General features: G+C 47.2%; 3 protein-coding genes, 1 long non-coding RNA gene, 2 other non-coding genes and 2 pseudogenes across 6 annotated transcripts; 5 read left to right on the top strand and 3 right to left on the bottom strand.

Annotated features, from left to right (window-relative positions):
• Positions 1–27767: 27767 nt before the first annotated feature.
• Positions 27768–31188, bottom strand: LOC123077499 (sacsin-like; annotated as a pseudogene).
• A 33-nt stretch (positions 31189–31221) lies between these two features.
• TRNAG-GCC (transfer RNA glycine (anticodon GCC)) lies at positions 31222–31292 on the top strand. The gene has a single exon. It is a non-coding gene; the product is annotated as a tRNA-Gly (tRNA).
• A 132-nt stretch (positions 31293–31424) lies between these two features.
• On the bottom strand, positions 31425–34457 carry LOC123077498 (type I inositol polyphosphate 5-phosphatase 1). Its single transcript, XM_044499776.1, has 7 exons — positions 34196–34457; positions 33997–34099; positions 33815–33877; positions 33362–33449; positions 32256–33269; positions 32059–32167; positions 31425–31979 (listed from the first exon to the last, which is right to left on the bottom strand). Exons 1-7 carry the CDS (start codon positions 34388–34390, stop codon positions 31629–31631), a joined length of 1923 nt encoding a protein of 640 aa, XP_044355711.1. The 5' UTR covers positions 34391–34457; the 3' UTR covers positions 31425–31628.
• An 8396-nt stretch (positions 34458–42853) lies between these two features.
• On the top strand, positions 42854–43886 carry LOC123077497 (nuclear transcription factor Y subunit C-6). Its single transcript, XM_044499775.1, has one exon. The coding sequence runs from the start codon at positions 43015–43017 to the stop codon at positions 43750–43752; it is 738 nt and encodes a 245-aa protein (XP_044355710.1). The 5' UTR covers positions 42854–43014; the 3' UTR covers positions 43753–43886.
• Positions 43887–44937: 1051 nt separating this feature from the next.
• On the top strand, positions 44938–46874 carry LOC123077496 (noroxomaritidine synthase). Its single transcript, XM_044499774.1, has 2 exons — positions 44938–46142; positions 46215–46874. Exons 1-2 carry the CDS (start codon positions 45022–45024, stop codon positions 46630–46632), a joined length of 1539 nt encoding a protein of 512 aa, XP_044355709.1. The 5' UTR covers positions 44938–45021; the 3' UTR covers positions 46633–46874.
• Positions 46875–47921: 1047 nt separating this feature from the next.
• On the top strand, positions 47922–48023 carry LOC123081133 (U6 spliceosomal RNA). Its single transcript, XR_006438646.1, has one exon. It is a non-coding gene; the product is annotated as a U6 spliceosomal RNA (small nuclear RNA).
• Positions 48024–50472: 2449 nt separating this feature from the next.
• Positions 50473–53457, top strand: LOC123077494 (uncharacterized; annotated as a pseudogene).
• Positions 53449–58094, bottom strand: LOC123077495 (uncharacterized). Its single transcript, XR_006436662.1, has 4 exons — positions 57399–58094; positions 57219–57286; positions 55075–55166; positions 53449–54249 (listed from the first exon to the last, which is right to left on the bottom strand). It is a non-coding gene; the product is annotated as an uncharacterized lncRNA (long non-coding RNA).
• Between the last annotated feature and the right edge of the window lie 13031 nt (positions 58095–71125).

Genomic DNA, 71125 nt, shown 5'->3' with positions numbered 1-71125 from the left:
TTCCTCCGTCTGACGCTCCAGCATTGCAGGGGTGGGGACCCCAGGGCTTTCGTCCGCTGGTGGTAAGGTTAGAAATAAACTTATGTTTTGTCTTTTGTCAGCTCTAAAGATACGATGAGGTCACCATTGAAGTAGAGTAAGGTCTCTCAACATCGCTCTATTCCCATGGTGCTTCTTCATATCGTCGGGAGGCATGTTGATGATGAAGTGTCTCCATATCTGGTTCTTTGGATCTTGCTTTTTCATCTGCACGGTTGTGTTGCTGGCATGTCCTACAGATCGGACGACGTGGACATGCGTCTTTGTCCTCTGGATCCCATTCTGACAGACAAAGGTTGCCGGTCTCAACTCCTCACGGCACGTGTAAGATTTGTGTTCCTGACACCGTCTGGCCGGACACGGGGCCTTCTATAGGCCATCTTCAATGTTTTCGTCTCTGAGGCACTAATTTGGTGCGTAGATCATGATATCGACATCTTCTGGTCTACATCGATGAATTTTCAAGCGCTACTTGTAAAAACTTCTGAATTTAAGCAAGTTCTAAGACTGATGCCTAGAAACGACAATGATCTTTGCTCACGACACACCACCGGTGAATGTGGAAGGAAGAAGACTTCGGCATCCAAGAACTTGAATCTATTTTTCAATTTTATAGGACATTTTTGCAAAAGTTCATTTTACATAATATACGAACATCCGCCTTGTTGCGAAAAAATAAACATTTTACTTATGTTGTGTCGATGAACATATATACACTAGAAAAAACTGCAACACGCTGTAGTTGTGTAGGTGCAATCGCTGCAACCATGAGTTATGGGTTGAGGACTTTGGAGATGGTGCCGGCTACTAACGACGAGAAAATTAGTTGTGCAAGGTCGCGGAAATTCGCAGGGACAAACAGATACGGAGGCACGCACTAGCCCAGCTGCGCAGTTGCCTGATTGCCCCGCGATTCGCAAGGCCGTTGGATCGTGCACAAGAGCATGATAAGTTTGAAATTTTAGTTTCTGAAACATATGATTTTGTCGGTCACGGGTTTTGAAACCAATGACTCTGTCGGTCGCTCTTAGCAAATTTTGAAAGTTGAAACTTAAAACTTACTATTTTGTCGGTTGCAGGTTGTGAAACGAAAGATTTTGTCGGTCACATATACCAAGTTTCAAAAGTTGAAACTTAACAAAACTTTAAAAGCTTCTCAAAACGTATTCAAAATGGATCTCCTTTGAAAGCCCTTGTCATCAGAAACACGAATATGCAAACGAAATTTAGTTTGGACTCTTCGTTCAAAAGATATCAAAGATTAAAAATCAAAAGCCAAAAGAAAAAAGGGGGTTGCGTGCCCCCGCGCCTACGTGCTACAAATCGTCTTCCTGGAAAGTCGGCCAGGGAACACAAGGCAGGAGAATAACTTACACTTAGAGCAACTCCAACTGAGTCGCTCCTGCGAAAATTCGCAAGGGCGCGCACCTGCGCGGCCCAGCATCGTGACTCGATTGCATCGTGATTGGTGCATTTGTGTGCACTAGAAAATTGTTAAAAACACGAATAATGCTTGTACACTATGAATACGGCGGAATAAGTTTCAATATAGATGTTGGTGTTGTATAGATACGCTGTGCTTACTGACGTATTCTCCCATGTTGGACTACGCGTGGACCTTATGTGTCCGACTAGGGGGGCTCTCACAAATGTATATGCCCCTGCAAATAGATCAAAGGTCTGGAATTTATTGATTTGTTGATCAACATTTAAATGCCATAGGACGAGGACCGGTTAATACTTGGGGACTTGTAATTCCCCTGAAAGGAAGGTGGTGTACATGGAGCAATATGCAAGATGCACAACTATTAGAAAAGCTAGATTGGGGTTTCTCTTCCGAGTCATGGACTCTGAATTATCCAAACACCTTTGCATCATGTCTGTCCAAGCCCATATCTGATCACGCTCCCTGTTTGATTCAAATTGGAACAAACATCCCCAAAGCAGGAAATTTTAGATTTGAGAATTTCTGGTTGCAGGAAGATGTCTTTAAAGACACTATTAAGAGGATTTGGGAACAACCAGTGGCAGCCAACAGTAGTACCCAAAAAATAACTGCCAAATTTAAAAGGCTAGGGAAAGGGCTTAAAATATGGGCCAAAAGTCTCTCTAACCTCACCATGAATAAAAGCAGGGGATAATTTTGGTTTTAGGCAGAAGTTCATCTAGCGCACCAGGAGAGTGGACAGTGCCTAGTACTAGCGCAAGCTCTCGTACCAGCCGCCGCCTCCTCACTCTCATCTACACCAACAACTTTCAAGAAGAGGGGGGAATAAAATGGGAGAGGAATGGATGTAATCTCTATCAGAACACTAGATAAGAGATCCGGGAGAGGAAGGACTTCACTTAGATCCATTCCAGCTTTCTCTGCATCACCCCCTCTCCCCCCCCCCCTCCATCCACCTACATCATCACTACAGAGAGTAGTTCCCACTTGTAAGGGTAGGGTTTGTAAATCTATTCATACTTGTCGGAGAGAGATCGGATCGATCATTTATCTTATTGTGGTACTTTGCAATATCAACAATATGGTCTTCCTCTATTTGATCTTTGTGTTTGTTGGTTCTTCCCCTCTCATGTGTGAGTAATCCCCATAGGCATGGGAGATGTAGGGGATTTATGAGATTCATTTGTGCCTATTCCATATGTTGTTATTTGTGAAACTAGTTCTATGATTGATTATTAAGTTGTTAAGCTGTAGTGAGTGAAACGTGTGTTGTTGTAGCGACCAGACCTCAAACAGTCTAGTCTCCGTGCATCAGTGTCATCCCTGGATCGGTAATGCTGACACGCACAGTACTTTGAAGGATTTATAATAGAGTAGCAATCTGTGACACCCAAATTTTTATTTGGATTCTTCAAAAAAATTATTTGACTTGAGGGAGGTGATTTAAATTTTTCTTCAAAAGAACTCTCCCTTTTCAAATATTTTCTTTTATGGCAAGAGTTTTATTTGGGTTCACCCAAGATCTGTTTTTGGTCTTGGAGGTTCTTGCTTTTCATTTGGACTCAAGACAAAATACTTTTCACTTGGGAAAATGCCTTTTGAAAATCTCTTTGAAATTGCACTATGGCTTTTGGAATAATCCCTTGCCACTTTCAACAATTCCCTCTTGCCATGGCCTTAGTGCAAATACTCTCTCCTAACCCTTCCCTCACCTTTGGATCATGATTTGCATCAAATCCAGCAAGTTGGACCTCCCCATATGATTATTTCCATTTAAATCTTATTCAAACAAATTTCTGTCTTCTATTCTAGCCATTGGTGATTTACAAAGGAACTCCACTTTCTGTTTTGATTTTGCCCCCAAACCAACTCCCCTTCCTAGTCCTTTGAACCCTCAACTAAGATCCATGAAGATCCACTGGTCTTCAGTTCAAATTTTTCAAACTACACTTGCTGCAAGTTTGGACCAGATTTGTCAAATTTGGTGAAATTCATTCAAATCTTTCTCCAAAAATTCCAAGTAAAATCAGGCAGCCTCTGGGTGCATTGAGTGGTCACCTCACCAAGTTACCAGCCCCAGAAAAAAAATTCTCATTGCCAAATCATTCTGTCGAACACCTGCAGTGCATTGTCAATATCAGGTTCAGTAAAGTTCAGAGAACATTCAGTGCTACTGTCGTTTTCTTCAGAGCTTGTTGTCGATCTCGACAGTGCCCCGATGTCGCCTTGCTCCCCGTCCCCTCCCCCTTGTTCCTGCACCGCACGAGAGTCTGGCACCTTGCGGACGTCGGCGACGAGCAGCAGAAGGTGCGCCGCCCCGTGACCGACGCCAGCGGCGGCTTTGCGGCCGCCAGCGAGAGGCACGGCGCTGACGGCGCCACCCAGCGCCGCCCAAGCCACCGGAGCTCGCCGCGTGGCCTTCCACTCCCCCGAACGCGCTGCCACTCTCGTCGTGAACCGCAGGGCGCGGAGCGCGCTCTCTGCCGCCGACGTGCCCGTGCGGCCACCTCACCGTGGACCGGCACCGTTACGCCAAGACCAACCGAGATTAGCGGGGGAATGGCACCAGTAACTTCCACTGATGCTGCCTGGCCACTCAAACCTCCTGCCAATCCACTGCATCGCCGTAATTGCTCACCGGAGATTCTCCGTTCACGGCCACCCCGTCGATCCGCCTATAAATAGAGGCCCCGAGCTTCAACTCGAGCACACACCATCCCTGCACTCCACCTAGAGCACGCCTAGCCACTGGAAGAGCCCCGAGGAGGTCTCCTTCCTCGACTCCGGCCGCCGCGACCCGCCACGGGATCCAGCTCGATTCGCTCCCGTGCGTGCGCCTCTGCCTCCCATCTCTTGCCAGTAGCTTCACTATGCATCCCTCCTTCTGACCCGCGCTTCAATTCGAAGTTTGCAGCCCTCCACCGGAGTTCTCCACCCTCACCCGAGCCGCCGTCCGCCGGAGAAAGTGTCGCCGTCGACGTGGTGCTCCCCGTTGGTCGAGTCCACCACCCACCGACGCGGAAGAACACGCTGAAGCTCTTGGTACCCTCCGATCCTCCTGACTCGCCGTGGTTCGACGCCGGCGTCCACCGCAGTCTTCGGGCGCCGGCGAGCTTTTCAAACCTGACATGTGGACCCCGCATGTCAGCCTCTGTTCTATTCTTCGCGAACCGTTTTCTGTTGGCGCCTTCGGGCAAAATACGCTTTCTCTCTTTAGCTAGCGCATTTCTTTCCGAAGCGTTTTCTGGTTTCTCAGTTTAAACCCTGGAACTTTTCTGTTTCATTACAGATAAGTCCCTGGAAAAAAACCTTTATAACTTTTTAATAAAAAGGGATTTTTGAGTGATTCTTTTTCTGACAGTCTTAAAATTTTGTCTAGTTTTTTATGAGATTTATTTGGAAATTTTTTGGAGAAGTTTCTGTGCACGCGTTGGTTTTCACGTTAGTACCCGTTTTCGTTATTGCCGTAGGTTCCGGAAGAGGTGACGGAGCCGCGAACTTCGCCGAGCTAGACTCCGACTTCTCCGAACCAGGCAAGCATGTTTGAACATTTGATATGACAGGTGTTTTGCATGTTTGCGTGAAAGTTTGTGCGTGGCATATGAGTGTCGGTGAATACCTCGTTGCTTGTGAGGCAACTACCCGCATGTTCCAAAGTTGCGATGATCTCTGATGAGAGATGGCCTAATCATGTGGTGACATGAAGGGCAGCAAGGTGGTACTGTTGTAGCATACCAGCCTTGCGTCATCCGACTATTCCGACGTTAACGTGGACGGAGTCACGTTATCGTTCTTTTCCCCTCCGTGCTGCCACATGTTTCATTTGCCAGGATGCGGTTTAGTAAGTTGGTAACCTCTTTCCGTGTACACACCAAACAGAGAGGCCGGGATGATGGTACCTTGGCCCAGGATTAAAGCCAGTCATCCGGTCAGGGGGCATGGGTGTTTCCGGTTGGGACCGAGAGGGGGGGCACCCCCTTAGAGCGCGCGTATAGAAATTTGATCCCATGCTACGCGAGGTTGTAGCCTCCCCGTCTCAAGGTTTTTCTTGAACGTTGCCGAGGGTGATCCCTGGCTTCGGAATGTTGAATTGGGTGTGTACTGGTTAGACGTGTTTCTTCTAAAACACCGTAAACGGAACTAGTCCCCGTGACTACTGAAATCCGTTGGCTGTGGTTAAGTACAAACTCTGCAGAGTCAAATTCCTTCCAAGTCATCGTATCCATGATCAAGTAGTGAATCAGTATATCCATATCTATCCGCGTGGAAAACTTGTCCCCGGTGATCAAGCTCAAGTGGTAAACCCAGTTTAATTATTATTACTATGGATGGACTAACCTTATATTTGTCTCGTACTTGTAATAATTTGTGTTCCCGAGCTATTGAATTATTGAGCTACTATATAAGCCCTTTATGTGATGTCGCTCAGACGTCCGACTGTGGCGTGTTTTTGTTCTTACTTTAAATATAAGCCCTTTATGTGATGTCGCTCAGACGTCCGACTGTGGCATGCACTGCCTTTATTTTCTGTTATAAGCCCTTTATGTGGTGTCGCCCCGACGCCCGACTGTGGCATTATTATTTTTGCAGTTTCCTCTCGAGGAGTCATTCAGACCCTCGCTTGGCACCAGTATTGTTATTTTTGCAGTTTCCTCTCGAGGAGTCATTCAGACCCTCGTTTGGCACCAGTATTATTATTGTTGCAGTTTCCTCTCAAGGAGTCATTCAGACACTCGTTTGGCACCAGTATTACTATTCTGCAGTTTCCTCTTGAGGAGTCATTCAGACCCTCGTTTGGCACCAGTATTCCTATTCTTGCAGTTTCCGCTCGAGGAGTCATTCAGACCCTCGCTTGGCACCCAGTATTTATTATCTCTATGTCTGAACGCACTGGTTAACTTGTTCATATGCTTCATGTTTACATTTGTTATATCTTATGTCCGAACTGTCTTGCGAGTACTTTCATAGTACTCACCTAGCTTGTTGATTTGGCCAGATGTTGACGAAGGCGATCTCTTGGATGAAGAGTTTGATAGCGCGTCCGACGCCTAGAGGAGTCCCAGTCAGTCCTGCGCGATCCCGGATATTGGTCACTTGTATTATATACGCTTCCGCCACCTGCAATAAGTCTCCTCGAGCCTCACTCTGACGCTCGAAGAGCTGTAGTCTTCAGGAATCATATCACTCGCTTCGCGGTGATATTTCCACCACCGTTATTATCGTGAGTTAGTAGTTATGCCACCCTATCCGCCGTCTTGTTTTATCGGCGTGCATGTAATAAATTGTTGGGCAGTCTCCGCTCAACCTTGTATTATATTCAGTACTCCTGGTATTTTTCTTCTGTGACCAAGATATTGTCTACCAGTGAGAAGGAATTCTTCCTTACTGGTCCGTAAAAGGGATTGGTCTCTCAATAATTATTTTATTGAAAAACCGGTCGTGACAAGCTTGGTATCAGAGCCAGGCTGACTGTAGGAAGCCACTAGGTGCGATCGCTAATCGGTTATTAGCGTCTTTTGTGCTTTTTCAGCATTTTGCAATTGTAGCTATTTTCTGTTGGTCATCATAAATTTATGACATGACTACTCAGAATTTTTGCCTACTTTTGTAGATGGCTGGCAGCAGCTGTGAGAATCGAGTGTTCACGAACGTGCCCGAGGGGTTTGGCAAGCTCCTCGTCTCCATCACCAAGCTCGGATCGGCCAGCTCGCCGGAGTTCACACTCTATCAGCACAAGCTCAGCGACGACGTGTCTATGCACCAAGCTGTGGTGCAATTCAAGGGAGGACGTTCTGCTGCTCGCCACTTCCGTTTTGTGGGAAGGGCCATGCCTACGGAGAGGCATGCCATGCAGATGGCTGCCCGTGAGGCGATAGCTCGTCTTCGGGACATCCTTCCTACGATGAAGACTCGTCGCTACCGCTACCTCCCATGCCATGTGCCTTACACCAGTCACTATGCATTCGCCTGCCATCGGGGAGAGCGAGATGAAGCCATCGAGATGGTTGTGGAGTATCTCAAGGCTCTGGAGGAGTCTTTCGACAACCTCGTGGACGATCTTGTGGCTGCCCGCATGGACTTAGTCCGGGGCGGTCCTGCCAGCAGGAAGGAGCTTCTCAACACGGCGTCGCCTCTGACATTCGTCTCGTCTTCAGCCTCGTATGCACCGGCCGTTTTGGCCACTGCTCGCCGTCTGCCTACCACTGAGGAGTTCGACCGAGTCATCGCTCCTACTCCAGTCAGAGCCGCACCGCCTGCCGCACCCGCTCTACCACCCGTCGCTCCCGCACCATCACCGCAGCGCAGCGTTACGCGCCAGGAGCCAGCTAGAGAGGAGGTGGAGGTTGATTCTCCTGGACCGCTGAGTCTTGCCATCGGCAAGGGAAAGGAAATCTTCACCATCACCGACTGAGAGCGCCGAGTAGCCGCGCGTTATGTCTGCTTGTATGATGTGTTGTTTTATCTGTACGCTAGTTTGCATTGGTGTGTTTGCTGCTTTCCGGAGTAGTACGCTAGCCAAATAACATGTCAGGATTGTGTACGCGCATCCTGAGTGCTGTATCGTGTGTTTGCTTTTCGCGTGTAAGATATATGCTAAGCAGTCTTCTCCGTGCAAAATCGTTTGTGTTTCTTTGAAAACCTTGAGGTCTTTTAAATTGTAGCCTTTGCAAGATTTTCCTTGTGCTACACAGTTTTTCTCATGGGTTTTGCAAAATGATACCCCCAGACGGGAAAAATGTCTCGCCCATGGACTCGCTCCATGCCCAATCAGCCAGAAGAGGTTTATGGGACACAGACTAGCAACAATTTCACTCAGGGTCAGTCCAGTCAACAAGACAGCGAAGCAGCCCTGTCTCAAGTATGCCGTCTCTTCGAGCAAAGCCAGCAACAGCACCAAGAGATGATGAACCATGTCATCAATATGGGAAACCACCGTGAGCCCTATCAACCACATTCCAAGTTATCTGAGTTACAGAAGACTCGCCCCTCAACTTTTGCTCACACCGATAGGCCGCTGGAAGCCGATGATTGGCTTCGTGACATTGAAAGGAAGCTGATTATTGCTCAGTGTTCGGATCATGAGAAGGTGCTTTATGCACCACACTACCTTACTGGAGCAGCTGCAGCATGGTGGGAAAACTTCCTACACATGCATCCCAGTGAACACAACATCACCTGGGAAGATTTCAAGGAAGGCTTCCGTGGGGCACACATCCCCAGGAGCATCATAAAAATCAAGAAGAGAGAATTTGATGACCTGAAGCAGAGAGGCATGTCAGTGACAGAATACAACAGTCAGTTTACCCAGCTGTCTCGTTATGCCTACGACGAGCACATGACGGAAAACAAGAAGATGGAAAAATTCCTGGACGGCCTGGCACCAGCACTAAGATGCCAACTGATTGTGCACACCTTTCCGGATTTTAAGACTCTGGTGGACAAGGCCATTACCTTGGAAAATGAGCGCCGTAGTCTGGAAGACATCCGTAAGCGAAAGAGGGACAAGACGACTCTCGCTCGCAACAACCGAGGCAAGACTGAGGTCCCAAGGACAGAAGCAAGGAGATCCACGACTACTGATCCAAGACCCGTCGGACAGTTCCACGCCAGGGACAAGGAGTACACGTACCGTCCAGGGGTCACCTGCTATGCTTGTGGTCAAGAAGGGCATTATGCTAAACAGTGCCCAAAGCCAAGGAACCCGGCACCCAAGCCAAACAATGGTGGAAACAATCCAGCCCCCAAGCGCAACAATTTCAACCCCAACAACAACCACAGGAAGGGTCACCTGAACCATGTGAACAGGGAAGAAGCGCAGAATGCCCCAGACATCGTGCTCGGTACGTTCCCTGTCAACACAGTACCTGCCACGGTTTTGTTTGATTCTGGAGCTTCCCATTCGTTCGTTTCGAAGAGTTTTGTTTTACAACATGGTTTTCCGATACTTCCCTCGGAAAAATCTATGATCATCAAGTCCCCCGGAAATAAGCAAATCGCTCAGGGTTACTGCCAAGGAGTGGTCATTGAGTTCGAAGGACTACAATTCCAAGCAAATCTCATCGTGTTGGAGAGTAAAGGACTGGATGCCATTTTAGGGATGGACTGGTTGACCACCAACAAAGGATTCATTGACTGTTTCAATCGGACCGTGATTCTCACTCACCATCACGGCAAGACTATAAGGGTTTCCGCTCAAGAAAGGCCACGATCACAGCAACCAAAACTGAACAAAATGGACATTGCAGAACTGAGAAAAGTTCCAGTGGTATGCGAGTTTCCTGATGTGTTCCCTGAAGAACTACCAGGCATGCCACCAGACCGAGAGATAGAATTCAGCATTGAACTAGCACCTGGCACCACTCCCATCTATAAGAAGCCTTATAGAATGGCACCCTCAGAATTGGTGGAGTTGAAGAAGCAGATAAAGGAATTATTGGACAAAGGATTTATTCGAGCCAGCTCCTCACCATGGGGTTCTCCTGTGTTGTTCGCCAAGAAAAAGGATGGGACACTGAGACTGTGTATAGACTAACGAGCCCTCAATATGGTCACCATCAAAAACAAATATCCGATGCCACGGATAAATGATTTGTTTGACCAGCTCGCTCAAGCCAAGGTATTCTCAAAGATTGATTTGAGATCGGGATATCACCAATTGAAAGTACGGACAGAAGACATCCCCAAGACAGCATTCACTTCCAGATACGGATTATATGAGTTCACAGTGATGCCTTTTGGTCTAACAAACGCCCCCGCATATTTCGTCCACCTCATGAACAAAGTGTTCATGAAATTCATGGACAAATTTGTTGTGGTATTCATTGACGATATTCTGGTTTACTCAAGGACACCAGAAGAGCATGCTGAGCACCTCAGAATTGTTTTGGGAGAATTAAGGAAACACCAGTTGTACGCCAAATTTAGCAAGTGCGAATTTTGGCTAAGGCAAGTGGGTTTCCTAGGCCACATATTGAACCAAGAAGGCGTGGCCGTAGACCCAGAAAAAGTCAAAGCCATACTTGACTGGAGGCCACCCGCTAACGTTGCTGATGTGCGGAGTTTCCTAGGAATGGCCGGATATTACAGAAGATTTATTGAAGGATTCTCCACTGTGGCAAAACCTATAACACAGTTACTCAAGAAGGACAAGAAATTTGTATGGACGGAAGCATGCGAGCAGAGCTTCCAAGAACTTAAGAAGAAGCTGACAACCGCACCGGTCTTAACTGTGCCAGACATACACAAGAGTTTTGAAGTGTATTGTGACGCATCCCGAAAAGGTCTCGGATGCGTACTATGCAGGATGGCAAAGTTGTCGCGTATGCCTCCAGGCAGTTGCGAAAACATGAGGAAAATTACCCAACACATGACTTGGAGCTAGCAGCAGTTATACATGCACTCAAGGAGTGGAGGCACTTTCTGTTGGGAAATCGCTGTGAAATATATACGGACCATAAGAGCCTCAAATATATTTTCACACAGCCAGAGCTAAATTTACGCCAACGACGCTGGTTGGAATTGGTCAAGGACTATGATGTCGGTATTCACTACCACCCAGGGAAAGCCAATGTAGTGGCCGATGCCCTTAGTCGAAACCCCAGCCCGGACAATGACGGTCCGCAAAACTTGAGGCCTGAGTTTCAGCAAGAGTTCGCTAGGCTCAACATGATGTTAGTCGCTGAGGGCACCATATCAAATCTGGAGATACAACCCACTCTGGTGGAACAAATTAAGAAGGCTCAACAGGGACATCCCAGCATCGAAGGTATAAAGAAGAAAATGAACCTTGGTAAGACTTCAGAGTTCGTCACAGACAGTGAAGGAACATTATGGTACCGAGACAGACTTTGCGTACCTAACATTGAGGAACTCAAGCAACAAATCTTAACCGAAAGCCACACCGCTCCATACTCGATCCATCCTGGAGGAACCAAAATGTACAAGGACATTCAGGAAAGATTTTGGTGGCACGGTATGAAAAGAGATATAGCCACATTTATTGCTTGTTGCGATTCATGTCAGCGCATCAAGGCCGAGCATCAAAAGCCAGCAGGGCTACTCCAGCCAAACAGGATACCGGAGTGGAAATGGGATGAAATAGGAATGGACTTCATTGTCGGATTACCCCGATCACAACGCGGAAATGACGCCATATGGGTCATCACAGACCGACTAACCAAGGTTGCCCATTTCATTCCCGTGAAGACTACCTACTCCACACAAAGACTGGCCAAACTTTATCTCTCCCGGATAGTTTGCTTGCATGGAGTCCCAAAGACTATAATATCAGACCGAGGCACACAATTCGTCTCCAAATTTTGGGATCACCTACAACAAGCTTTGGGCACGCAACTAGCTTTCAGTACAGCGTACCACCCTCAGACTGATGGACAAACGGAACGTGTAAACCAAATCCTAGAGGATATGCTAAGAGCCTGTGTGCTCACCTATGGATCCAGTTGGGAAGAGAGTTTGTCGTATGCCAAATTTGCTTACAACAACAGTTACCAAGCCAGCTTGCAAATGGCACCCTTTGAAGCATTGTACGGACGGAGGTGTCGTACCCCACTGAATTGGTCAGAAACAGGTGACAGCCGTATCTTCGGCCCAGACATGCTTAAAGAGGCCGAGGAGAAAGTTAAGCAGATCAGGGACAGACTTAAGACAGCACAGAGCCGACAAAAGAGCTACTATGATCAGAAACATCGTGAGTCAGCTTCGAACCCGGTGATTCCGTATACCTCCGAGTATCTCCTATGAGGGGTCTACAACGGTTCAAAATTAAGGGGAAGCTAGCCCCAAGATTTATTGGACCATTTTGCGTGAAGGCACGAAGAGGCACGGTAGCCTACCAACTAGACCTACCCAAGGAGCTGTCAGACGTCCATGACGTTTTCCACGTCTCACAGTTGAGGAAATGCGTGAGTAACCCGGAGAAGCATGTACCTCATGAGGGCATTGATGTACAACCAGATCTCACCTATAGAGAGAGGCCGGTAAAAATATTGGAGGAATCTGAAAGGAGAAGCCGTCAGAAAACGACAAAAATTTTCAGGGTTTAGTGGAGCAACCACACTGAGGATGAAGCTACATGGGAAAGGGAAGATTTCCTCCAGGCAAAGTATCCATATCTATTTAAGGATCAGCAGAAATCTCAAGGACGAGATTTTTCCTAAGGGGGTAGGTGTTGTGACACCCAAATTTTTATTTGGATTCTTCAAAAAATCTATTTGACTTGAGGGAGGTGATTTAAATTTTTCTTCAAAAGAACTCTCCCTTTTCAAATATTTTCTTTTATGGCAAGAGTTTTATTTGGGTTCACCCAAGATCTGTTTTTGGTCTTGGAGGTTCTTGCTTTTCATTTGGACTCAAGACAAAATACTTTTCACTTGGGAAAATGCCTTTGAAAATCTCTTTGAAAATGCACTATGGCTTTTGGAATAATCCCTTGCCACTTTCAACAATTCCCTCTTGCCATGGCCTTAGTACAAATACTCTCTCCTAACCCTTCCCTCACCTTTGGATCATGATTTGCATCAAATCCAGCAAGTTGAACCTCCCCATGTGCTTATTTCCATTTAAATCTTATTCAAACAAATTTCTGTCTTCTATTCTAGCCATTGGTGATTTACAAAGGAACTCCACTTCCTGTTTTGATCTTTGCCCCCAAACCAACTCCCCTTCCTAGTCCTTTGAACCCTCAACCAAGATCCATGAAGATCCACTGGTCTTCAGTTCAAATTTTTCAAACTACACTTGCTGCAAGTTTGGACCAGATTTGTCAAATTTGGTGAAATTCATTCAAATCTTTCTCCAAAAATTCCAAGTAAAATCAGGCAGCCTCTGGGTGCTTTGAGTGGTCACCTCACCAAGTTACAGCCCCAGAAAAAAAAATCTCATTGCCAAATCATTCTGTCGAACACCTGCAGTGCATTGTCAATATCAGGTTCAGTAAAGTTCAGAGAACATTGCAGTGCTACTGTCGTTTTCTTCAGAGATTGTTGTCGATCTCGACAGTGCCCCGATGTCGCCTTGCTCCCCGTCCCCTCCCCCTTGTTCCTGCACCGCACGAGCGTCTGGCACCTTGCGGACGTCGGCGACGAGCAGCAGAAGGTGCGCCGCCCCGTGACCGACGCCAGCGGCGGCTTTGCGGCCGCCAGCGAGAGGCACGGCGCTGACGGCGCCACCCAGCGCCGCCCAAGCCACCGAAGCTCGCCGCGTGGCCTTCCACTCCCCCGAACGCGCTGCCACTCTCGTCGTGAACCGCAGGGCGCGGAGCGCGCTCTCTGCCGCCGTCGTGCCCGTGCGGCCACCTCACCGTGGACCGGTGCCGTTACGCCAAGACCAACCGAGATTAGCGGGGGAATGGCACCAGTAACATCCACTGATGCTGCCTGGCCACTCAAACCTCCTGCCAATCCACTGCATCACCGTAATTGCTCGCCGGAGATTCTCCGTTCACGGCCACCCCGTCGATCCGCCTATAAATAGAGGCCCCGAGCCTCAACTCGAGCACACACCATCCCTGCATTCCACCTAGAGCACGCCTAGCCACTGGAAGAGCCCCGGGGAGGTCCCCTTCCTCGACTCCGGCCGCCACGACCCGCCACGGGATTCAGCTCGATTCGCTCCCGTGCGTGCGCCTCTGCCTCCCTTCTCTTGCCAGTAGCTTCACTATGCATCCCTCCTTCTGACCCGCGCTTCAATTCGAGGTTTGCAGCCCTCCACCGGAGTTCTCTACCCTCACCCGAGCCGCCGTCCGCCGGAGAAAGTGTCGCCGTCGACGTGGTGCTCCCCGTTGGTCGAGTCCACCACCCACCGACGCGGAAGAACACGCTGAAGCTCTTGGTACCCTCCGATCCTCCTGACTCACCGTGGTTCGACGCCGGCGTCCACCGCAGTCTTCGGGCGCCGGCGAGCTTTTCAAACCTGACATGTGGACCCCGCATGTCAGCCTCTGTTCTATTCTTTCGCGAACCGTTTTCTGTTGGCGCCTTCGGGCAAAATACGTTTTCTCTCTTTAGCTAGCGCATTTCTTTCCGAAGCGTTTTCTGGTTTCTCAGTTTAAACCCTGGAACTTTTCTGTTTCATTACAGATAAGTCCCTGGACAGAAACCTTTTTAACTTTTTAATAAAAAGGGATTTTTGAGTGATTCTTTTTCTGACAGTCTTAAAATTTTGTCTAGTTTTTTATGGGATTTATTTGGAAAAATTTTGGAGAATTTTCTGTGCACGCGTTGGTTTTCACGTTAGTACCCGTTTTCGTTATTGCCGTAGGCTCCGGAAGAGGTGACGGAGCCGCGAACTTCGCCGAGCTAGACTCCGACTTCTCCGAACCAGGCAAGCATGTTTGAACATTTGATATGACAGGTGTTTTACATGTTTGCGTGAAAGTTTGTGCGTGGCATATGAGTGTCGGTGAATACCTCGTTGCTTGTGAGGCAACTACCCGCATGTTCCAAAGTTGCGATGATCTCTGATGAGAGATGGCCTAATCATGTGGTGACATGAAGGGCAGCAAGGTGGTACTGTTGTAGCATACCAGCCTTGCGTCATCCGACTACTTCCGACGTTAACGTGGACGGAGTCACGTTATCGTTCTTTTCCCCTCCGTGCTGCCACATGTTTCATTTGCCAGGATGTGGTTTAGTAAGTTGGTAACCTCTTTCCGTGTACACACCAAACAGAGAGGCCGGGATGATGGTACCTTGGCCCAGGATTAAAGCCAGTCATCCGGTCAGGGGGCATGGGTGTTTCCGGTTGGGACCGAGAGGGGGGGCACCCCCTTAGAGCGCGCGTATAGAAATTTGATCCCATGCTACGCGAGGTTGTAGCCTCCCCGTCTCAAGGTTTTTCTTGAACGTTGCCGAGGGTGATCCCTGGCTTCGGAATGTTGAATTGGGTGTGTACTGGTTGGACGTGTTTCTTCTAAAACACCGTAAACGGAACTAGTTCCCGTGACTACTAAAATCCGTTGGCTGTGGTTAAGTACAAACTCTGCAGAGTCAAATCCTTCCAAGTCATCGTATCCATGATCAAGTAGTGTAATCAGTATATCCATATCTATCCGCGTGGAAAACTTGTCCCCGGTGATCAAGCTCAAGTGGTAAACCCAGTTTAATTATTATTACTATGGATGGACTAACCTTATATTTGTCTCGTACTTGTAATAATTTGTGTTCCCGAGCTATTGAATTATTGAGCTACTATATAAGCCCTTTATGTGATGTCGCTCAGACGTCCGACTGTGGCGTGTTTTTGTTTTCTTACTTTAAATATAAGCCCTTTATGTGATGTCGCTCAGACGTCCGACTGTGGCATGCACTGCCTTTATTTTTTGTTATAAGCCCTTTATGTGGTGACGCCCGACTGTGGCATTATTATTTTTGCAGTTTCCTCTCGAGGAGTCATTCAGACCCTCGCTTGGCACCAGTATTGTTATTTTTGCAGTTTCCTCTCGAGGAGTCATTCAGACCCTCGTTTGGCACCAGTATTATTATTGTTGCAGTTTCCTCTCAAGGAGTCATTCAGACACTCGTTTGGCACCAGTATTACTATTCTGCAGTTTCCTCTTGAGGAGTCATTCAGACCCTCGTTTGGCACCAGTATTCCTATTCTTGCAGTTTCCGCTCGAGGAGTCATTCAGACCCTCGCTTGGCACCCAGTATTTATTATCTCTATGTCTGAACGCACTGGTTAACTTGTTCTTATGCTTCATGTTTACATTTGTTATATCTTATGTCTGAACTGTCTTGCGAGTACTTTCATAGTACTCACCTGGCTTGTTGATTTGGCCAGATGTTGACGAAGGCGATCTCTTGGATGAAGAGTTTGATAGCGCGTCCGACGCCTAGAGGAGTCCCAGTCAGTCCTGCGCGATCCCGGATATTGGTCACTTTTTTTATATACGCTTCCGCCACTTGCAATAAGTCTCCTCGAGCCTCACTCCGACGCTCGAAGAGCTGTAGTCTTCAGGAATCATATCACTCGCTTCGCGGTGGTATTTCCACCACCGTCATTATCGTGAATTAGTAGTTATGCCACCCTATCCGCCGTCTTGTTTTATCGGCGTGCATGTAATAAATTGTTGGGCAGTCTCCGCTCAACCTTGTATTATATTCAGTACTCCTGGTATTTTTCTTCTGTGACCAAGATATTGTCTACCAGTGAGAAGGAATTCTTCCTTACTGGTCCGTAAAAGGGATTGGTCTCTCAATAATTATTTTATTGAAAAACCGGTCATGACACAATCACACACACTTATTACATCGAATAGTTCAAGAGAACTCAATACAAATAAATATGGCTTAAGGCCATCTAAAAATGATAACAGCGGAAGGCTTGGAAGATAAAGTGAGTCGATCAACTCCAACGGCATCACTGAGTATAAGACCACGACCTAAGGCTCCTTACTCGTCGTCTGAAAAGTCTGCAACATGATACGTTGCAGCCCGAAAACGGGTCAGCACATGGAGTATGTTGGCAATGTAACACATAGAGAGTAATGAACAGAATAATGCTATCACTACATGCATATTTGGCTGATGGAAAGCTCTATGGTTATAGTTTTGCGAAAAGCCAATTTTTCCCTACCACAAAGGAATAAATTTTATTTAACTATCATGGTGGTTGTTAAACATTGAGAAGGTACCTCCAACTCAATCCCAATTAAGAACGTGATTAACCCAATCAAATTAAATTAAGTAACATGATGATGAGAATCACATGATAATCCAAGAACTAGATACTCAAGACGTCCATAACCGGGGACACGGCTAACCATGATTAGTTTGTACACTCTGCAGAGGTTTGTGCACTTTTCCCCACAAGACTCGATCGCCTCCGCTTGATTTCTCGCACTACATGGTGTTTGAGAAACGGATGACCGAGACACAGTCTTTCAGAAATAATACTCTTTACTCCGGGTGGACAGTTACACCTACTTTCCCCTGCATCTGCTAGCCCACCTCTTCAAGAGCCCATAATAGCTTGTGGCTGCACACGGAAGTTTCTAGCATGAATAATCTCATGATCCCTTCGAGCCTGGGTGGCAGTCCATAGGATGATCACACGGGTACTCCGGGATATCCAAAAATACAGGCAACACTGGGTTCTCCAGGTGCCTCAATCCACCCAGATGTAAATTAAAGTAGCCACCTTAAGTTGATCCATTAATTAACAATCTCACATCTGTCATGAAATACACTCAAACCCAATCCACGTCTACGAGCATAACATAGCAATATAAGCAAACGTAGAAGTAACTCCCAAAGGTTTCATAGTAAACAGGGCAATAGGTACTACCTCATCTACTTCCCAAAACCCACATATTAATCAGATCCTAATCATGCAATAGTTTGAGGATTGATCTAATGCAATAAAACTGGGTGGTAAAGAGATATGATCAAAGTGTTACTTGCCTTGCTGATGATCCGTGAAACCTAGAGACTCGTAGTAGCACGCTTCGCACTCCGGGTACTCTATCGCAAACAAACAATACATACATAAGCAATCAAGCAAGGGTGCACGAATAAAACTCAAAATAAGAGATCTAACCAGAAAGTTCAACTTAAGAACTCCGGTTTGCAAAAAGAATCAAATCGAACGAAGCAACGAAACTCAAACGGCGAAAGAAACAAGCTTCGTTTACTAATCTGGACCTAAGTCAAATTTCACAGTAGCAAAAACTTTTTTGAGTTGGTTAAACAGAAAGAGGGTTTCGAGATGAAACTCTAGGCGCTTGAATCGCCTGATTCCGATAAACGAGCGAAAAGTTAAACTGAAACGAAAATCGGATCAGAAATCGCGATCGAAAATAATCGCGGAAAATCCGAGAAAAAGAAAAATTGACGAACAGGCTAACGAACGAACGTTCGCTGTCTGCGGTTAAACGACGAAAACCGTTTGTTAAAACGAACGTACGAACGGGCGTTCGCTATTTAGTTAAACCGGAAAAAAAATCGATCTAATAAAAAAACGCATCTCAGTTTCGAAATAAAACCGAACGGTTTTTTTTTTCGAGAAGACCGGCGGCTACCTCGGTTCGCGTGACGGCGGCGGCGGCGAGCAACTCCGGCGGGCCGGCGTCGGGCGAGGGGCGGCGGGGCTCCGGCGGGCGGCGGTGGCGGCGGCGGCGGCGTCGGCGTCGGGCGGCGGGGTCGGCGACGGGCGACGGCGGGGCGGCGGCGTCGGGCGGCGGCGGATCCGGCGGCGGCGGCGCAGATCGGTTAGGGTTAGGGTTTGCGGGGCGGCGGCGACTTGGGCTGGGGCGGGGTCGGGCCGCGGCTTATAAGGCCGGCCGGGCTGAGGTGTCCGGGTTGGACACGGCCCGTAATGCGGTTCGCCATTTTTTTTATTTTTTTTAAAAAATTCGAATATGTAGAAAAAGTAAGAAAATAGATACTAAACGGACTTCAAAAATTCCGAAATAAATTTTTCCCGTCCTCTAAAAATAAGCCGGACAAGATGAACATTTATTTGGGCCTAAAATGCAATTTTGAAAAACGCGTATTTTCCTAATTTAAATAAAATCCAAATAAAATCAAATATTTGTTTTTAATATTTTTCCTCCAATATTTCATTATTTGTGGAGAAGTCATATTATCTCCTCTCATATATTTTGATATGAAATATTTTCGGAGAGAAAAATAATTAAAACAAATGATCGTATTTTCAAAATTTGAGAAAACCCAAATATGAAAATAACGAAATCCCCAACTCTCTCCGTGGGTCCTTGAGTTGCGTAGAATTTCTAGGATCGCAAAACAAAATGCAATAAAATATGATATGCAAGAATGATCTATGTATAACATTTCAAATTGAAAATTTGGGATGTTACAGTTGTCTAATTTAAGAGACCAGACAACATGATCCAAAGGCCTACACAGGTAACACATATTTTTCAACGAATCTGTGACCACCATCTGATAGGTGTTGGTATCTACGAGGAGCAAAATCAATATGAGGATAACGAGAATACACGACACTTAAAGTGTTGGTCTGGTCTCACTACCTTAATGTGTCAATAGAAGAGAACAATGAGTTTGACTACTCAAGGGTGAACCGCCTAGAGAGCGTACAATCAACGAAGTACAATCTCTACTTCTCTACTACCTAAAAGAAACATAAGGATCCGTCTCCCCTCTTACGTCCTCCACTTCGTCCGACCTCCCCCTCCCGCACGTCCTTCCCTCCTCCCGCACTTGCCATGATTTTTAGCCTCAATTAATGGCATTTACTTCCTCCCAAAAAAATAGGGACTGGGATTCTCCTTTCCAGATCGGAGGCTCGGAGCAGCCGATCCCCTCGTCCACGCCCCGTTTTCCTTCCCGCACTGATCTGCATCTGTACTCATCCTTCGCCGCCACTCGCCTCGGACCCCTCTCTCTCTCTCGTCCAACCTCCATCCTCACTTTTCCTGCCATGAGCCGTGAGCTCCCTGGTCCTGTCGCGACGGCAGATGACAGACAACGTCTCAGAACGTCCTGCTCGAGCACGGCAATGACGGCCTAGAAGCAGCCGTGCGACGAGGGCGGCCTTGAGCAAGCGGTTTGCAGAGGCGCTGGAGTGTGCGGCGCGTTTCTTGTACTTCCATGTTGGTGGTGGCTTTGGTCACGTGAAGGTATTTTGTCCATCGATGGTGTATGTGTGTCATCTCTACTACCTAAAAGAAACATAAGGATCCGTCTCCCCTCTTACGTCCTCCACTTCGTCCGACCTCCCCCTCCCGCACGTCCTTCCCTCCTCCCGCACTTGCCATGATTTTTAGCCCCAATTAATGGCATTTACTTCCTCCCCAAAAAATAGGGACTGGGATTCTCCTTTCCAGATCGGAGGCTCGGAGCAGCCGATCCCCTCGTCCACGCCCCGTTTTCCTTCCCGCGCCGCCGCACTGATCTGCATCCATACTCATCCTTCGCCGCCACTCACCTCGGACCCCTCTCTCTCTCGTCCAACCTCCATCCTCACTTTTCCTGCCATGAGCCGCGAGCTCCCTGGTCCTGTCGCGACGGCAGATGACAGACAACGTCTCGGAACGTCCTGCTCGTGCACGGCAATGACGGCCTAGAAGCAGCCGTGCGACGAGGGCGGCCTCGAGCAAGCGGTTTGCAGAGGCACTGGAGTGTGCGGAGCGTTTCTTGTACTTCCATGTTGGTGGTGGCTTTGGTCACGTGAAGGTATTTTGTCCATCGATGGTGTATGTGTGTCAAGATTTCCAGATGCATGTCTGACTTTCTGCTCTGTTTATCTGTAAAACTACAACCCAGCATCAGCATTCTTGGACGTCGGCCCATGTTCCACTTGATCTATGTGCCACTGTGCAGAAAGTCTGAGCCCAAGAAAACTCTACTGCTGCTTCACTGCTTCTGCTAATTAGTCGTATAAAAAAGAGTCCTGAGCAGACAAGTATCCTTTTATTATGTTTATAGTAGATTGCTACCAGTTTTACTACTCTTTTCTGAACATATTGTTGCGTGTGTGTGTTTACAATATGCTATCATAGGATATTTTATTGTTCCAGTCACATTCATATTATAGTTCATTCTTAGCAAATAGTAGTGTCTACTTAATTAATCAGTACTAAGATCTGGTGGCTTTTTTGGTAGTTTAATAAGTATCTTGCACGTCTTATAAGGACTCTTTAGGAAATCCTAAATTTTTATTTTCTCCTTAGTTGATGTGTGTTGTGTCTGGTTAAAATTGTATGACTAATAGCTTTCTTTTCTGTTTTCTCTTCAATTACAGCTTGTGGACACATAGGTCCTGAAAAAGGCAGTCTTGCTGTCTATTGTTGTTTTACAGTTTGTCTAATTCACATCTAGATGTTTTCTGAGGATGTCACATCTAAGCTCCCACAAATAATGTAGCAACAAGGAACAAAAAAAAGCTGAGACAAAAAATAAATAAACCACAAGCATAGTGGACATCAGGTTAGATATGACACAACTATGTCACATCTAGATGTGTCCAAGACAGACCCGTTGTTTTAACTGTGTAAATTGGATGGTTAATGAGTAATAAAAATAATAATAAGTATATAATTGTGCATGTTGTCATCTTCAAATTGAATTTTGTACTCCGTTACTTTACTTATCTTGACATTTAGCATAGTTCACACTGCGTGTTTCAATTTCTATAGCTAATTTATAGAGTCCAAAGAAAGAAGAAAAGTTCTACTATAGAACATCCAAATCGGGAAGCTGCCGGGAAGAATGCTCATTCTGCTAGGAGCATATGTACAATAATAGCAGACCATTATCTGCAGATGATATCCAAAAAGCAGAGATGTGTGCCATGTTTATGCGGGAGAAGTATGGCAAGGTTGACACAAGTAAAGTTTGTGATAAACCTGAGACGACACAAAATAAAAAATCATCTGTCTTCATGAACTCAAATGTGCCTCATGTGCCCAGAAGTTCCCTCGCATCAACCGCTAGAAACAACCTATTGGCCCAAGCCAATCAACTTCTATAAAGAATGTTGTACCTCTACCTGATAATCCAGAAATCATGGTCAGTCCAAAGCTAAACAAAGCTCCCAGAGAGCCCCCCATAGAGAAATTGGATTCCAAGTGGATTCATTGACACATAGCACAAGGTATACCTTTGCTTTGTGCTTCCTCACTTGCCCAATTTCTTAGAATGTTGGATCTTTTCGAGTTCAATAAACTTCTTTGGACAACAAGAACCAGTGAACTTGTAGTTAATGGAGTGTTTGGCGACTTAAGAACTTGAGACAACACCCCAAATTTTGTGAATTGCGTAAACCATAGCTTATATCAAGTTTGATCTCCAAAATAAATAGATGCAGTATAGTATATGAATGGTTATATAGTATATGTAAGATAGCTGACAACTATTGGATTATGGCAATAACTGTAGGATTAGCCAAGTAGAAGCTCAAGTGGGCTGGTTATTTGACTAGGTTTTCTTATACACATCTGCAGGTTGCAGAACAACCATGCCTAAGATCATGTGTTGCCGCAATTAACAGGATGTTGAGCATTCTTTATATTTTCTTATTATTTTGTGTGGATGTAGGTCATGGAAGGACGTCTCATGAGAGCAGAGTTTTGGCTCCCACATCCCGGGCTCATCTAAATGCGTTTAAAATATCAAACAAATTCAAAACAGTTATGGTGAAAGATGCTTAGGCGCATGATATTCGTGCAAATTTTGGTGACATTTGGAAATTCGAGGAGCTCGTGGCAAAAAAAATCCGGTTTGAGAGAAACATCTCAGAAACAGTACAGATTTATCTTTTTTGCCGCGCACGTTTCGAATTTCCAATTATCACCAAAAATTGCACGAACATCACGCACATGCGCATCTCGCTTGCAATTTTTTGGGTTGGATTTTTTGATTTATTTTTGTATTTTTTGCGATTTTACTTCACCGGGCTCATCTGAACCCGGGCTCCGAAGTGGATTATTGTTTTCGGGTTCTCTTTCTACTTCCCCCTTTATTATTCCCCTATGTTGCTCTCTAACGATCTATTCTGTTTTTTTTGTGTTGTAGGAAGCGCATCAACCTTCGCTATGATTTTGTTGCCGCTGGCTGCAATCTAATTTTACAACCAGTTCATGCAAGTTATCATTTGCCCTTACTTCATAGAGACATTACAAAGTATCCATTGAATCCAATGTTTTTCCATTTTTTGTGTCACAATAGCTTTTCCATTGCGGATATTGCGGTGCTCGTCGAAGCATATCCTTTTTCTTTGTTATTTCATTGTACAATTATTTTTCTTTAATCTGGGGTCACCGATCCAGCTTTATTCAAGATCCCCCAGATCCAACTTCTCGTTTGATTATTATAGTTCATATCCAAGGAATTCGTGTTTATTTTAGATCACGTTATTTATCATGTCAGTAGTACCAATTCCCTTATTAGTGCATTTGATTAGTAGTGTGGGGCTACTTCCAAGAGGGTGTGTTTGGAGATGTCAATGAAAAGGAAGGAACGGGGCGTATAGTGGTCCCAGTAGATGAATGGAGCCAGTCCTATGCTAGAAAATAGGATGGCATTTGCTTGATGCATTCACATGATTATATGTACCCTGTGGAAACAAACAGGCTGCAATACTTTTCAGGTGCACATTGGTCATAGTAGAGGTGGAAGTTAAATGTAATACCCATGAAGTTGAATTATGACCTTGATTATCATTTCTTAATACTCCATATTTTGTATCCCGTTGCAACGCACGGGCATTCACCTAGTCACATGAAAAGGTAGTTGATACTACCGTTGCACCAACACATTTGATGTACACCATGATCTGAGTTTCCCCACGCCTAACCTTTCCACACTAGACTAACCGACGGTTTATTGTCAGCACTTTACTTGTATGTTCTCTACTTTTCAAGCTCGTTACTTTGTTTCAACCCTCCTTTACTTGTTTACCAGAGCTACTATAATCCTTGCAGATATTCAAATAGTTAAGTCAACAAGACTGGTGACACCTTGTGTGCAACAGCCAACTATTAGCATTCTCCTCTGCTCTTTGTTGGAACGATAACTAATTGGGATACCTACACGAAGACGCTACATAAACTTTGTGCACTTGTAGATCATCAACGAGCAATGGCTAGGACCCGCCGTGGGTGGTGGAAGACCCTTTCACTGCGGTGCCGCCATGAAATCACGACTCAGGTGGACGCATGGTGTGCCCGGTGGGTGGCCTGCATTACGATGAGAGAGCCTTCAAGCTCTCCAGAGAACGAGAGCTTGGACGAGGAGGATGCAACGATGGAGGAGGTGGAGGAGGAGGAATAGACGCCTACGCTAGCTATGGATTCACCCTGCAGCAGGCGGAGGTGCACTACAACACCGTCATGGCGAAGGCGCGGTAGGAGGAGCAGGCGCCGCCGGCCTCCACGTTCTGGATGTTGTAGGAGCAGCGATATAACCTGCAGCTCCTCGAGCACCACCGGCTCGCGTAGGACAAAATCACCGGCGAGCAGGTGTCCGAACAGGCCGTCGAGGTGATGCTTGCGGAGAATCCGGGCTTGGCGGATGAGCAGCGGGCGACGCTTGAGTCCGTGCACCATGTCCAGACCATCAGCGTCGAGCGGTGGTAGCTCTGCGTCAACAAGGCGGAGTGCGACCGCCTCTTCAAAGCAATTGTGATAGAGCCGGAGGCCAACGTTGGCAGCTTTGCATCGTTCATCTCGGGCCGCGACGGTGATGAGGCCAGACCTCCGGCTTGGTCATCAACCTCACCTCCACCGATGACGTTAGCGGCCAGGCGACGAACTCCGAGGAAGAGTAGGACATGGGACATATGCCCACGTCTGGTGAAGAGTATACTAGTGTTGAATCCTTTTGCAATATAAAAAAGTTGAATATTAATAAAAACTAGGTTAGATGGCCAGCTGCATTGATGTGTCTGTTTTAGCTTTTTAGTTTTTTTAGCAAAGATAGCTATGCTTTATTGATTGTTGATAATTTTCATAGGAATAACATCCCGATGTGTCTGTTTTAGTGCATAGCATTGGAGTTGCTGTCAAAAAAGGTGTGGGTCAAACCTTGAACCTGAAATATGAGGCCGGCTACGCGTCGACCAGCGGATCATTTTAAAAGATTCGGCGCCTTGCGGACCATCAGATCTGATCAATCTAGCGGCTGAACGTCTTCTTCTGCTTTGCAACAAATATCTTTTTGCAAAAAAAATTGCAACATAGATTGCGTTGCACTTTTTTTACAACATAAGTTGTATTGCGAGATTTTTTTTACAACATAGGTTGTGTTGCGGTGATTTTATTTTGCAACATAGTTGTGTTGCGAGATTGTTTTTCTATCTTCACTTTTTTCTGCAACAAAGTGTTGTGGAAGGACTTTTGTAACATAGGTAATGTTGCAGAAAACATAGAGATGGGAGACGGAGAGAGGAACGTGATGTTTACTAGACGAAGAGGTATGTCTCGTGTTTCCTTGAGGGCACGTGGCACTTAAAGGAGATGGCGGACGCCTCGATTGTTTTCAGCCGGCCGACGTTGAATGTTTCCCTTGAAATATTCTAGTAGTAGGTTTGGTAGCCCGGTAACAGGGCCAAACCGCACAGGACCAGTCGAATCTTGAATATACACCAACAATGAGACTACGTCTCTACTCTTATTAAAAGCTGAGTTGGTGATGATGGTGTGCCTGCCATCCTTCATTTACACCCATATGATTTACATTCGACGCATCTCAGACAAACTGTGTCAATTTTGCAAAAAGACCCCCGTACTCCACTCCTCGTTTGTAGATAACCCCCTGCCTCTCACGTTCAGCCATCTCTCCCTCTCACCTCATCTAGCCATCTCGGGAAAAAAAATAGGACATCTCTCCCTCTCACCTCATCTAGCCATCTCAGGAAAAAAAGGATCTAGAGAGGTCGCAGCTTTCGGCGCCCATCTGCCCCCAACTCCTCTCATGCCTTCTCTCGGGCTGCATTGCCAACCACCACCATGACCCCCTCCTCCTCTCCATCTCCTCTGCCCCCTTTCAAGTCATCCTGAGTTACATTCATGATGGTCTAGAAAAAATAAACATAATCAATACTCAAAAAATAATTCTTAAAGATCATTTTTTACAAAGCACAATAAGTGTTATTTCTTCAAAAGTTTTGGATGCGGGTTGAACACTTGAACGCTTTTGTTTGCGAAAGATATTCTTTTATCTATTTTGCCTACATTTACTTTCACTTGGATGCTTGTGAGCTCTAGAGAAGAAATAATATCCGAAGAAACCTATCGATATTTGTTAGAGGCTTGCTTCGGTAGACCCCCCTCACAAACCGTATAAGGACAACATGGTCATTTAACCATAAGATATACCAACCTCCGTATGTGACATGTACGAGTGTAGACATACACAGCCAATCCAAATCCCTCCCTCTTGGGATTGGTCCATTTTTATTTAATTTTTTAACACTTCAAAAAATATATACATGTAGCAAGGTTTGAACTCTAAACCTCTTGATTTTACTCCCACCCACAATAACCAACTGGGACAGGTAACTTGTTGTACTAGTTTTTCCTTTTACTCCTATTATTGTTGTGAATTTTCTCAGCCTAATTTTCTTTCGGGAAGCGCTAGGCCAGCCCACCATCATTGGATGAGAAAGCTTTGCCTGGTTGGATTTAACTTGAGAACGTGGCTTCCATAGGTAGTTTGCAGGTAACGAACGGAATTGATTTCAGATTTGTTTCCTAAACTATACAGCGGAAATTACGTGCACTCCTAAAATCACGCGAGTATAAATGAAGGGTCTGTTTATTTCTCTCTCTCTCTCTCTCTAGGAAATTAAGTTCAATGAAATTATGTACGCCATACATGCTACTAAAATCACACGCATATTAAATTTGTTTCCACCGTAATGAAAATGTGCTTCCTTTAGTTAATCAATTAGCTTCAAACTTAAAATATGTTCTGACTTTACCAAAAATTGTTTTGTGTTGGGTAAACTTATTTATCTCATCAGATCTCGAACATGGAATTTGCTTCTTCCGATGCATACCAATTTTTTTTATGCAACACGCGTTTTCAACACAATGAAATGATGTTTCAACGAATTCGAGATTTTGCTTCTGGTACAACTAAAATATGCTTCTGTTTGTGTTTTGCGAGGAACTATAATATGCATTGACTTAACAAAAAATGTATCCATAAAATTATTATTTTTGTCCATCGTAGCTCAGTTAGAGAATTTGCTTCCATGAGCTAGATATGCATGAGTCCAATGTAGCAGAATATTCTCGTTTCCAATCACGGTAAAATCGGGCCTCTAATTTTACATTTTGCTTCCTTTATGGTTAGAATTTTTTATCTATCTAGATCTAGAAATTTGGGTCCACTCGTATATTAGTCTGCATCTTTCGCTCTTTACGGCGGGCAATCATGTCACGCGTGCGCCGTTGGACAAGTGCATGGCAACAATCCACGGACACCCAGGACATGGCAGGCATCAGATGCATGCCCCCTTGCTACCAATTTGGGATCTGCAAGGTCATGATAAATTCACAAGACATATTGCAATAAAATGCCTAGATTCAGTTCGGCAAGAAAGGAAAAAATCCCTGGCAGTAACTGGTAATGGCAAACGTTAGCATTTGCAAGATATCGGCACCTTTCTTCTCCCCATAGCTTGAGCCGATCTCGGACTGTTTCCAGAGCATCGATGGGTGGACTGCGTGCCATATGAGCAACAACCGTGCAGTCTTCTCAGACCAAAAGGCCTCCTTTGATTACCTCGCATTGGTACGGCCGCTAAACTATTTTATTATAGCTCACGAAAAGAAGCAATCGATTTTTTACTTTTTTGGTTACAACCTGTAGTTTGAACTTGTGGCGGTCGTGTTGCGTACACGCGGGGCTTATTGTACAAATAAGTTATACTCCCTCCGTTCCGAAATGTAAGTCGCTGGGGAATATGTTCCGACCAGGTGAAAATGCGCAAATGGACCTTTATGCCCCCAGTTCAAACTTTGAATCAGCCCGCCGAGGACTTCTTCCTCGGCGTCTTCCACCTCCGCCTCCATCCCCGCCTTCCACCTCCGCCTCCTCCCCCGCCCTCCACCTCCACCCCTGCCCAGGCGCTCCTCCTCTCCCACGCCCAGGGGCCCCTCCTGGCCTGCGCGTGCCCAGGTGGTGCTCTGCTGCCGCCCGCTGGTGGAGGCGAGCTGGTGCTCTGCTGCCGGCCCCTGGTGGTGGCGAGCCGGTGCTCTGCTGCCGCCCACTGTTGGAGGCGAGCTGCCGCCTGCACGCGCCCAGGTGCTGTTCCTCCCCACGCACAGGTGCTGCTGCCGCTGAAGTCCTCGCCGCTGGACAGGAGCTGCTCCAGCCGGAGTTCTCAATTTTGCTCGCCTAGGTTCATCTCCTCGCCCAGTACTCGCTCTGCATCTGAGTAAACAATTTGATGATCATAAACTTGTTGTAATCATTTGTCTTGAATAATTGCATGCAGTACAATCTTGGAGTAATACTGAAATTTAACACTGAAACTGAACAGTGATATTGAACAGTGAAAGATGAACACTGAGTAGAACATGTACTATCAATACAGGTTTGGACCGGTACTGTCAATAGAAAAGATGAACAAGTACTGTCAATTTAGAACAGGTTTGGACCGGACTGTCAATAGAAAAGATGAACAAGTACTGTCAATTTAGAACAGGTTTGGACTTAGTTTCATCAGTACTCCAAATCAGGAGTATGAATTAACGGGCAGAAATAATTGCTACTCTCATTTAAGATAAAATTGAGTAGGAATAGGAGTAGGAATATCAGGAGCATGAATATCAGGAAGGAGTACATCATGGCCTTTGAAAATTTTACCCCAGCCTTACTTTGAACTCGATCTCATTTCTGTACTTCATTATTCCCATAAGAGGGTCACTTTCACCTGTAACTTGACATGATCAAGTAAACTGTGCACATGTCTATTTTTATTTGAATCTTCAGAATGTCCAAACTTTTAAACACTATGGTATGACTGAACAATCTAAACTGTTTGACATAATTTGATGTAAATAAAATACTCCAGCCATTCTTAGTATGCAAATCTGTAGTTAGTGCTTCGAAAAAACACTATGGGAAATGACTTGAATGGATAAATGTTGAGATACCAACCTGCTAGCTGAAAAGTGCAGCATGCCGGCATGAGAATGACTGATACCCTCACACATCTTTTTTCATTAGCCCTTCTTTAAAACAATCTGATGGAAAAAAGCATTCAAGGTCACAAATCATATTATTGTAGGGCTCATATTTACTGTAGAAGAGAGAAGAGAAAAGAAGAGATCAAGAATATGGAGGGCACAAGAGGAGTATACTACAGTAGCTCTCCTCTTGTTGCAAGTCCTACACTAAAGTACTAAAACTACTGCTTGCAAGTCCTAACATAACAGCAGTAATCATCATCAGTGCTCCAAGTATCCAAGATGGAGTAATTAACAGAAAATGCAAGATAACCTAACAGAGCAAGATGGAGTAATCCAAGAAAATTAATTGAAAATTGCTGAGTAGTGTTGTGTGCAAGTGCAAGTACTCAAAATTTGTTTGAGTAGCAAATCTTGGAGTACCAGAGGACTAAGTTAAATGTACTCAAAGCAAATTAAGCAAATGTACTGCCATTAGTTTTCATTCCATTCTGAAAACTACTCCAGTTCACAAATTAAGCAAATCTTGGAGTATTGAAGTACTCCAAGTTAAATGTACTCCAAGCAAATTAAGCAAATGTACTCCAAGAAAATTAAGCAACTGAACTGGAGTAGAAATAAATTCTGAATATGTTCCAGTCACAAAAGAACTTGGCAAGTTGTTTTTATTCCATTCTGAATATGTTCCAGTCACAAAAGAACTTGGCAAGTTGTTTTTATTCCATTATGAATATATGTTCCTGACACAAAAGAGTTGGAAATTAGGCGCCCAATTAACTTGGTGATGCATGCTAAACTTAAGAACCATCATCACTTGGTACACACACCAGTTCAGATTACACATGATAATTAATTAGGCGCGGTAACTAATTAACCCCAGCAGCTACCTTAGTTAGGTGCAGTAAAAACTCCTACTGCTACTGCATCTTTACCAACCAAATTCAGTGACAGAGCTACTCAATTTTACTCAAATTCAGTATGCAAAATTAACAGTAATCCATACAGCTGCTTCATACTCCAAATTGCTACTCCAAATTCAGTATACAAAATGCAGTATGCTGCTACTCCAAATTCAGTTTGCAAATTAACAGTAACAGTACTTCAATGGAGTACAGTTGCTACTCCAAATTAACAGTGGGTCCTTGCTAAGCATATTGTTCTCAAATTAACAGTAGAACTCAAATTAGCAGCAGCATTCGTAGGTGACAACACAAAACAGCAGCAACATTCGTACGAGTAGAAAATGAACACGTACTGGTTCAGATTGAAAGAGCTTAGCTAGCGCAGCTCAAATTGAAAGAGCAGCAGCTCGAAGCAGAGCTCGGCAGCGATAGAGAGTGTAGCTAGCGCCCATCTTGCTGCCGGTCTTCCAGGCCTGGGAGGACTTCTTGCGGCCGCCGATGCGGGGGATGCTGGCGAACTCTTCGTCGGTGAAGGCGGCGTCGTTGCTGGCGTACACTGCGCAAGCGCGGGGGCGAGCAGCGAGCGGGACCCATGGGCGCGGCGGTCGAGGCAGAGGCGGACGCACGAGGCCCCGGCATCGTCGGCGTTCTGGATGAGCTCCCGCCGTCCCGCAGCGCGGTGGTGCCCTCCGGGTAGTTGGCCAGCACCTCGCGGATGCGCCGCACCAGGTCCACCCACAGCCCGAAGTCCTCCAGCAGCATCCCGCCCGGATCCATGTCGCTTCGTCGCCGGCGTCGAAGCACGCGGATCCAGCGCCTCCGCCGGCCAGAAGCTCATCGCCGGCGCCTAAAAAATCAAGCTTTTGACCTACGGGTGGTGGATTTCTGGCGGTGGGAGGAAACGGGGTGGCTCGGTGGTGCGGAGAAAGAGAGGAAGCGGGGTGGCTCAGCGGTGACGATGGCGAGGAGAGGCCGGCGACGACGGGGATCTGGAGGGGAGCGAGAGAGGGGTGGCCGGGTGGGTGAGAGGGGAACGAGAGAGTGAGCTCGAGTGGGTGAGAGCGAGCGGTGGTGGGAGGGCATTTCTGGAAAGTGAAAAATTCTCGTAGCGTTACGAAATTTACACGTCAAACCCTTAAACGACTTACATTTCGGAACAGAGGGAGTAGTATATAAAATTAACATTGTTAGCACCAGTGGTCTAGTGGTAGAATAGTACCCTGCCACGGTACAGACCCGGGTTCGATTCCCGGCTGGTGCATTTTTTTTTTGCTGTTGATTTTTATCTCATTCTTTGTGTTTTTTATGCTTCTTGTGCCACTGCGTGTGATTCAAACAGCACACTGTCTCACCACCGTATACTGACAGGGGAGAAAGGTAACTAACTCAAAGGTGAAGGGAAAAAATCCTATAAATTCATTGATCTGCCGATGATTACACCACCAGACCGGCTGACACCGTCACACATGTTTCGTCAGAGCGGAGCATCACCCACACGACACCATCCCGTCCAAGATTTGTCGACGCAGCTGAAAACTACGTGCATGTCCATGTCGTGTTCGGCGCCGCCGGTGAGATGCCCCTCAATTCAACCAGCTCAAAACTCGAGGTCCGGCACGACCACGTCCCCGCTCTCGACCTCGGCGTCCGTGAGCGTGAGCGCCCTCTGCAGCTTCCGCCCGCAGAACACCTCCACCTCCGCCGCGTACGTCGCCGTCACCGGCTTGTGGTCCGACAGCGTCAGCTCCGACCTCCCGTAGCCCAGCAGCCTCACCCCCTTCCCGAACGACAGCACCCGGTCGCACCACGCCGGCGTCCTCCTCCCCCCTTTCTGGTCGTCGCCGATGTACTTGCCCGTCCCGATCTCGTACTTGTACGTCGGCGCGAACTCCAGCACCCCCTCGCTCCAACCCTCGAACGCCCGCCCCTTCCTCAGCTCCCGCTTCAGCTGATCATCACAACAAACAGAGCATTAGCACTCCAGTTCACAGTCCATGGCGGAGATGGTGATGAACGAAACTGCGTACCTGATCTTTCTCGGCTAGCTGAGGCCAGTCCATGGCGGCGATCAGGCCGTGGGTTCTGTCGTACGGCACGTCGATCCGGTAGTTCAGATCGCCCAGCCAGAAAATCCTCCTACAGAAGAACATGTCTGTCAGATCACCGGGTGATGCATTGGTGGATGCAATTTCGTAGCACGATGTGCGCGTGCATGATCACTGACTCGTGGTCGTAGATGTCTCGGGGCAGCTCGAGGCCGCCGGGGCCGGCGAAGCGCGTCCGCCGGTGGATCTCCTGCACGTCGGCGTTCCGCTTGAGGAGGTTGCCGGGCCGCTCGCCGGCGGACAGGTGGGTGCAGACGAAGCAGAACATGGTCTGGTAGATGGACATGCTCGCCGACACCGACCCCTTGTTGCCGATGTAGCCCATGGCGCCCACGCCCACGGTGGACACCTTGATGTTCTGGACGCACCTCCGCAGGCCGCGCCGCACCCAGATGGTCAGGAACACGCCCACCATCTGCTTGCTCACGATCCTCACGAACGGCGACCTGACGCCGCCCTTCTTCTTGCCATGACCACGCGCGGCCTCGCCGTCGAGGTCCAGGTCCAGGTCAGGGACCATGGCCGGGCAGTCGTCGGCGGCGGCCCTGGACTTCATGAACGACCTGTGCGCGCCGAACGATCTCGGCGACTTGAACGACGCCGATGACAAGGACGCGGTGGCCATCAGGTCCAGCGGCTGCTCCGGCCAGGCGAGCCCGATCCTGTCCGTCTTGCTCATCGTCTTCAGGAGCGCCCTCTGCTGCGCCCTTGGCTGCTCGTCCTCTATGTCCACCATGGCCCCGAGCATCCTGGGGGTGGCGGCCACGTACTCCTCGGGGTACACCGGGAAGCTGAAGGGCGCGTCGTCATCGGTTTCGGTGTCGGTGCCGCCGGGGAACAGCTCGTCGGAGCCGTCGCGGGTCGGGGTGGCCGGGTGGCTGCGGTACCTGTACTTGGGCCTCGAGCAGGACGGCTGGGTCCGCGTGAGCGTGTCGCGTATCAGCGCCTCCCACGCCAGCGCCGGCCGGACGTCCTCGGCGCCGAGCACGTTGCCGGCGTTGAGCGGCACCACCTCCTGGAAGCCGAGCACGTACATGTCGGCCTGCTCGCCGCCGGTGGTGCCGAGCCACTCGGCGATGTCCAGGCCTTCCGGCGGCTCTATGCCGGCGGCGTTGTACGTGCCAATGCAGATCCTGCAGCACGAACCCATCAGCATCACCACGCCAAGAACCGCGAGAAAACAGAAATGCGCCGCGATCGTGCTGAAAATACACTTGGGCTGTACCTGAGCTCCTTGGTGCTGATGTACTGCGCGCGCATCGTCTCCGAGTTCCGCCGCCGCAGCTTGTACGGCGCGGCGTCCAGGCTCTCCTCTGCAGATCGTTCAAGAAAAACAGGGTGGCTCATGAGGAACTACTCTGAATTTTGCTTCCGATTAGTACTACTAGTGGTTCAGAATGCAAATTTGCAGTGGTAACAGGTGTTCGATGGTCAGATTGTGAAAATGCGCAAAATCGACAAGAAGTCCTCAGCCAAAATCAAGTACCAGCACTGATCTACTTTCGACGGTGGGAATCTGGTAGTATCAGCCATGTTTCCCCAAAAGGGCTAAACGGTCCAAAGCCGCACTTTTCCCCGTCTTCAGGATCGGATAAGAACGCCTCATGGATCCGCGGAAGCACACAGCCAACTTTCCAAACATGAGAATGAGGTGAAACTGAGATGTGAAAGAGCTCACCGGCGATGTCCACGCCGCCGGCCTCCCGCTCCGCCTCGGCACCGTCGCAGCCGCAGCTCTCCTCTGCACGAGTCGGACAGCAAGCAAAAAAGGTGAGAAGGGGAGGAAGGAAGGAGGCTGCGATCCCCGGCGACCGAAACTCGAACCGGGAGCTCGATCTTGCTAGGCTAGCACCCACCCACCTTGCTCCCCGTCGTCGTCGCCGTCGTCCTCGTCGGCGTTGAACTTGGCGTCCTTGCTCCTGAGGTTGAGCCATTTCTTGAGCACCACCTTGGGCCAGAACACCTGCGTGCACACAACACCAAATCAATCACCAAGAACACGAAGAACACACCTACACTACGCTTGATGGACGGGCTCTGAGCGGCGCCCCTGCTCTACCTGGTCTCCCGGCGTCCTCTGATTCTGCGCCACCATCGCCCCCGCTCTCCCAGAGCTCTTCTTCTTATTCTTCTTCTTCTTCCCTGTGCTCTTCAGTGCTCCGAGCGCCAGCCGAATCTGAAAGCCGCCTGCGCTGTGCTGTGGTGGATTGGTGGTGCGGGCGCCCGTGAGCTTGCGACAACGATTCTGGCTCATACGGGACAAGGGCACATGGTGGTGGTTCGCGCGCTAGGCCGAGCCGAGTAGACAGCAGGTGGCGCCAAGCTAGCGGCGGATATATATAGGGGAGACGACGTTCCATCCATCGACGGGCGGGCCACGCGTGTGTAGTTGTTTTCCTTTCGGCGACACGGCCATTACTGCGCACTCACGCTGACGCCCGCCTAATTATCCCAACCTGTTGACATTTGATCCATCATCACGGAGACGCCATGGCCTGCTGAAATAAAATGAATATCTTAACTGGAAAGAGAGAAACCCCGGGTTAATTAACCCGTGCCATATAGTATGGTTATCCTGATCATGCTGTGGCTGGGAGTTGGGCGTCTGATAGTGCAGAATAAGGCCACGGTGCAGACGACTTCAATTGATCAGAATGGGATTAAGAATGATGCGGCGATGTCGAATCTCTCGGCCGCTACGTGTTTGTTGACTCACTGACACGCGTTGCGCTTGTGTTTTTTCTGTTCTTTTGTGTTCCTCTTCCGAAGATCGGAGAGACGTTTCTGTACTTCTTGTTGGTTGCCACCAAACCACAATCTATGCCACATGATGAAGTGAATCAAGTAGGTCGTCTCCTGATCACTTTGAACACAACCGAATCATGGAGCATAACCCGATGTATCATTTTCCTGCGCTAGTGGCTAATTGCCATAGCGAATTCCCTGTAAAAACCATGGGGTCATGGCATCACCGTGTGGCACATTTTCCTGCATTTTAAACGTGTCTCACCGTGGCGCGGTCATCATATCACCGTGTGGCAAGCGAAGCATGGACCCCCTTGAAAGTTTGAAACCACGGCACGATCTGTGAGCAATGATTGGAGGGGCGCGTCGTGATCGTCGCGCACGATCCTGATTACGGCTTGACAGAGGCGATTAAGACTTTTCTTTTCCCTTTAGTTGCTTCTTGATTAGCTGCTGTTCACGTCACTTTCTCACTTGCTTGGGCTCTGCTGGTGCTGATTAGTCAGGATCTACATTGCTCGGCTCCACACAGAATAGAGATGGCTAGAGGGGTGAAATGGCTAGGCTCTGTGTATATTCACATGGACGGATTTCGCCTGGCCGTCAAGCTGTTAGAGCATCTACAACCGGATTTGGCAAATCCGACCTCTCAAACGCCGGCACGCGCGTCCATTGATAATGACCAGGCACGCCTGCCTCATATGTCACCTTCCACACCCGCGTCCCTCATATCTGAAACCTTAAAACCATGCAATTCATGCAACACTACATAAACACATGATCAACTGTAGTTCAACGGATTAACATTTCATCGCCGGACAAAAGAAACATAGTTCATTGGAGTCCAATGGCGGACAGTGCAAATCCATACTACAAATTGCTTATAAAACATAGATAAAATATAAATAGAACAGGGAAGGGCGGAGGAAATCACCATTTGTGTCCCTTCCTCTTCCGGTCGTTGGCGCGGTTGTGCCCCTCCTTCGTGTAGGCGTCGGCGCGCGGAAGTGCGTCGTCATCAGAGCTGGAGGTGGAGCCGTCCGTCAGGTCGGAGTCAGAGCTACACCTTTTGCCCGACAGCCTACGGAGCAGGTGGTCCTGCTCCTTCGCATGGCGGGCCGCCTTCGACTTCGCCGCCGCCTCCTTGTTTGCCCCGCGCTTCGAAAACTCGATGGCGAGTCGAAGCGCCTTGGCATTCTTGCGGTGGTGGCACCACGCATCCATCTCCGCCGTCGTGAGAGAGCGGCGGAGGATCGACGCGAGGAGGGCGACCTCGGGATCGACCGGCGCTCTCGCGCGCGGACATCGCCTCCCCCATCACTGCCCTCTCCCTCGCCCGCTGCCGCTCGCGTCGGGCTGCTCGTGCCTCGGACTCTGAGTGCGTGCCGGCCCCGGCGCGGACACGGGGAGCCAGCGGTGGTTGGGCACCGTCTCCGGAGCAGAGGGTGGTGGTGGTGGGCGGCGGCATACCTGGAGGAGCGGAGTGGAGCGGCCGGAGTTGCGCGCCCGGCGGGAAAGGTCGGCAACGTCGTCTGCGCTGCGTCGATGGGCGCTGAAGAAGATGACCCGCCGTTGCCGGATCCGCATTGGTCGACCATCGAATGCCTCAACGCGATGCAGAGGGCGACCTCCTCCACATCGTCAGGCTCCACTTCGCGCAGCAGGCTTGCCCAGTCTTCGTCGGAGCCGGATTCCCCACCGGAGGCAGTGATGCTTCGGTCGCCGGCCATCGAATGCGTTCGGAGGGGATCGAAAGTGGAGTGGACGGAGAGCAGAGTGAAGTGGAGGCGTCGGGGCGTTTCAGGGGGTTTGGAGGCGCCCGGCTATAGATGCTCTAAACTACGTGAGACGCGCTTTGCCACTGGGTCCCTCAGTCGTGAGTTAGGTTTTTTGGTAATTACAGTTAGAGAGGTAAGGAATTTTACACTGAAAATCAGTGACCCAAACTAAACTTAGTTGACCGATATTCTTGGTTTATTCGGTTTATGGTGTTCATTGTTCAATTCGGCATTTCCATCGCTAGTTGTATGTGTTCGGATGTATCGGTTTTCATTCTACGTAAACTGAATTGACCACCATATACGAGTCGAGATAGACGTCCGTTTTCTCTAACTTTCTTTGCTCGCACGTGTATGCATGACCCTAGGCCAATGTACGATGCACGCTCCCCACACAACCTAATTCACTTGTGTCTCTACCCCTTAGAATCACTCTTCTTGCATTTGTTTCTTCCTCAAAAGGACTCCAATCTCTCAACCTAGTCACCTCCCTAACCTAGAGGTTAGATCTACCGCCACAAAGCCTAGCTACGACGGCTCTTCGACAGGTGTTGTTGTTGGCTTGGATCTCCGATGCCTAGTGTTCTAGCTTTGCCCCAGCACTAGAACGACATCGATCATCCACCGTCCAAGAAGCCTGACAGGGGAGACAGAGAAAGCGGCGACCCGACCGCACGGCGTAGAACTAGCAAGCTGGCGCCACCCCCTCACGAACGCACGAAAGCAGAAAACCAGCTTTCACCCTCCTTTCGGAAGCGGAATAACCCACACACGCGGGAGGTCCTATTCAGTATGAAATGCGCCAAAGGACGACTAAACGCGTACACCCTAGGACACTCGCTTGGGTTTGCTAGCCAGACGCCCTATTGGGCCTCAGCCCATCCGGAGAAGCGAAAAAGAAAAAAACAGTTTTCCCTTGCCCAACAGTAAAATAACCCACACACGAGAGGGTCCTATTCAACATGAAATGCATGGAAAGACGAGAAAAAGCGCACACCCTAGGACGCTCACCTCGGTTGGCTGGCCAATTGCCTTATTGGGCATCGACCCATATAGAGAAGGGAAACAGAAAAAACGAATTCGCCCTTCCCCAACAACAAAATAACCCACATACGTGGGAGGTTCTATTCAGCATACAACAAGTCAAAGGATGACGAAACTGTCGTGCACGCCCTATGACGCTCCCTTTGGTTGGCTGGCCAGTCGCCCTATTAGGTCTCGGTCCATCTGGAGAACTGAACAAAAAAACAAACATGAAGCAAAAACGGGAAAGAAAAACTAGAGAGAATATTTAAAATATTTTTGAGTAAAAAATGTTCACAAATTTGGAAAAATATATAATAAAAAATGTTTATGTATTTGAAAAGAAATGGTTCATGAAATAGAAAAATGTACGCCAACTTACAAAATTAGCAAATTTAGAAAAGTTCTTGAATTTCAAAAAATGTTCCCCAAAATTTTAAAAAATGTTTACTAATGTAAAAGAAAATGTTCATGAGTTTAGAAAATGCTCCTGGATTTTCAAAAGAAGTGACCAAATTTCAAAAAAGTTCATGAATTAAACAATATTTGCGAATTGAAATATGTTTACGAATTTACAGATTTGACTATCGATCAACATACGTGCACATAGGCCCACCTGCGGTGCACAACCAATTCACTCCCTGACATATGGGGAAAAATGCAAAAAATACCTCGATGCATGCACCAGGAGGCTCCATTCCTAGTGAGCTTAATAACTTAAAATATTAAACCAAGCAACAACTGAGTCTAAGCGTAGTTGTTCTTCTGGCCTGTGCTCCATAGCTGAGTCTCTATCGACATGCCCACATCTAATTTTTCTCACCTACAGTGGCTGAAATCATTTTTGAAGTCCCAAAATCATCACGTGAAAAATATCAGGTGCTCCCAGCCCTCCTATGCTTCAATGATACGGGAGTTCCTGTGTCGTTGGATCATGGATCCAACAGGTGGAATGGGAGCTCGCACAAAGTTATAGAAAACCCTCTGAAGTGTCCCAAATTTTGCCTATGTCTAGAGGCACTGATGCTCATCGAGTGATCCACGATTCAACGGTCCAGAAGCTCTCGTATCATGGGAGCATGGGAGGGCTGGGAGCACCTAATATTTTTCACTCCTGCTGATAATATACACAAACATATTTCTCAAACCCTCCCTAGAGTCCCAAATATATTGCTTTCGAATTTATGGAGTGCTTACAGATATTTAGTAAGGCCTAGATGAGGTAAATTGATAATATACAAAAACATATTTCCGAACCACGATCTATGTGCCACAAATCGTCTTGTCATACTTGCAAAGACCAGATACTTTGTTACATTGTCTGGATAGCCCCCCCCCCCCCCCCCCCCCCCGCGGGTCTTAGGCTCGGTTTTGGTCGTCTATGGCTTTGTTTCTTTGTCGGCATTGAGCTACCAATGTGTGTGTATTCATGTTGACAGTGTGTATCTTAATTGACAGAGCCCAGATCTGTATTCATAATGCTATGTACTCGCTTGATGCTATATTTTGAGCTAATTGAGAATTATATTTTATCGAGAAAAAAAAAACTTTTTCACGTATGCTGGACATATTTCGCCTTCCGGTATAATGCACACTTCCCCGAAGTCACATCGTGGCCCTCTTTCGCCAAGATCATGCCCCCTCTCTAAATCCTGAACGATGCGGTATCTCCTTTCGTCTCTCCGGTCTGCCCTCTCTCCAAGAATACGCTGCCCTACGCTTGGTCTACATCGTAGTACAGCTCAGGCGTCTTCATGGCGATGGCTACGCTCCACGTGCACCAAAAAAAGTTAGCCAAGACTGGGCCATGAAGAACAGATTCCACATGCATCACCACACAAGCGGCCATCACAAATAGACATGTATCGATCGAACAGAGACAGTACGCATCGTGAGCTTTGCATCGTACAAGACGCCGAATCAAGACAGGTACAACGCAAGAAATGGGCACATGATTTAAGCTCTTCTTGAAAGTAGCTGACAAAGTGTACTGTTCTTGTCGACAATCGACTGAAGGAGTATGGACGAACAGCTTGGACCTGAACAGTGGCTAATTATTTCAGCAGACTGTACATATCCAGAGCTTCATTAGTGCATGAACGTAAGCTATCTCGATCACATTTTGGGAATGAAAAGGAGAGGCGGGAAGAAGATTCCAAGGCGGCTAATGACAACGGAATAGCAAAGTATAGTTTTCCCATCAATGTACGTTGATTTTTCTACGGGAAGATTAGTAGCATATCGTGGTTCCATTACTAGCCTGACACGAAATTGTCAGTTAAGCAAGCCGGGCTCGATCGAGGCACCGTCCTTGCATAATGTCGAAAATAATGGCACCGTCCTTACATTAGTTGTTGTTGTCGTCCTCGTCGTTGCCGGTGCTACTACTTCCACATTAGCGAAAATAAGAAAGGCGGGCAAGAAGAAGTCACCATAAAGTCGGCTAATAACAACAGAACAATTCACCCGTGAAACAAGAAAGAATACATATTAGTGTAAGTTGGTTTTCCTAGGGGAAATTAGTAGCATATCATGTCATGAATTAGTTAATAGCTTGCATGGAAAATGTCGGTTAAGCAAGCTAGCTCGATCAAGGCACCGCCCTTGCAATGTTTTGAAGAAAAAAAAGGCACCGTCCTTGCTGTTATGCTATAAGTACATGACGATTTAACAATTAGGTTGTTGATATTGGCCCAAGCTCACGCACCAAATATACTACATTCCCCCCACTAAATAAACTCTCTTCCTCCCACTAAATGTAGCCTTTTTTGGCGTGCGCACAGCCTCTGCCGATCAGTTCCACGTTGATATTATACAGAATAGGGCCCTCTTTGATTCATATGATTTTAAAAATATAGAAATAGGAAAAGTATAGAATTGAAGTGACATGCCCACTTGAATCCTATATGATTAACAATGAGTGTTTGATGCCAAAGAAAAAACAAAGAAATTTAAAAAAAAAAGAGGTTAGAGTGGATGTTAGATATCCTATAAAATGTACTCCCTCCGTCCTAAAATAAATGTCTTGAGCTTAATACAAATTTATATTAAAGCTAGTATAAAATTGAAACACTTATTTTAAAATGAAGGGAGTAGTATAAAAGATTTCATTAAAAAAATTCCTATGTGATACGATCCTATGAATCAAAGGACCAACATAGAACCAGAAATTCTATAAAATTTCTTTGAATCAAAGGAGCCCTAGACATCTTAGCGGGCGAGAGGTCACACGCATTGCGCCGCGCAGATCATGCTTGTTGCCGTCGATCGGGAGGGATATCCAAAACCTCCCGCAGATCAATGTGGTACTAATAGATGACCAGCACTCGCCGAGGTTGGTCTTGGGAAGATCAATCAACACATGACGCACGAGACAGAACCTTCGGTGTGCGCTAGCTACACTAGACCACCAGCAGTACCACTGCGTTTCTCCTCCGGTTTCCTGTGACCACCCTAGTCTTTTGATTTTTTTTAAGGAGAAAGACCTTGGCATTGTATCTGGACGATGCATGTAGCCACTTCATTAAATGTTCACACAAGACTTACAAAGTAATACAACAGTAAGACTAAAGCCACCGTCTAGGCAACATCTCTTGCTACTCCTAGATGAAGGGATGTTGATAGTCTGGACCTAATACCAAATAGACCTCGCAGTCAAACCTAACATCTAAGACCTGAGGTCCCATCCAGGACGCCTATCGGGTATGAGGCACCCACCGGTCCGGCGCACTCCTCAACCAGGACGCCTGCCGGGTAAGAGGCCGCCGCAGCCACCTGCCACCAATCCATCTTCAGAGCTGTACTGCTGCATGTACCTTGCCCGATCTAGCTGCCGTCGACGCCAGCACGATGCCAGACTGCGTCACCCTCCTGCACGAGTCCATCTTCGTGCACCGGACGCCGAGTCACCACGGCGCCATGCCGCCGAGATCCGCCGCCATCAATGAGTGAGATGACGCACCGCTCCATCAAATAATCCTTCCTATGGTCCCTCGATTACGTGTGTACCTCCAAGAATGGCGCCTCCAAGGGGGAAACGACACCAGAGCGCCGCCGTCTTCCGATCATCCGATCTAGGGTTTCCCCCGGAGGTAGTAGAGAGTGGGCCTTGAACTTCTCCACGGCGATGCCTTCAAGAAGGGAACGATGCAGATAGCGTCGCCACCGCCGGCCTTGGCCGTAGCCGAACAAGTTTTCACCCAGATCTGTTCGAAGGAATCCAACTCCCGTGCACGGCCGCCGCCACCGCCACGCAAGCGCGCAGTATGAAGCAACCGCCACCGCCAGCCACATCACCGTCACTCCATAGACCCGCCCAAGCCCATCCTGGAGCGAGGGTGCAGCAGCCACGGAGTCCCAGCCGTAGATCGCCGGATCCCGCCCTCCCTTGCCGGCGCCTCAGAGAGACTTCGCCGCCTGAGCATCCGCCGCCGTCGAAGAGCCAGATCCGCCGCCGCCACGATGGGGAAGATCCTCGCCGCCGCCATGGAAGTGGATCCTTGCCGTCCCCGCACGGGCTTTGCCCGGCGGCGACCGCTGGCCACCCTAGTCTTTTGATATTTTTGGTTCATTTGATTGACCTAGATATTAGTCACACATTTGCGGTTTTGCGCCTCTATGCGGTCATCTCATACTGATCCAAAGACCTAAGCATCGCATTGCACATTACAACATTGGCCAGTCAGTCTTTGGTGCGTGCGTGTGCTGCACGGTTAGTTATTGACCAGCGAAATCTCAAGGGTTCATGTCAAAACATAATCTCGGAAAATTTGGTGGCAATATTATTATCTGGTTAATCATCCACCTCGGGTCGCTGTCGGACATCGACTTCGATCAAAATAGCTGACCATGAGGTCAAATGATACATGTTTCTCTATTCACTAGATGGATTTGCTATTTCCCCTCATTTTACTCGATTGTTACCTTTTTATAAGCTCGCAATGGGTTATCATTAGCCGGTCGTAAGACGCAGGGCACAAGGCTCCTGTGGGTTTACTGACGTTTTTTTTTGAGCGTATCCTGTGGGTTTACTGACGTGGCGACACGTGAGCATAGCATCACCGTCGACGCTCAATGGGCCAGAACGAGAGCCATTGGCCCATGGGTTTCTGCATGACAATAAAAGAGAGCAAATATATGTTGGGCTTTCGCTGCCTAACCGACCCACTGCATCAGCCACAGAAGGTTTCTTCCGGCGCCGCGGCGCCGCCGCCACCAATGTCCATCGCGCGGGAAAATTTCCCCAGCCCCCCGCCACTTCGCTCCACTACCCAAATCCAAGCACCATTCGTCCATCCCCAACAAGATCTGCCAAATCCAAGCCCCCTAGCCCATGGCTACCGTCGCCGCCGCCGCCCCCGAGCACATCGAGGCGATGGAGCAAGTTGAAGGGGAGGAGCAGGCGGCTAGAGCAGCCGCAGCCGCCGCCGCCGATGACGTCGACGTGCCCACCGATGCGACGGAGCAAGTTGGAGGGGATGAGTCGGCGCCAGCCGCCGCCGCTGCTGACGATGATGCGGCCGAGCCGATGGAGCAAGGCGAAGAGGAGGAGGCAACGGAGATCGACGCGGAGGAGGAGGCGGATGCTGGCGCCGAGGCGCACATGGAGGCATCGGAGCAGGCTGAAGAGGAGGAGCGGGAGGAGGTCCACGCGGTGGCGGTGGCGAAGGAGGAAGCGGAGGCCCAGCCGCTGCAGACGGTGCTCCCGCTGGGCAGGGTGAAGAGGATCATGCGGGTCGACAGCGAGATAAAGAAGGTGACCGCCGAGGCGTCGCTGCTCGTCGCCGCGGCCACCGAGCTCTTCCTCGGCTCCCTCGCCGCCGGCGCCCACACGGCCGCATCCCAAGGCGGCCGGCGGACGGTGCGCGCCGCGCACGTCCGGGCCGCGGTCCGCGCGCACCGCCCCACCGCCGACTTCCTCCTCGACTGCCTTCCAGCTGCTGCGGAGGCGGCGCCTCGCGTCGCCCGCTCCGGATCCGATGGTGCCGCCGCCGTCGCTGAAGCAGCAGTACCCAAGCCGCTGCCACGTGGGACCCGCCGCATCGACGGATTCTTCCAGAAGGTCACTTAGAGGTGTCTCTCACCGCGTGTGATTATGAACTGCTGCTCCAAGTGGTTAAAATGTATTCCTACCTTGCCATGTGATGGAAGTGGAACCTATGAACTTTATCAATCTAAGTATGCAGTTGTCTTTAACCTTACAAATTCCTCATCTCTTGCAAGGATCTGATATGTCATCGCATCTTTATTTAGGCTTGTGTAGTGCGATCTCGAATTCAGCAGTAATTTTTCTTGAGCATTATGTTTCAGGGCCTGTCTAGAACACAATATCTCCTTTACAATTTTGTATGCTGCTAAGAGTAAGAGTGCTACCATCTAAATATACAAAATTAAGACTGCTACTAAATTCATACTTGGTGGGTATTACAGAGCACACACCACAGTTCTTTGGTGGTTCACTAGGATAGGTTCCATCCCTTTGTTACAGACCTGCTAACAAGAGAAACTGAACAGGAAATGACAGTCTATCTATTGTTGCCTGTATTAATTGGTCCGCAAGAGTTATGATTTGGTTTATATGTAGCGATTTTCAGCAGTTACTCGGCTGATGAACACTGTCATAAGAGTGCTCCAACAACGTTGCCCTTAGGTAATGTCTCTGGTTAGGAAGCTAAGACGTGTCGGTCTGATGCAAACAAGTAGCTGGTTTCCCTCTTGCCACGGGACATACTGGCATCACAAAATTTACATGAGTGTAATCCCACACAATTTGGGTGTTTGCATGGGAAGCGAATCAATCAACTTATTAGGATTGGGATCAGTTTCAAGGATTACAGAAATGCTCTGCTCCTAGTTGCAGTTAGTTGGGGGGTCTAAAGAGGATTATAACCAGTCTTAAGAAAACAAGATTAGAATTAGAAACTGCAAAATTAAATGGTTATATGTGTGTGAGCGCATAAAGTTGTAAGGGTCAAACCGTCAAAGTTGATTTTCTATAATGCTTATATATTCTAACATGTCAACATGGCTTATCTGATCTGTTAATTAAGTGGGTACTGACAGGTATAGAATGTCTAGTTCTTCAGAAATTAGATGCTGAAGAAAGCTGTTTGTGGTAGAAGACCTCCAGAATTATAGCAGTTATATCAGGACATATGAATGTTGTGAATCACTGCACCCTAAACTCTCGGGAACTGATCGCCTATCCCACGGGGAAGACACTCATATGCAGTTTCTGTATATATCAATACCAGCCGTGCATTTGACATTGGCAAGGCAAAGGTGAAGCCTACATTGCTGCATGCCTTCTTCCCTCTGCATCTCATAACTTTGTTCAACCATGGTCTCCTTCTGGAGTTTCCTTCTGTCCTACCCTGAAGTTTTCCTAGCCATTGCTTGCTTCTTCTGCCTCTCCCTCTTCCGCCTTGTCCGACACTGCCACAAGAGTGACCTCCCGGTGAACTGGCCTGTTATTGGGATGCTTCCCTTCCTCGTGAGAAATCTGTACCAAATTCATGACAGTGTCACCGATATGCTCCGCGAGGCGGGATGCACCTTCAGGATCATTGGCCCGTGGTTCCTCAACATGAGCTTCTTGGCGACCTGCGACCCAGCCACTGTCAACCACTGCTTCAATACCAACTTCAACAACTACCCAAAAGGCAGTGAGTTCGCCGAGATGTTCGACATCCTAGGTGATGGGCTCCTTGTGGCGGACTCTGAGTCCTGGGAGTACCAGCGCCGTGTGGCGATGCAAGTCTTTGCTAGCCGCGCCTTCCGGTCCTTCTCCATGTCCACCATCACGAGGAAGGCCGGCACAGTCTTGTTACCCTTCCTTGACCACATGGCTAAGCACGGCTCACAGGTTGAGCTGGAGGGTGTCTTCATGAGGTTCTCACTTGATGTCTCGTACTCCACTGTGTTTGCAACTGACCTTGACTGCTTGTCTGTGTCTCACCCGATCCCTGCGTTTGGCCAAGCCACAAAGGAAGTCGAGGAGGGAATGCTGTTCAGGCATGTTGTTCCACCAAGTTTGTGGAAGCTCTTGAGAATGCTGAATGTTGGCAGCGAGAAGAAGATGGCGAATGCAAGGGTGGTGATCGACCAATTCATCTATGAGGAAATCGCGAAGCGGAAGGCACAAGCAACCAAGCAATGCCAGGGAGACGTGCTGTCCATGTACATGAACTGGCCCATGGATCCCAGCATGAGTGAGCAGCAAAAGACCCTGTTCCTGCGCGACACAGTGGTGGGGTTCATCTTTGCTGGGAAGGACCTCGTTGCCGTTACACTCACGTGGTTCTTCTACATGATGTGCAAGCATCCGCATGTTGAGGCGAAGATCCTCGAGGAGATCAAGGCCCTGCAGAGCACTACATGGCCAGGGAACCTCTCTGTCTTCGAGTGTGACAAGCTCCGGCCTGCTATTTACCTGCAAGCTGCACTCCTCGAGACACTCAGGTGACATACCCCTTTCACCTTGTCTAGCTCCTCCCAACCATCTGACTAACCCGTGCTGTGCATGTGTTGTAGGCTCTTCCCGGCGACCCCATTCGAGGAGAAGGAGGCCCTCAACGATGATGTCCTCCCAGACGGTACCATGGTGAGCAAGGGCACAAGGATCGTGTTCTCGCTCTACGCCATGGGGAGGATCAAAGGGATATGGGGCAAGGATTGCATGGAATTCAGACCAGAGCGGTGGATCTCGAAGAGCGGGCGCCTTCGGCACGAGCCAAGCTACAAGTTCCTGTCCTTCAATTCCGGGCCCAGGAGCTGCCTTGGGAAGGACCTTGGTCTCAGCAACATGAAGATGGCAGCTGCTTCCATCATATACAACTTCAAGGTGGAGCTGGTGGAAGGCCACGCCGTGATGCCCGAGAGCGCTGTGATACTGCACACACGGAACGGGATGATGGTTCGGCTCAAGAGAAGGGAGCTGGTAGCTGCTTGATCTTTACTGCTATCTGTTTTCTTACTTGGGTTATTTATGCGTATCGAACAGAACTAAATGCAGAATCCATGAGATGGAATGGAATAACTAAACATAATCTGCTTGTAGTGTTGAGATTGTCACCGTGACAAGCTATCTGTTCGTAGTGTTGGAATTGTCACCATGTAACAAGCTATCTGTTCTTAGTGTCGGAATTGTCACCATGTCATGGGAACAGAATATTATAGTGATTGGTCGTGTGATGATCTTTTGAGTTATTTTCATGTAAAATTGTATGCATGTTACTTATAAATATGTACTGTATCTTATGTGCATCTGCCTATCAAAAGTGCTTCTGATGGCCCTCCTTGTGAAATTGAGTAAGAAAAGCAATTCTTGGACCTGCACCTGTTGAGTTCTCTTCAGTTATTATGTGAGAATAGAACAGGCGACGCTCATTTTGTTTCAGAGGCTATTCATCAAATGATCATATGTTTTGTTCGCTCTTAAAAGTAGCATTGGCTTGCCCCTGCTCATGTTTTCCCAAAAGTTGATGGTCGTCAGAGTGGTTACTTGATGCAGTTCACATTGAAGTTTTTTTATAGTGAAAGTGACGCTCCTGCGGCCTGAGGAGTTTAATTTCGTCGCTGTTAAATCAGAACAGATTTCCATTCGGAATGATCCATTCAAAGTTCACAAGTAGTATATCATTTTATACTAGTTAAGAACACTCTTTGCTTATTCGCAAAAAAAAAAAACTCTCTTTGCTTAAGATTTCTATAAGTTGGGTAGAGCCTGGTGATACTGCAGCTATGGTAATATTGACAGGCCATCAGGCAAGCTTTCTGCATCACAAGCTCCATTTGGTACACTGACAGGGCCGATAGTTCCGCATATATTCATAGGGATATATATTTGGGCACTTTTGACTTGTACTAGAAGGGACTGTAGATTGGAGAAATTAGGATGATGGACATCAATGGCAGCATCTGTTTGTGCAACATGTTGCCGAACTGGTGACATAATCAGAAATTTCAAACTCTCTGCATGAGGTGCTCTCTGTACAAAGCTAACAGATTCGGAGAGTACAGTCCCGTCACGTTGGCCGAACTAACAGGACGGCCCATTACTCTCCTCCAGTAATTTGGGCCGCATAAGGAGTTCCACCGTACTCACGGGCCGCCAGTCCAAAGTGGGGGATCCGCTGGCTTCCGGCTGGTGGTGGGGAGAACGCTACGTTCGTTTAGTCCCACATCGCCTAGCGAGAGAGGGAGCGACCAGTTTATAAACCCGCTCGCTGCAGCTAACTCGTCCCTTCAGGGACATCCGATAAAATTACAACGATACAGAGAAGATTAGCACATCCCTGCACAAGGATGACATGCATAAATAGAAAATTGATCATAGTGTTTTTGAGGATTCACGCGCCGGTCCCTGGAGCCTTATTTTAGCACTTGCGTGTAATAATATTTTACATAAATCTCTTTATATTTTCATTTCCATCGGGTAAGATCCTTACATGCTATATACAAATTACAACATAACCTTTTCTTTTGCGGACTGTATATACAAACGAGAATAGATGCAGAGATGAAACAGTAATAAAAGATGATGCAAAAGACCATCTGTTTATAATTTTAAAATTAATACTTTATTTTCTTTGCGAAAATAAAATTGTAACTTTCGTGTCAGAATCCATAGGATGGGATAGAAAACAAAATATACTGATAGGTGTTCCCGTTACTTTCCTGTAAAATCGTAGTATAAAATTGTAGCTCTTACAAATGATGTATATGGCCCTATTTTTTGTGGGTATATGTATCATTTTTTTAGTGGATACGTGTCAGTCTATTTTACTTTTTTGACTAGAGGATATGTATCAGTCTATTAATTAGTAGTGCTTTTGTTTGACAGATATGTCCTTGTGAAGTCGGATATAAAAAAATCAAAAAGAAAAGCAATTCAGGGATGACACTCATTTTAATCCAGATTTCTGAGAATACATGATGCTCATTTTTATTAAGATTTCTCATTTTTGACAGTTCATACGTTTTTCGTCGCTTTTAACAGATATGAAGAAAAAACATTTCCTTGCTTCCAGTAGCTCATTTTTTCCTCTTACCTTCAATATTTGTTGTTGTCCTTGCAATTTTTTTGTCCTACCTTTTTGACAATAAATGTATTGGTGGAATTTTCATTTTTCTGGTGAAATGATCCTCTTGGTTGAGGTGTTTTTGACTCTCTATTAACCCCACTATTTTTTTGGCGAATGGCACTATTGTTTCCATCACGAATGGTCCATCCCAAAAGAACAAGGAGTAGTAGATCAAAGGTGTTGCCCCCCCCCCCCCCAAAAAAAACTTAGGTAGGGATATATAATGATCAACTACGATAAAAGTTAGGGCATCTCCAAAAATATAAATGATGTATTCTAGGCAAGAATGAATTGATGGCATTGGTACTACCCTTTAAGAATAAGAGAAATATTTTTTTATATAAAATTTACACACAATTTATACATAAAATTGTGCTTTATTATAATATACAATAATACACATATAGTAATAAACAAAAATCATTTTTTTCTAAAAAATAAATTTAGTGGCATTGGCATTACCCTTAAAAAAAGTAAAAAAAAAGAAGTCTTCTAGAAAGAATAGACTAGTGGCATCAGTATTATCCTTTAAGATTTAAAAAAAAACTCGCACGCAACTTTGCACTAAAATTGCACTTTTTGTAATATGCAGATAAACATATAGTGCTGCAATTTTCGAAATCAAGTATGCACACATATTGATTGTATAGTACTTATGTGTATACATTTACACTCACCCAACATAAAGAAAATAACCATAAAAAATAAAAAGAAAAACCGCCTAAAGACAGGACAAGTTCAAGTCCAATAGAAAAATCAACTAACCCCAAACAGTACTGGCACGGGCAGTGGCTCCAGGCAGCGTGGTGGCGGGAGGTTACACAGAGGGGCTTGGCCGACAAATCCACCTCGGCCAGTTACACGACAACAACTGTCAGCGGGGAGCTGCGTCCGGGGTGGTGGGGCTTTGTGGATCTAGCAGTGTTGCGCCGTCGTTGCAGCTGCATGGACCGGGCTTAATCACATGCTTGGTGGAGTTGCTCCGAAGTGAGATCTATAAATGATGGCTTGAGGCAGAGGACATGGATGTGTAGCATCGACGATGAATTTTCTAGCCTGGTTGGCAATCTCCTATAGTGAGACGCTAGTGGCCACGATTGTAACAACCCGGGAGTAATGCCATAGATATATTAGCCTATTATATTGTTTTGTGCAGCATGTCCATCTCATAAATATTGCATCATCATATTGTATAAATTAAATAATTAATTTAGATATTATATTTTGCTATTTTGTTAAATGATAAGTAGATAATCCCTTCTTCTTTCAATCTTCTGTATCTAGCCTCACCCAAAACCTAAAACACACTCTTTTTATGATATTAGCAGGACTGTCCAGCCCCTTAATCAGTTCAAGAAAAGACCAGTGATGGCAGCCGGTGAATTGTAGGGAAGAACCTCAACGCCGTCGATGGCAGCGAGAGGAACCAAACCCTAGCGAGAGGACGCATCTTCCTTCTACTATAGTCTACACAAGAGAGTAGTAGAAGGCGTTCTGGCTTTTTTTAAAGGAAACAAGGCGTTCTGGCGTGACTGGAATAAATTCTCTCTTCGTCCGGGTATACTTGTCGAAAAATAGATGATCTAGATTTTTTTGAGCCGTAATAGATGATCTAGATGTATCCATTCATTTTTATCCATTTTTCTGACAAGTATTTTTGAATGGAGGAAGTAGATTTTAAGGCCCACTACGCTGGTATTGGGCTCGCGGTGCGTCAGTGCAGGCTCTTGCAGCGCTGGCCATCCTCTTCCTCTTCTAGAAAAAAAAAAGTTGGATCGGTCGATCGATGCGGCGCGGCGATGGCGAAGACGACGCCAGGCACCACCGCCGGATTCCCCGCGCCGACGAGATCGATGCTGCCAGGTTCCCCATGACAATCTGTTACAGCGACGACGACGAGGAGATCGATCTGAAGTCGCCGTCGGAGATCGTAGCCCTCCACGCCGCGTGCCGCGACCGCATCACCGAGTACGACCCCAAGAAGAGAGCCCGCGTCCTCACCCGCTTCTGCGGCGTCAACCTCGCCGGCTTCGACCTCGACAGAGAGTGTCAGTATCTCCACTATTTATCAATTTACAACCATTTCTGTTTAATCTCCCGTAGTTTGGTGGGGAACTGAAATGGTTCTCCTGATCTTGTCCCTGATTTTGCTTTGCTTGTAGCCAAGGTTGGCCTCGGGCCACTGCTTGAGGATGTAACGCCGCAGCTGTGGAAGTTCCGGGCGGAGACGTCGTACAATGTCGTTTCCGTCAAGATAATCGAATCCGATCTGGGTTACCCGATCAGTGTGTTCGGTACCGTTCTCGCGAGAGATACCATCGACTACAGATGCGTCTATTTGTTCAGACGCGAGCGAGACGATCCTCAGATCATCAGCTCCAAGGTAGTTCGCCCCTTTGTCTCCTCCCAAACTATTTAGATTGACAGCTGCTTACTTAAGCTAAATTAAGCTTAGGGTGCGTTTGGGAGTGATGTATTTTTAAAGTTTTTCCGGGAATACTGTGGTTTCTAAAAAAACTTCGGTATTAAATACTTTGAGGTGTTTGGCTTAAAAAATTACAGTGGTTTAAGATATTGTGGTATCTCTAATACTGTAGTTTTTCTACAGTATTTCAAAAAGAGGTCATGACCACTTTTTTTAAAACCGAGCCAAGAGAAGTCGTTGGGGAGAGCACTTAGCCCGTTGATGTCCAGATTAGAAAATCTGATCGCTGCCTCCGACTCCTATCTGTTGCGTATATTTTTAAACAATTCGCTGGTTGCCGATTACTTTCTGGATTCTGGGCTTCTGGTAGTGCTGCACGTCTCGAACCAAGCTAGCCTGTGGAGTAGACTGTTGGTCACTGAAGCACACACTCATACACAGGAGGCTGACCTCGTGCATGGCAGGGCTGCATGCAGCCGGCATCCGTTAGCACACGCTGATTAATCTGGTCGTGTTGCTAGGTGTAGCTGAGTTAGCACTGCTGATTGATTTGGCCATGTAGTAAAGTTATCAGTAAAAAAGCTGCAGCAAAACAATAGCAGCCAAACACTGCGGTGGACTTGTCAAAACTGAGAAAAACTACGTTTTTTTAGAAACCAGAGTATTTGTTGCCCACCCATCAGAATACTGTGGTTTTAGAATACTTTGGTTTGCCCAAAACTATACTGCCAAACTAATAGTAGTTCTTTTGGTTTCTAGTTGCAAATACCATGATTGATTTCACATTGGTACACTGCAATTTCTTTTAGAAATAAATAGTTGTGGATTACTGTCAATACCTATTATTTAATCTGTCGATGTAAGTGCTCTAAGAATGGGTGTTACTGCCAAACCATACAACTTCATCAAATTATTTTAGTGGTACGCTTGTTTAAATTTTGTCATGGCGTCATGCTGTAAAATATGGCTTCTATACTGGAATAAAAGAAACTATGTAGGAGTACATACTTTCTCCATCTGAATATACTACTCCCTCCGTCCCATAATATAAGAGTGTCAAAAATGCTCTTATATTATGGGACGGAGGAACTAGTATGCAAGCCACAAATATGTGGCTGCTGGTAGCAATTTATGGGCACTGAAGCAGTGCGGCAACAGAATTACACAAGTTATCGATGCTCCCCAAGCTAGTTAAACAACATATCTTCAAACTGTTTGAATCTGTCCGACTTGTCAAGTGTGCTTTGCTTTTCATGTCCAGCTAGCTACATAGCTTGTTCAACTACGTAGACATGTTGTGATCTTTTTTATAAATTACTTGCAGGAGGATATGTTAGCATTGGTAGGTCCACGTCGAGGATTAGTAGCATTTGATCATATACATTTTGAGTTCAACCTGAAGGTGAAGGGTGATCCTGAGGATGAAGACTTTAGCAAAGGCGTAATTGAGTCCCGTGCCTTTGACTCTGGACCCATCACTACGATGCTACCTAGTTGGCTCAGTACAGTGGAATTAGTATTTGCACCTGTTAAACATCCGGTGGCGGCTAGCCTCCAAATCAACATTCTGAATGGTCCGCCCTATGCCCCTTTTGTTGGCAAAGTATCTGCTGGGACTAGAAATGCCGAGACCCATATTATTCTATATGATGGTAGAGCAATGAATTGCAGCGGAATATTAGTCGGAGATGATGGCTCCGTTCCCTTGAGTCGTAATTTGGTAGTTAACCCTTACCTACATGCGACGATGATGAAGAGTTTTTGGTCCATGTTTGTATTTTTGATAATGATGAGGATGAAGTCACTCATGTTACTCTACAACACCCTGATGAAGAGCATGTTTGCACTCACGGTTCCTATGAACTACAAGTGAAGGTTACATGGACTGCCATCCTCACAAGACCTAGGGGTGCCAAATATCACCCAATGAGGGACCTCTCATGGACTGAGTGTTATGGTTCGCTGAGTTACAGTGGTTTTTAGGGTGGTGGTTGTTGCACCATGTCTGTCTGGTGTGGTAGGGCATGGCCCAGTACTCTTCCTCTCATCTTACCAAGCTGTAAGATTTGTGCTTGCTGGATGTTTGGTATTAGAGTTGTGCTTGCTGGATGTTTGGTATTAGTGATAATGGAATCAGGAGGTATATTTAATAGTCATGAGTATCTTTCTTCTTGGAGGAAAATTCAGTTATCTGCTGTAAATTGATGCACATACTAATTTGTTGTTTGCTTCATATGCTAATAAAATCATTCAAAGGTAACAAAAAGGGGAGGCTATTAAAAGTCTCAAGTCATACTAGTATTATACTTGATTATAAGGAGGCTAATAAAAAGTCTCAAGTCATATTGTACTTAATTACAGAAAAGAGGCATAATTAGACATAATGAGTTAAGACTTATCCCATCATATATCTGGCAATGCTAACCTTAGGAGGATCAGTTCTTTCCCGAACCACTTTGGCAATGCTAACCTTAGGAGGATCAGTTCTTTCCCGAACCACTTTGGCAATGCTAACCTTAGGAGGATCAATTCTTTCCCGAACCACTTGCTGAATGCGCCCACTTGACTTTTTTAGGTTTGATATAGCAACCTCTCTTCACAACTCCGAGCTTCTTCATCAGATCAGTTGCCGCAATCCCGTCCCAAGGTTCATCTTCCGCCACAGCACGTGAAATGTCCGCCCAGTAGTTGAACAACTTACTGTGCTCCTTGGGTACCGGACTATCCAGTTCTTCATCAATATTGCTGGTCACCCATGTCCTCCAGAGCGCGAAGCGGATTGCTTCGCAAATCGTTACAGTCGGGAAAGATAGGGGGCCAGATTTCAGAACCTGAAGTCCCCTCTCACTGCGGTATAGCTCTCCAAGTTTTCCCAAGCTGGCGATGCAGTGGGTAAAAGCTTGTTTACCCACGTTTATGTCGAATCCACCTATCTGCAAGTAGGAGCTATTGAGGGGCAACTGGACGGTCCCAATTCCAGGCTTGGTACTGTACGGGAACTGATCTACAGACGGCGGAAGTATGTCCGTACCAAATTCAGAGTAGCGATACCACACACCTGTAGTGTAAAACAAACAAACAAGTCTTGTAATTGCTTTGACAAGAATATAATAACGTGCTTAAGAAGTGTTTCCATTTGCTTTTCTGTTTATGCTCATAGATTAATGGGCAGTTTGGTAGCCGAACCAAAGCAGTCTTTGCATTTGTTGCTAAAGTTATCTTTACATACAATGTTGATGTTGTGGCTGGATATCAAAATGCTATGGGATTGATGATTGTTATGCCATGTATTGTACACTATGAATCCATCACTTGTAAATCAATTCAACATGAATTCATGTTTCTCACCTTTCAGGAAATTTGTTCTCAAAACGTTCTATTTTTCCTTTTGCGGGGGCTCAACGTTGTAAGATTAACAAGACTAGTCTCTACCCTTGTCGTGTGTGAGCAACGTATCGAGAATAATAAGCAGCAAATTGTTTTGCGAGTGATGATGCACAAATTAGATGGATTCGCAACAGCCGGGAAGCAGCAAGCTAGCTAACCAAGGTGCATATATTGGGAGGGAGGGTGATTCATTCAGGTAACAAAAACGCCAAAGTTCTTTCCTTAAAAGAACTCCCTCCTTTCTGTATGTGTGAGTGTTTGTATTTTCACCGACAGGTACAGATTTATTGGTAGTGGCTGTATATATATACTGCTATAGGACTGTGATATTTGGCACACGTGTGCCACATTGCTAAAAGTACCACACGACTCTTCTCCCTTCAACCCCACCTCCTCCCGAGCGACCACCCTCCTTGGATCCCATCTTCTCCAGTTTTTTTCGGGCCTGTAGTTTAAAATAGGCAAAAAAAAAGAAGGCATTGAAAGGGAATCAAACCTGGACCCTCTCATATGAAACTATGCTGCAACATCCAGCTGCGCTAGCCCACTTATCAGACTACCTACAACTTACACACTAGTTATATCTTCCTGAAACAAGAATAAACAAAAAAGGTAGTGATTAGTAACTGAAAATCCAAACTGGCAGCCTCATTTGTACGGATTTTAGAACAATGTACCCTAGTTCTATCATTTTTTCTGCACGTCTCACACGGTTCACAAACCCGGGCGTCCTCTTCACTCCTTTTAAGATGTAAAATATCATGATGTTTGCACGTAAGTTATCAGGTACAAAGTTCTAATGTTGCCATGCTTTTCTCAGTCAAGTTTTTGGGGTATGTTTATCAATAGCTTTTTCTCTGTTTGTACTTAAATTATCAGGTATGTGCTTCGTATATTACCATGATATTTGCAGATAAGTTATCGGAGGTGTATTTTTCAACACCCCCTCCTGGTCAGTGTTATCATGGTGTTTGTATGTAAGTAATTAGATCTGCGATGAGTAAATTATCACGTTATTTAGACAGAGGTTATCACGTGTTCATCAAAAAAATTCACTTGGACAAATTTACTACGGTGTTTTGTACCAAAGTTATCATGTTTGCGGTGTGTAAATCATCATGCTATGTACATAGAAGGTACTTCGTGTACGTTTTCAATAATTTTTTCACCCCCATATCATAAAAGTTACCATGATGTTCATACACAAGTTATCAGATCTGCATGAGTAAATTATCATACTATAAATTATCATACTATTTACACAAAGGTTATACGGGAAATGTTTTTAACAACTTTTTCCCTGAGTAAAAAATTACCGTGGTGTTTGTACGAGTATTATGTGGTGCGTATATTACTGTGTTATTTACACACAATTTATCATGGTATGTTTTAACATCTTTTTCTCAGAGTCAAAAGTTAACACGGTGTTTGTTTGTAAGTTATCATGTTTGCGGTGCGTGAATTACCATTATATTTTACATAAAAATTAACGGGAATTATTTTCTCAATAAATTTTCACCTAGTCAAAATTACTGCAGCGTTTGTAAGTAAATTATGATGTCTGCGAGGCCTAAATTACCATGCTATTTACATAGAAATTACCGCGAGTATTCTCTAAAACATTTCCCTATCCAAAATTACCACAGTGTTTGGACGTACATTACCATGTTATTTGCACAGAAGCTGTCGAGGGTAATTTGCAATGATTGTTATCCTAGGTAAAATTACCGAGGTGTTTGGACGTAGTTATTAGGTCTGTGAGGCATATATTACCATACTATGTACAAATAAGTTAGCAAGAGTACATTTTTCAACAATTTTTTCCTAGGGCAAAAATTATCATGGCGTTTGTATGTAAGTTATCGGTTATGAGCTGCTTATACTACTATTTTTTTTTAAATTAGTGGGGGTATGTTTGAACAAAAAAAATTCCAGGGTCGAAAACTTATCATGGTTTTTGTAGGCAGTTTAACAGGTCCGCAGTGCTTAAAATACCATGCTATGTACACAAAATTTACCATTGTATGTTTACAACAGCTTTTTTTCATCAAACAAAAAATTATTGTGGTATAGACGTAAGTTATCAAATCTATGGTGCGTATATTATCGTGCTATTTACACAAAAATTATCGAAGGTATGTTTTCAATGTTTTTTACTCGTGACTCGAAATTATTGTGGTGTTTGTGTGTAAGTTATCTAGTCCATGGTGCGTATATTACCAACTATTTACAGAGAAAATTATCGGGGTTATATTTTTCAGCAAAAAAAATTTAGGGTCAAAATTACTGCGGTGATGGTACCTAAGTTATCAAAATCAGTATAGGGAACATTTTCAAGGAGCAGTTTACTGCAAGTGAGAGAGATACCTACCAGACAAAATATCATTCTTTTCAAAACTACTTTTTTTCTTACCAAAAAAGAAAGGTTGGGAGCAAATTCCACGAGAATTATAGCAGCAGATAGCAGTACCATGAAGGAGCACGGACGTGGAATTTGCTTAACTAGCAGCGCGCTAGCTAGCTAGCCAAAAAACTAGCATTCGTTGGAAACAAAATTCCGGCATTCGTTGTACTAAAAAAGAAAGGGCATGTATTGCCCAGAACCAAAACACCACTGTCTTCTCTGTTTTTAGTTGCTACCTGAAGTTCAGCTGGAGCTGCCGTGATTGAGTGCAGTCTCGATGGAGCAGAGCCGGCCAGCACTGCAGCTGCAAGAACACCAATTAGTCTGGGAGACAGAGAGCACATGAATCGATCTAAGAATCAGCCGAACCGACGGACGCAAAGAATCAATCGATCGATTAGCCGAAGATTAGGTACCTCCCGTTCAGAACAAGTTGAAGCGGCGGGATCCTGGTTGGTGGGCGGCGGCGTGCGTCGCCGGGGCTGGTGGACCCGGGAGAGGGAGGGGCAGCGGCTCGCTGGGGGCCGGAGGGTCGGCGGGATGCAGACGGTACTGGCGTGGGCTGGCCGGCGCGGCGGGTGGGTGGTTGTCGTAGCGCCGACTGTAGGTGGTGGACCTCGCGGCAGCGGCGCGCGCGACCAGGTGTAGGTCGAGACCTCCTCCAGCTCCAGGTCGAGACCTCCCCCAGCTGCAGGTAAGCCGAAGGAATGGGGAGGCAGTGGTTGGTCGGGAGGCGAGCGGGACGTGGTGGGGAGGCGGCGGTTGCCCGGATGGAGCGCGGGGCGGTTCAGGAAGTGGTGGTTGGCTGGATTTCGCAGTTTTGTTGTCGGGACGGGGGCGGCGCGTGTGGCAGGGGGTCGTCGCCGGAAGAGGAGCTGGGCGAGGCCGGGGGCAGCCTAGGTGGCAGGGGAGGCGTGGCGGCGTACCAAAGGTAGGCGGCGGGGTCGCGCGTCGACGCTTGGTGGCGGCAGGCAGTGGCGGCATCGGTTCCGGGCGGATCCTAGGGAAGGAGGCGGCGCGGCGGCCGGATACGGGGGTGGGGAAGGGGCAGCGCGTGGGTGCCGGTGGTTGGATAGTGCGCTGGAAAAGACGGCGAGCTCGAGCGATTTGGATGGAAGGTGTGGCATTTTTGCAAAAACGATTCCGGTTGCCACATACATATTTCATAAATATAAATGGTGACCATACTAGTTAATTACCATGGTATATATTTCCTACACTGTCAGCAAACGAATGGAGTAACTACCAAGTTATTTGCTCCTGTTTTTTATGTTCCCCGGCTGGCATGTTGTAATAATTATGTATGTTAAGTTCTACACGTGCATGGAAATTTAGTTTTCTCTTGTCAATTATGTCAAGGTAGATAACAGAGGGCAAGGACCAGTATTTTCTCGTTACCTTCCACGTAGACCGCCATGATGTAGAGATCGACCCAGCGGATCAGCAGAGTCACGACCTTGCCGCCATGTTCTGGTTCCATGCTCACCATGAATGTTCCTTGTGCTGGAGTGTACAGTGCTGTGCCATTGACCCTAGGTGGCATCTTCTCAAGCTTTGGCTGCCTTTTGATCTCCTCCGTAAGCCTACTGTCGATCTCTGCTTCAATGTCCTTCATCAACTTGGCGTAGCTGGCCTTAAGGTTCCCCAGCTCGAGAGTGGGAACACCTTCGGTTGTGGATTCTGCACAAGAGAGAAAATGAATAAACTTTCCACAGCTGATAAATTAGATGAGCACTAGCTAGTAACCTTACATTATAGATTCGTGTAAGACAATGATGACAAGTTTTTTTTAGGTCAAACAGTGCGGTAAAACCCACTGTCATTTTCAGCAGTATACTTCCATGCACACGCACAAGTTCCACGGTTAAGCCAGGGGGAAAAAGAAAGAAACGAATGAACGAAAAAGAAAGACAGAAGAGGCACAAACACCACTAGTACTGTCATGAATGATATAAAATTAACGAAAAAGAAAAAGAAAATGATAAACACCTAGCAATGAATGATCTAAAAGGTCTATTAGGGCATCTTCAATGCATGGCGCTAGTAGGAGGCGCCAGGATAAAGTCCCCATCCGATCGGTAGTTACGGCGGATAATCCTGGAGTCTGCTTGGCATCGGTGCAAAAGGAGGAGTCAGGCGCTTGGCCTTTTTCCTTGCTGCAAGAGATAAATATTGAACGCCAGGGCAGCTGTTTTACGAGTTTGTTAGCGCCCATAGCTGCTAGCGTTGAACGAGGGGACGTTTACGTGAATATTTAATCTTTTTGTATTTATTTTTTCTCTATAAGCGTCTATATAAGCACCTAGCATTGTAAATGCCCTTATATTACCCATAGTTTAATTTGAGCAGCATACTTCCTATTTATATAAACCGAGAAAAGAAAAACGCCAAGGCCGCGTTGGCAGCGGCTCAATCGGAGCACGCCGAGGCCACTGCCGCCGCCGTTCACCGGAGACACCACCGTCAAACGCCAGCGCCGTCGCCTCCTACTGCGTCGGCTCCACCACCGTCAAACGCCAGCGCCGTCGCCTCCTACTGCGTCGGCTCCACCACCCTGGCCCGCGGCCCGCCACCTACGCCTAAGCGTCCGTCTCCGCCACCACGGGTGCCCGCGCGCCGCCGAGCTTCGGGCCGACGCTGCCCCCACGTCCGTGCCGCCGCCGGAACACCTCCACGTGCCGCCACCAAAGCACCTCGCGCGCGGCCGTCCCAACGCCACTGCAGCCGGATCCCGCGTCCGTCGCGGCCTCGCTGCGCCACAGGGGGAGGGCGGAGGAACACGAGCATGGTGTATAGCTACCGGTCCCCGGTGCGAGCACTGCCGCACGGCTGGAGCTTCCGCCGGCCTTCGAGTTAAGGCGACGACGGCCACGGTCGACGGTAGTCGTCGACGGCGTCTCTCGTCATGGTGGCATCTAAGCTCGCCGCTGTTCCTAACTTCTTTTTGGTCCACGGTGTGGTGGCCGTCGGCCGCCGGCCTTGGAGTTATGGAGTTCCCGCCGCCGGCCGCCGACGTCGACATAGCGCATGGGAGAGAGAGAGAGAGACTCCCCGATCGAACCAAGCGAGAAATAAGACAAACCAAGCGCGCCTTAGACTCCACTTACAGAGATTCCAAGCGAGGCCTAATACCAAACCACATGAACACTTTTGTAGCAGCATGCAGCAGCAGCAGACTAGTAGTAGTGGTAGTAGTATACAGCGGCATGATGTTTGATTCTGGTTGGATCGGCAGTGCGTGCCTAGTTACATGCATGCTGATGATTATGAAAATCTTCTGTTTCGACATGGTACAAAAAGAGGAGCACTTCTTGTTCTTCACAGAGACACAATTACCCCGGCAGTTGCACAACAAAAAGAAAGATTGATTCACTCGCAACTATACATACGTGAAGGCCATACAATTGCACAACAATATGCATGATAGATACGCAAGGTGATCACCTCAGCAGGCGCCACGGACTTGCCTTTGCCTCTGTTCATCGCGGCTGCCGGAAGAAGAAGAACAAAAAGAAGAGGAGGAAGAAGAAGATGAAGGAGGAGGAGGAGGAGGAAGATGTGGTGGTTACTTTAGCTAGCAGCGGGAGTGGTTACTTTGCTAGCGACGGCAACTGAGCTCAGCTAGGGCTCTGCAGGAATGGCACATATATAGCAGAGAGGGTTGCAACCAGACGTACGTACGCGTCTCCGGCCCGGCGACGATCGATCGAGCGAGCGAGTTCTTTCTTTTGAGATGCATGCATGCATGCATCATGTGCCATGTGGCGCAGGAGAATCGATATGCATCATTGCCTACTAGCTTTGGAACCTATAGGTATCTCTATATATGGCGCTGTGGCGAGGACTATTTGCACTGCATGGCAGGGTCACATCGAGTACGTGGTGCACAAAATTCAAAACAGTGACGCGTGCATGCATGATTAGCTCCATGGATCGTCCACATTTTTACACGCACCATGGATAACTTGGTGATTATCTACACGTAAAATTGATTAAGGATAGGCTGATTTGATTTTTTTAACTTTCTGTACGTTAACTTGGTGAGTCGGTCCGTCGGAGCTAGAGACCGAGCTGCATGCACATGCTGATAGTGATCGTTCCGTTTTCCCTTCACGCGGCCTCTGCCGCCGTACTGACATGCGTGATCAGTAGGATGCAATGCATGCTACTGCTTTTGCTATCTCCTTCTCCGTAAATAGACGATTCTCTCTTTACGTTTCTACACGTTATTTCTTGCAACGTTCGCCGAGCTATATATTCCCTAGTTTTGCAAATAAATCGATTCTCTTTGATTTGATTGTTTTTATCTACTTCCTTTGTCAATCGTAACCACCAAGATCCGTCTGGGTTCAACGACTTTCTGCCTCTCACGAGGGTGTAGAGAAGAGCCAAGGAAAAGAAAAATGGGAGTTAAGGAATGAACGAAGGATTCACACTGTGCTGTGGCAAAGCAAAACAAAACAGACCAAAGGATGGAACATCGCCCTAAAGCGGTGTGTCCAACTCTATGCAAAACCGCTTACTCCAATGCATGCTTCACCTAGAAAAAAATTTAGAAGTCGCCCTATTTCTTCTCGGGCCTCCTCGACCATGACTGCCATGATCGCATTTCGTTCCAACCTGATGCCATATATGTTGTCTGATCCAGGGCAACACGGGTGACACCTACAGCCACCGCGTCACCGCCCGTACCCTCGCCGTTGCCTGTCAGCCCTGCGCTGGGCAAAGCCCCGGGCGGTAGCAGACGTCGGCGGGGCGGTCCTCCCTCTCCTCTCTTCTCTCTGTTAGAGTAGTCATTATGGTATACGACTTCTAGTTTAAGTCAGTTTTGTACCCCTACCCCAAGTCGGTTTGTATCCTCTTATATACTCTTGTATGCCGCACCAAATCATCTATAAGCAACAGTTTTATTCAGCTTTCATGGTATCAGATACCGGTCCCAGGGTTTAGGGTATGGCTCCGCCAACGCCACCGCCGCCGCCCGGCTACTTCGAGCGCCGGGCCGCACTCATCGCCAAGGCTGCCAACGCCGCGGCCGCTTCTCTCTCGGCCTCACCATAGCTCCACAAAACTACCCTGCACCCATCCTCGCCGCACCAATATCTCTTGCTGACACAATCTCCGACGCCAGCCCCTACATCCCCATAGTTCTTGATCTCGCCGCCCACAACTACTACCATTGGAGACATCTCTTCGATCTCCACCTCGGCCGCTGCAACCTGCGCTCGCATGTCGCCGCCAACTGTCTTCCCCGCCCCGACGATCCGCAATGGTTGAAAGACGATCTCGCGATCGTCCAGTGGTTCTACACCCGCATCACCACCGAGATCTTCAACATGCTCAATCACGACGGCGCCACCGCTGCCAACATCTGGCACTCCCTCCGTCAGCTCTTCCAAAGCAACACCGACGCTCGGAAAAACGCTCTCCACACCGAGCTTCGCAATATGGTGCAAGGAGACGCCCCGGTGAACCTGTTCTGCTAGCGCGTTAAGACCATTGGTGATGAGCTCCGCGAACTCGGCGATACAGTTAGCGACTCACAGCTAATCAATATCGTCGTCGTCGGCCTCAGCGAAGACTTTGACAAGCAAGCCTCGTTCATACCGATGATACGGCCCCCTCCTACCTTCGCTGAAGTTCGTTCCTTGCTACAACTCGCGGCGGAAACACAAGCTCGCAAGGACTCTCGCCCCAAGGTCTTTCATGCTGCGGCTCGTCCTCCTCTGTCGTCTACACCAGCGCCGCCTTCCAGGCCGGCTCCTGCCGCCGGGCCGTCCGCATCGTCATCTGTTCAACCGCCCCCAGGCTGGCGTCCTAGTCCGAACTACCGCGGCAAAAACCCTATCTACAGGCCGCCGTCGACTCGTTTGGTTCCGCCTACGACATCACCAGCACCGAGTCCTGCACCACCCACCAGTGCTCCATCTGCGGTTGCATGGCGGCCTCCTCATGATCCTTGGACGGGGCTTGTTCAAGCATGGCCCATGCCCTGGTCCGCTCCGTCCACCCTCGGTGCTCCGCCGGCATACTCAGGTGCCTGGCAACCCGGCCTTCGGCCGCCTACTGGTGCTCCCGGGGTTCTCAACCCCCGACAGCCGGCCAATGCCTATCACGCCGCCCCGACGTATGCTCCTTATGGTCATTACACCAGCGACGGCGGCGCCTACTACACACCTCAGCCGGCCCTGCTCCCGACGCCACCCCACCACAGCCGGCCAATGCCTACTACACTCCCCAGCCGGCCCTACTGCCTTCACCATCGTATCCGCCGGCACTGCTTCCGACGCCACCCTCACCTGCGACGCCGAGCTGGGATCAAGCTGCCTTTCTCCAGGCCATGAATAACTTTGCTGCACAAGGAAACTCAGGTACGGATTGGATCTTTGATTCAGGGGCCTCTAGTCATATGTCTGCATCGAGTAATTGGTTATCTTCTTGCACTAAATCTCCTTTCCCTTCCATTATCCTTGGAGATGGATCATCTATTCCTATATATTGTGTTGGTCAGGCTCAACTTCCCTCTTCCACCAAACCTCTTTTACTTCGCGATGTTCTAGTTGCACCCGCCCTCATTAAAAATCTTATCTCTGTTCGCCAATTTACTTGCGACAATCTAGTTTCGGCTGAATTTGACCCTTTTGGTTTATCTGTGAAGGATTACCTGACCAAGGCCGAGATCGCTCGCTTCAATAGCTCCGGTGATCTTTATTCTCTTAATGGAGTTCCTGCCGCCACCCCTCCAACATCCATGCTGGCCTCCGTCGATCTTTGGCATCGTCGCTTGGGCCATCCCAACCCCGCCGTCTTAGCTTCTATGCTTAGTGAATTTACCATACCATGTAATAGGGACTCTCATAATTCTGTGTTTTGCGAGTCTTGTCAATTAGGCAAACATGTGCGTCTTCCCTTTAGTTCCTCTAGTTCTTGTAGCACTTATCCCTTTGAATTAATACATTGTGATTTATGGACCTCTCCCATTGCAAGTGTTTCGGGTTTTAAATACTACCTTGTTATCCTAGATGATTTCACCCACTTTGTCTGGACTTTTCCTCTACGCAACAAATCCGAGGTCCATTCTCTTTTCCTTAATTTTCAACGCTATGTGTTTGTTCACTTCTTCCTCCCAATTCGCTTTATCCAATGTGACAATGGTCGCGAGTTTGATAACATTAAAAATCGTACTTTCTTCTTACAACATGGCATCCTGCTTAGGTTCTCATGTCCCTACACATCCCCTCAAAATGGTAAAGCAGAACGCTCTCTTCGCACCCTCAATGATATAGTTCGCACTCTCCTCATTCAATCATCTATGCCTCCCAAGTTTTGGGCTGAAGCCCTACACATGGCCACCTTCCTTCTAAATATTCGACCTTCTAAAACTAAACCCAACACTACTCCCTATTATTCCCTCTTTCTTTCCCACCCCGACTACTCCGTGGTTCGTGTTTTCGGCTGTCTCTGTTTTCCCAATGCCTACGCCACTTCTGCAAATAAATTGTCACCACGCTCTATCCCATGTGCTTTTCTCGGCTTCGCTGACGAGCACAAAGGCTATCGCTGTCTCGACCTTCACACCGGACACGTTCATGTCTCTCGTCATGTCACGTTTGCTGAGCACATTTTTCCTTTCTCACAACGCACTACTACACCATCCAACACCCCTAGCTCCGCAAACACCCCCTCTCCCCGTCCTTTCCAACTATATACTCCCCTACCTGCCGAACACAACTTATCACCACCACCATTAACACCCACCATAGCCAATCCCAACCATACACTCACCCCACCCGAGACGTCCCCAACACCCCCGGCCCCTGCTCCCTCCCCAACACCCCCGGCCCCTACTCCCACTCCACCACCCAGCCCTGCTCCCACTCCACCACCCAGCCCTACTCCTTCGTCCGACTCTTCCGCTGCGCCGGACTCACCAGTACCCACCTTACCCCTCGTGCTATTCCTACAGCAGCCCCGATTAATGATCATCGCATGCGTACTAGGGCCAAATCAGGATTTCATCAACCCCAAGACCGCCTAAACCTTCATACCTCTGTATCTCTCACTTCTCTTCCAAAGAATTACAAAACTGCTCTACTTGATCCCAATTGGGCCGCTGCCATGCAAGAAGAATATAATGCTTTACTTCAAAACAACACCTGGCAACTTGTTCCTCGTCCTCCCAATACAAATATTGTTTCTGGCAAATTGATTTTTCGCCAAAAGTTCCACTCCGATGGGAGCCTCTCACGATATAAAGCCAGGTGGGTTTGTCGTGGCTTTTCTCAGCAACAAGGAATTGATTACGAAGAAACCTTCTCTCCTGTTGTTAAACCTAGCACCATTCACACCGTTCTTAGTGTTGCTGTCTCCTCTTCATGGCCCATTCACCAACTTGATGTTAAAAATGCTTTCCTCCATGGTTCCCTTCAAGAAACTGTCTACTGCCAGCAACCTCTGGGTTTTGAAAATCCATCCTTTCCAACTCATGTATGTCTTCTTCAGAAATCTCTCTACGGTCTTAAACAGGCCCCACGAGCTTGGTTTCAACGCTTCTCCTCCTTCATTCAAACAATAGGCTTCACTCCATCTCTCTCCGACACCTCTCTTTTTGTGTATCATCAAACTTTCGACACTGCCTATTTACTTCTCTATGTAGATGATATCACTCTTACCGCCTCCTCTCAAAAGTTCTTAGATCATATTGTCTCTCTTCTTAGATCTGAATTTTCTATGACTGACCTAGGACTCCTTCATCATTTCTTAGGCATTGCTGTTGTTCGCGATTCCTCCAGCCTTTTTCTTTCCCAACGCCAGTATATTCTTGATCTTCTTAATCGTGCTAGTATGCTTGACTGTCAATCATCTCGCACTCCTGTCGATACTAGTTTTAAACTTTCGGCTACCGGTGAACCCTTTTCCGATCCTACTCTCTATCGTAGCCTAACAGGTGCTCTCCAATATCTCACCATTACTTGTCCTGAAATCTCTTTTGCTGTTCAACAAGCATGTCTCTATATGCATGATCTCCGGGTTCCTCACTATAATCATGTTAAACGCATTCTTCGGTATTTAAAAGGAACTCTCAATCATGGTCTCCACCTCAATAATTCTTCTCCAAACTCGCTTACCGCATACTCTGATGCAGACTGGGCTAGTTGTCCTGACACTCGAAGGTCCACTTCCGGTTTTTGTGTTTTTCTTGGTAACAATTTGATTTCTTGGTCTTCGAAAAGACAGGTTACAGTCTCACGTTCGCCGGCCGAGGCTGAGTATCGCGCTGTGGCACATGCCGTTGCAGATACAATCTGGATTCTGCAGTTACTCTCCGAGCTACACAGGCCTATTAAGCAGGCCACTATTGTCTACTGTGACAACATATCAGCAGTCTACATGACCAGCAATCCAGTTCAACACCGACGCACAAAGCATATTGAGATTGATATTCATTTTGTTCGTGAAAAGGTTGCTCTTGGTCAGGTTCGGGTGCTTCATGTTCCCTCTACGGCTCAGTTTGCTGACATTTTCACCAAGGCACTGCCTACTAAGCCGTTTTAAGATATCTGTTTCAGTCTCAACGTCGTCGAGCCTGCCGTTGATACTGCGGGGGGATGTTAGAGTAGTCATTATGGTATACGACTTCTAGTCCAAGTCAGTTTTGTACCCCTACCCCAAGTCGGTTTGTACCCTCTTATATACTCTTGTATGCCGCACCAAATCATCAATAAGCAACAGTTTTATTCAGCTTTCACTCTCCCATCCCTCCCCATCCAGGCGCTAACCCTAGCAGCTGTCGCTGCCTTTTCCAGCCACCGTAGTAGCGTGGCCGCGATGTCTGCGGCGGTTGTGCTCTATGCAGGCGCCAGTCAGCGATGGTGATCTTCTTTGTCTTTTGTGCTTCAGTTCCGGCCATGTCACTCCCTCGGCAGATAGGACCGGGCATGCCTATCTACGGCAAGGTAGTAGTCGACGGTGGTGTGCTCCGCCGTCGGTTTTGATCATTGTGGTGACCACTCCGGTCTGCAGGGACGGCCTCGCTGCGGATTACCATGGCCACCGAAAGGTCTTCCTGAGGGTTCTTCTCCGTAGATCTGGTAGTTGACTTTGACGATGAGATGCAAACTATGGACGACGGCTTGCCACAAAGGGATGGTTGTGCAGTGGCGACAGTCGCATCGCATGTAGTTGCTATGATCGTGGAAAAGTGATGGCGACAACACGTGAGTGACTTCGATGGTGGTACTGCGTACTCGAGCACCTGACCTCGAGCTACGGGGTGAAAGCCTAGGTCTGATCCAAGTTGGTTATAGCTAGCAACGACGATGTTTTTTGTTACCTAGTTGAAGTCATTGTTCGGATATACACGGATTGATTCTTCAGAGTGAAACCTATTCTAGCCTTGGCTGGTTGGATCCCGTCACGGCAACGCTTGAGCGTTGCTCCCTTCCTGAAGGCGTTGCCGTTGAAGTACCTCATCATCCGTGTGGTGTCATGAGATGGTTTGGGTGGATATGATCATTGTTGTAGTTTGATGATCGTGGATCTGGTCACTTTGTTTTTTTTCTCCTACGTATATCTTTGGTCTTTTTATACGTCTTTGCTATTTATCGGCCTGTTTTTTCTGCGCGTCCGTTGGTGTCGGCTACATGTATCCTATCTATGCAGAGGTCGGATGTGTGCTCATTGTTTTTGTATCTTCTCGATACTCCAATTTGAGCCAATAAAACCTACCCTTCATCAAAGAAACGTTAGGTAGCATATTGCTTGTAATCTCAAGGAGCATATTGCGTACATCTACCTATCCTAGTTTATCTCTTCCTCCTCCATGTAAACAGATTGTATATCTAGCGATTTGTCCCAATCAACTTGTAAGCCATGATAGGGGTCCTTCCCACCCTTGATCGATATATACAATGTGACTACCATGCGAGAGTAGGAACACTTCCATTGTTAAACATGGTATACAAAGTCGTCCTCTCCCGAAAGATCTAACAAAAAAAGAAAAATCAAACAAACTTCCATAACCATGAATTCTCCCTCAAGCGAGTCATCTACAACCTTGGACCACCCCAACAGAGAACTTAACCAGAGAAAACTATCTCCTCTGGAAAGCCCAGGTGATGTTAGACCTACGATGTGTGCAGGTGAATGATCGATATGGTCGACTAGAGAGGGAGGCGGTAACTGGGCGACTACACATGTTAACTTAATTGCCAATTTTAGAATAATGCGGATAAACTAATAGATATGAAAGATGAGAACAACCTATATGACAAGTTAGCAAGCAACAATGTAAGCATGGAAACAAGCAAATTAGCAAGCTTACAAGCATACAAAAAAGTAAAGGTGCATGAACGGATAGACAACAAGTGAGTCAAGGACGCCGATTTTATTCTGAAGTTTACCTTCTTTGGGGAGTGCTAATCTTTGTTGGAGAGGTGCCAAAGCCAAAGCTTCGGAGCGCCACCAAGTGGCTCACCTTATTCTTCCTTTGAGTCACCCCAACCGACGAGTCTCAAATCACTCGGGGTTGGTCTTGAAGACGACCACCACACCTTTACAAGCTTTCCGGTGCACACCACAAGCAAGGAAGCTTCTGGGACTAGACCCATACCGCCTAGGAGCCCAATCTCCAAGAGTAACAAGTGTTGATGAAAACATCGAGAAAGGAACACAAATTAGTTTGTGGAAGTGTAGACCGAGTCTTGATCTCTCAATCTTCAAATTATCAATGAGTTTGGTTGGAGGGATTGAGAGTATTGAGCATAATGGAGTGTAGCAATGGTGGAGGCTCTAAATACTTTAGGGTTAGGGTTGGAGGTAGAAGAAGGGGTCTTTATATAGTCCTCCCCAAGATGTAACCGCCGGCAGCCAGGAGGCCCTGCGTGCATGGGGCATCCAAAGTGAAATCCACAGGGCCTTCGTGTGCACATAGTGTCCGGTAGGATTTCCCCCTATCCCTTGTGCACGTGATGTCTAGAGAGTTTTCCCTCGACCTCTTGTGCACACCCCGGACCTCGTGTGCATCGGGGTACACAGCCAAATGAGACATTTTAGGTGGGAAGTGGCAATTTTTTCAGTGGATTAAGAAAGGAGAAAGCGGGAGGAGCTTGAGTGATCTTGGGATGAAGGCTGCTAGTGGATCGAGGCACATAATGTTGAAGGCCAGTCGTTCTGAGTGATAGCGGCCGAACGTTTTGCTATCCAGGGAAGACCTATGCCAGAGATACCAACCCCTCCTCCACATGCTCCTGGCTTGAACTTGGTGAGTTATCTTCAAAAAAATTCAATCACCATCTTCGTCCTTACCATTCATCTTATTGTCTCATGTGCTTAGAACTTAATCCATCGAGTGAGGCGAGCAATGTGCCGGTAGCAGCATGTAAAGTTGGGCGAGCAAGCCAAATGACTACTCGTGATGGTCCCACTTTGAAACCCAAAACCATGTGAACTCCGAGTTATGTTGATGAACTTTGTGCTTGTGAGCTTCATATGCCTCTACTTGTGCTTGTGTGCTTCAGAACTTTGTGTTTGTGTGCTTGAGGACATAGTCTTGCTATGAATGTTGTGGAATGATGGTTTGGCTATAATGTGGTGCTAGTTGTGATATGTGGCATATTATTGCTGTTGTGTTTTGTTGTAGGGCTAATTGAAAAATAATTTTAAAAAACTGATGATAGCTAGAGGCTTTGTCAAGTTTCATACTCGGCAAAAAAGGAAATGCCGTGAGCCAAACTTGGTAAAGATAACACACGTCGTGCTCTGGCCAGTCGACGGAGGATTTGCGGAGTACCCAGCAAAAGATCTCGGCAAAGTGGAGCGCTGGGGCGCCGCGGTAGACGGTATGCCGAGTTTCATCTCTTGGCAAAGCTGGGTGCACAACAAAACTTCTTTATCGAGAGCCGTAAGGACGAACTCGTAGATTAGTTCCATGGACCGTCTACATTTTTACATGATTAGTTCCAATTTCTAGGCACTCGGCAAATTGGATATGACATGTGTATGCATGATTAGTTCCATGGACCGTCTACATTTTTACATGAACCATGGACAACCTGTCACTATCTACACGCAAATGAAATTAAGGATAAGCTGATTAGTGTATCATTTCCGGCCGCACGATTGGTGAGTCGACCCGTCGGAGCGAGAGAGACCGAGCTGCATGCAGATGTTGATGGTTCCGTTTTTTCCTTCACGCGGTCCATAGAGTCGTCCTGGCATGCCTACGTGATCAGTAGATGCAATGCATGCAGTTGCTTTTGCTATTTCCTTCTCCGTAAGTAGATGATTCTCTCTTTTCGTTTCTAGTAGGAGTACTTTATTTCTTGCTCGGTCTGCCAAGCTATATATTCCCTGCCAATCGTGTAACCGACTATCTATATCCGGGACAGTCTAACGACTTCCTGCCTCTGACACTAGTACACCCTCTTTGCTTTCGCAACACAGCACGCGGTAGTAATTGATCGATCGATTTACCATAGCTTTAATGTGTAGCATCACACGCCACATCGAAAAAAAAAAACAAACCACTTTGTCGGAATATCACATAGAGATAGGCAGATAGCCATCTCATTTCGGTTACGAGGGCGTAGGTAGAGCCAAGGAAAGGAAAAATGAGGGTTAAGGAATGAAGCAACGATTCACACGTACTGTGATGTGGGAAAGGAGCCCGATAGCGATGTATCCAACTCTTTACAGAACCGCCTACTCTGATGCATGCTTCACCTATAAATGAATGCATTTCTTCTCGATCCTCCTCAGCCATCATCGCATCTCGTTCCAGCCACATGAATATATGTGTTGTCTGATCCAGGGCGCGCGGTTTGTTCGTAGATCAATGAAGTAGCTATAGATCTAATTTTCATCTAAACTTAAGTTGCCTGAATTTATTGCATGGTACCCTGACCCGAAGGATGTTTCTCAACGCATAGTGGCTACTCTATCCGTCCTTAAAAGACTGTACTTCAAACTTTGTTAAAAAGTCAAACTTTTTTATGTTTGATCATATTTATGCAATAATACATCAAACATTTATGCCATCAAATTAGTAGCATTAGAGTCATGATAAAATATATTTTCATCATGTACCTATTTGATTTCACAAACATTGATACTCCCTCCTTCCCAAAATATAAGGCATGATTTG

Source organism: Triticum aestivum, chromosome 3D (genome assembly GCF_018294505.1).
Source record: "Triticum aestivum cultivar Chinese Spring chromosome 3D, IWGSC CS RefSeq v2.1, whole genome shotgun sequence".
NCBI lineage: Eukaryota > Viridiplantae > Streptophyta > Magnoliopsida > Poales > Poaceae > Triticum > Triticum aestivum.
Note: the sequence above shows the minus strand (reverse complement) of the source record. Positions and strands in the feature narration are given on the sequence as shown.

What these genes read in the sequence shown, in the direction of transcription:
- LOC123077498 (XM_044499776.1), bottom strand. Translation starts at nt 34,390, where the DNA reads ATGAGCCAGAATCGTTGTCGCAAGCTCACGGGCGCCCGCACCACCAAT. An exon ending in CGGCGGCGTGGACATCGCCG is followed by an intron (nt 33,450 to 33,814) that starts GTGAGCTCTTTC and finishes AACGATCTGCAG; the next exon opens with AGGAGAGCCTGGACGCCGCG. An exon ending in CGAGACATCTACGACCACGA is followed by an intron (nt 32,168 to 32,255) that starts GTCAGTGATCAT and finishes GTTCTTCTGTAG; the next exon opens with GAGGATTTTCTGGCTGGGCG.
- LOC123077497 (XM_044499775.1), top strand. Translation starts at nt 43,015, where the DNA reads ATGGCTACCGTCGCCGCCGCCGCCCCCGAGCACATCGAGGCGATGGAG.
- LOC123077496 (XM_044499774.1), top strand. Translation starts at nt 45,022, where the DNA reads ATGGTCTCCTTCTGGAGTTTCCTTCTGTCCTACCCTGAAGTTTTCCTA. An exon ending in GCACTCCTCGAGACACTCAG is followed by an intron (nt 46,143 to 46,214) that starts GTGACATACCCC and finishes CATGTGTTGTAG; the next exon opens with GCTCTTCCCGGCGACCCCAT.